The 72,089-nt window shown below is 35.7% G+C and overlaps 1 long non-coding RNA gene and 1 other non-coding gene across 2 annotated transcripts; one reads left to right on the top strand and one right to left on the bottom strand.

Annotated features, from left to right (window-relative positions):
• Nucleotides 1-25,908: 25,908 nt before the first annotated feature.
• LOC141671197 (uncharacterized) lies at nt 25,909-27,747 on the bottom strand. The gene is made up of 4 exons (XR_012554999.1): nt 27,633-27,747; nt 27,021-27,129; nt 26,653-26,737; nt 25,909-26,081 (listed from the first exon to the last, which is right to left on the bottom strand). It is a non-coding gene; the product is annotated as an uncharacterized LOC141671197 (long non-coding RNA).
• A 10,233-nt stretch (nt 27,748-37,980) lies between these two features.
• On the top strand, nt 37,981-38,087 carry LOC141675875 (small nucleolar RNA R71). The gene has a single exon (XR_012556503.1). It is a non-coding gene; the product is annotated as a small nucleolar RNA R71 (small nucleolar RNA).
• The last annotated feature ends 34,002 nt before the right edge of the window (nt 38,088-72,089 follow it).

Genomic DNA, 72,089 nt, shown 5'->3' with positions numbered 1-72,089 from the left:
GAGTGCTACATAATTTCACTAAGTAAAATCTACTTAGATGTTTTGTTTATGAAATCATCAAGTACACAACATATGCACAACATAAACAATTCCAAATGACAACAACATCAGCTTGCATTTTCTTAGGTTTTCTTCCAAGAAACTTGAAGTGAGTTTTGGTTGGAGGCTTGAATGAAGGTAGGTTTGTGATCTTCTTTAGTGTGACATGGCTAGATCTGATTGGTATTTTGAGTAAGGTGTTTATAGTTTGTTTATACAAGAATTTTGGCTTTTGAGGTAGGTTTTGTTGAGATGATGTTTGGCTAGGTTTGGAGTTTTGAGTTTGTGAGATTTGAATCTGTTGGAAAATTTTCTTGATACCTTCTTCTCCTCCTTTTTTCTTCCTCCTGGCTTCCATCTCCCTTATTTCTATCATCCCTCTTCTTCTCATCTTTCTTCTTCTCATCTACCTTACCGCCAATTGCCTTGGTAGATTGACTTGAATTTGAGCCAGAAGGTTTTCGCTCATCAGCATCCAAGTCATCTTTGGTGTTGAATTGAGTATTTGGCAACATGGTTTTAACATTCTGCAAGAATCTTCCCAAAATCCTGATCACTTCCTCATCTTCATCTGTATTCTTCTTCTTTATCTTTAGATCAGTTTCCAATATCATGTTTAGTCTTAGATTACCCCTAACATAGTTTTTGGGGGTTGTGAAGTATTTGTACATTCTGGTTTGTGGACAGATGTAGGACACCCCCTTGATTAGATGAAGATAAGCTTCAGGAAAAGCAACTATTTGAGCCTTTTTGAGTTTATTAAGCAATTGAGTGTCCTCTGGAATAACTAGATTGACCCTATCAATGATGACATCCAGCTCAGATGCTCTCTTATATTGAAGATTTGATAGAGACACCTGTAGACACCTTTCTAAACCACAATCATTGACATTGGCCACTATTCTTTCCTCTAAGAAGTTTCAATTCTTTACAAGCACCACTCTCAGAGAGTTGATGTTGTTTACCGAAGCTCTTTTGTAGCTGATGTAGTTATTGTGAAGAGAGACTCTTAGCACAGTTAATATCTCATTGAACTCCATGTCTTGACAGGGTCCTTGTGCAGCTTTTTCGAGTCTGTCTTTACTAACATCTTGAGGGAATTTGACTTGAGTAGAGCTTTGGCCAAAGTGTGATGTTGATTTTCCAGCTTCTTTTGATTACAGTCCAGCTTCTTTTGATTGTTGAATTATAGCTTCTATCTCCCCCTTAGTCTTGGTAGTAGGCAGGAGTAGAGGACTTGGAATTTTTGTCCTAACAGCTTCAAGAAATGCGGGTAGAAGAATCTTCAATGTAATATCCGGGATATATCGTGTGATTATTTTGCTATTAAATAATTATTATGTGTGTTCAGTATCAATTCTGTGAGTTAATTGTTAAATGTTATCTATACTTGGATATTCAAAAATAATATTAATTGAGTATTTTAATTTTATATGTCCAAAATAAAACATAGATAATTGTCATATCTTCCTAATTATTTTTTTGTTGATTTATGGATTTATAAGAATAATATGAAATTTCTAAAATCTTTTTCCGAGTATCTAAAACCTATTTTATAAAAACGGGAACCAACCGACGTCACCCGTTGTTACGTTTTTGGAACCCGAAACTCTTCCGAGAACTCCTTCCTAACCTAATTGTAATATTCCGAGCATATTCCATGTTTCGACTTTTTCGATCCGACGTACGGTTTGTTTTGCGCGGGTCCCGGCGCAACATTTTTGATACAATATTCGTTCTGATAAATCAATAAAACCTGTATTTTCGATAAACGGGAGCTTTCTATTAAACTATCCCAATTATCACTTCGTAGTACGTGTAACCAGGCGCTGAGACCAAGACCGCAGTACAAATTGTACTGATTTGGATAATTATCCCAAAAACCGATACCGTTTGGATCAGTTTTTATAAATAAACGTATCGTTTTATATCCGGAATGATCCAACGGAATACTAATTTTCCGTAATTATAAATAGCCTTTTTCCGTATTTTATTTCGTATCAAAATCATTTGCAGATAGTTAATTTTATAATTTTCAGAGAAAAACCCTAATTACATAAACTATTCTAAGAATCAAACAGCAAAACGAAGGCGTTACCAATCTCTGTTTTCAAAGCTTGAGTAACCAAAACGAAGGATTTGAAGTGTTTTACCAGATTCTGAGCTTCGTTTTACTGCAGAAATCAAGATTTATTTTCTATAATTTTATTTATTTTCGAATTAAATTTATTAAAAATATGAATTTTTGTTCGGATGATTGTTTGTATGATTTGATGATTGCATGTTGTAGAGCTTGTTTTCCTGATGATTTTGATATATTATACGTCAGATTTGGAGTTCAATAACATGTTCAAAATTGAGTTTGATTTTCGAATTTTAAAATTAGGGTTTATAACCCGTATGAATGTTCTTAATTGAAATTTGGGGGTTTCTTATTCTGGAATAGATTGATGTTGTGATATAGTGGATTGTATTCTCTGTGAAATTTGCAATCTAGTCGTATAAGTTTCATGAATCACCGAGGTCTGTAGAGAAGGGAGTTGTTTTTTGAAATTTTCCGAAGTTCGCCGGAAAACTGGCAAACTTCACGGCCAAATTCCGGCCAACTCAGGGATGATTAGAATGATTTGTTGGTATGGTTGAGTTCCTGGTGAAATATAGCTGTGATCTGGAGATGTTGGCGGGGTGAGGACGCCGGGAACGTGTTCTCCGGCCACCCCTGTATTTTCCGGCGACGGGGCTGGAAAATTACAGTTTAGTACCTATAGTTTTGAAAACGATGCAGTTTGGTCCCTGAAGTTTCCAAAGTTAGCAAATTTAGGATTCCTGTTTTGAAAATGTTTAAAAATCATATTTCCTATTTATTTTTATTATAAAAATTTGTTTTTAATTTCTGAAAATTCTAAAAATTATTATTTTAATTCCGAAAATTATTTTTAATTCAAAAATAAATCTGAATTAATCAATTAATTAATTTCAGTTAATTTTTAATTGATTAATTGGTCAATTAATTCGAAAATTAATTGATTAATTGATTTAATTAATTATTAATTGATTTTAATTAATTATTTAATTAGATTTAATTATTTAAAAATGATTTAAAAATTCTGAAAAATAGTTTCGAGATTTAAAATATTATTCTAAATTATTTTTAAGGCTCGATAATTATTCTAAAATTGTTTCGGAGCCAGAATTGGCCAACCGAACCCTGTTCATTAACCCGAAATTGATCCAAAGACCCGTTTTAATTCCGAAAAATGTTTTAAAAATCATTTTAAATACCAGAAAGCCTATTTATGACCCGAGACTTCTTTATAAATAATATATCATTGATTACATGATGTATTATGTGCTATATATGACTTGTTGATTGACTATCAGTCTATATATTCGGTGTTTACTTGATTATTGCATAACTTTCAATTCGTTAATCGGATTTGGATAAAATGAAGGATAGATAGAAGTATGTGTTGAATAAAACTCTATGAGTCGATTTTTGATAGATGCTTATGATATGTGAGCAGAAGAGGCAAGGCGTAGGAAAGGGAAACAGGAAGTTGAGGAGTAAAACGGTTGTGATTGGAAGCGAGTGCAGTGTAGTAAGCTAATACCAGGCAAGTGTTCTGAATTTTCTCGAGATATGGTAGTACTTGATAGTCTTGTTGATATTGCAAGTGCTTTGAAGCACTGAAACCCAAACCCTGATTCCAGTTATTGTTCATGAGCCATGAACCTTATTCTTTCTATACCCTTGATTGTTGTATACCCAAACACAAACCTCAAGTATACGATATTTCTCCACAAATGCATACAAACTAACTTATACATTCAAAGCTTTGTATTTTATGCCGTGGAAGACCAAATCCTTGAAACCCTGAAACATTGATTCATTTTATCCAATTCTTTCATTACCTAGCATCCAAACTTTAAAAATACTCTGTTGATCCTTATGCAGATTAAAAGCATTTCATTATGGAACATCAAATGTTGTTAATGATTCTGGTTATTGCTTATTATTGTTTATTCTGTTATTATGTTAGAATTGGATTATTTTTATAAAATTGTGGACCAGATTCATGGTCAGACCATATAATGGTCAAGTTAGGCCAATGTGTGCCTTGGATCCAGTAGTTAGAGCAGTGCTGTGTGCTTTGCTCGGGGTTAGTGCGTGACTGATCAGCAGCCTAACCTTGGTTTTTAATATGAAAATATAATATCCAATTCTAAATCATAATCCATTGTTCACTTGATATCATAATCATGTTCACCTGATGATCATTATTCTCAGTTTTGTCATTGTGACTTGCTGAGCTAGTTAGCTCATTTGTGCGATATTGTTTCTGTTCTTATCCAGTTAAGAAGGAACCAGTTGGTACCGCGGATCCCCAGTCCAGCGCGAGAGCTAGGGGTTCAGGTTGATTAAGCTGAGCTAGTAGGCTTCTTTTGGGATAATTTAAGTCTGTAAAAGTTTGTAATAATGTTTAATACTCAATTTTGAGTTTGAAATAGTTGGGATTTGAACGGTATGTAATATAAGTAGATGTGTGGCTTGTGTGCATACTTTAACCTGTTGCGATCCGTGGTAGTTGGTAAGTAGGGTCACTGCATATTATGATTATCTTTATTATTGTTATAAGCAGGTTATAAATAAGGCGTGTGTGTGGACCCCAAACTTCTGACCCGGGTTTGGAGGGCGCCACAGGTTTGGTATCAGAGCTACAGGTTATAAGTCACTGACACAAGCCTAGGTTGACGGGAATGGGTAGAGGGTTAGGATTAGAAGTAAGGAATAGAAAAAAAATAGAACATCGAGAGGTTGAGTGCTTCGGTATATCAGGTATTAGTATAATTCGCGTTATGGTTCGAGATTATGATATTGTGATATGATTTCAGTTAGCAGCGATGGCCGACTCTTTTATTCCCGTATCAACTGATCACTTAGAGCCTTCAGTTGGAGTGCCGTCTTCGGATCCACGCCCTGTTGTTCCACCATTGTTGGCTATACTACATCCACCTGTGTTGCAGCCCGTACCATTGCAGGCTATTCCACCTCCAGGCATGAGGCCACCTGTCAGAGGACCCCCACCTGCTGATTCAGGCTTTACTAGTCATTCAGTCACAGGAGTACCTTTCCAGTTCTCTTCCTATCCTGTCCCATATCATCAGTTTGAGGCTTTCCTTATGGAGCAGCGATTCCTACAGGGTCAGATCCAGTAGTTATTGCATATCATGCGTACCAGAGAGATGGGGAGTGGTGAGAGGCGACTTAGGGAGAGGCTCCAGGTGTTTCGTAGAGCAGCTACTGTGAGGATTGCTGATGCTACACATGAGGACATCACCCCTGATTTCCTAGTGGAGTGGGCTAAGTGGGTTCTAGAGGAGCTTGAGGAGATAGGAGGTCCATATTTTCCATGAGCCAGAGATTCAGAGATGGAGATGCTGAGCAGTGTTGTTATGGTTATGTAGTATGTACAGTAGTGTGTAGTGTGTATCAGTAGACTTTTGAGTTGTATTTATAAACTAGCTATGCTGACTAGTGAGTAGGTTGTTGTACCCTTTTCGCTTTTACTTCCGAAGCGTCTTTATGCTTGTACTACCTAAAACTTTTGATCTATATATATCAGTACCTTTTCCTTTCCATTATTGTCATTTACTTTATTGCACCAGTTATACCCCTGTGATACCATGTACCCTGTTTTCCATAAATGTTTATATTCTGTAAAGAAGCATGCAATTTACTTAGTTACAACTATTTTCAAAAAGAGATATTTCTGTTTTGCAAAACTGTTCTTCTATGCAAAAGATTGATTCAAAAGCTAAATAAGTTGATTGATTCTTTACAGAAAATGCCTCCTAGAAGAAATGCCCGAACCAACACCCAGAATAAAGAAACCAACAACAACAACAATAACAACCAAGAAGATACAAATCCAAATGTGAACCCAGGACCTATGGACCCAGCAATAGCCCAGATTCTTCAAATCTTGGCCCAACAAACAGTTCACCTGGCACAACAACAACAAAGACAGACCAACCCCCAGGTAACTTTTAAAACTTTTCAAGCATTAAACCCACCAGAATTCAAGGGTTCCTTGGAGCCAATTGAAGCAAATGTTTGGTTAAAGGAAATAGAGAAGGCATTTGCCTTAGTGAAAGTAAAGGAAGAACAGAAGGTTGAGTTTGCAAATTACTATTTGAAGAATGAGGCCACATATTGGTGGGAGATGGTGAAGACATTGGAAGGTACATATGTAATTACTTGGGAAAGGTTTAAGGAATTGTTTTTAAAAAAGTATTTTCCTCAGTTTGTTCAGGATCAAATGGAGCTGAAGTTTTTAGAATTAAAGCAAGGGAACATGTCGGTAACAGATTATGAGGGTAAGTTTGAGGAATTGTCAAGGTATGTACCGTCGTATGTGGATACTGATAGGAAGAAGGCTAAGAGATTCCAGCAAGGTTTGAAACCATGGATCAGAGGGATGGTAGCCATTTTTGAATTGGATACCTATGCAGGAGTAGTACAGAAGGCTATGATCGCAGAGATAGAGAGTGAGATATTCCAGAAGGAGAAAGAAAGCAAGAAAAGGAAAGTTGAGGGAAGTGAGGGTCAGTCACAACCAGGGAAGTTTCCAAATTTTAAGAAGGGCAAGTTTCAGCCAGGGAGAAATTTTAATTTCAGGAAACAGAATGCAGGAGACGGAGGCCAGAGCAACCGTCCAGTTAATGCAAATCAGCCGAATCAGTTAAGACTAACTTTTCCGGATTATCAAGTATGTGGAAAGAAGCATGGAGGAGTTTGTAATAAGTTGAATGTGGTATGTTTCAAATGCAACCAGAAAGGGCACTATTCGAGGGAGTGCCGAAATCAGCCAGCAAGAGAGCCAGTAAACAAGGATTAGCCTATCCGGAATCTAGCAGTAAAGGTTCCAACCATTGGATTTACGTGCTTTAAATGTGGAAAGCCAGGACATATGGCCAGGCATTGCAAGACACCAGCCCCAGTCAGTAATACATTGAGGATCATAGGATTTACCCCAACAGTGAATGAGACTCCAAGGGCTAGAGTTTTTGACATGTCTGTGAAAGATGCTATCCAGGATACGGATGTCGTGGCAGGTACGCTTAATATGAATTCTTTATGTGCCAAAGTATTAATAGATTCGGGAGCAACTCGATCGCTTGTTTTATAAGATTTTGTTAGTAAGTTAAATTGTCCAGTTGAATGTTTAAATGAAATAATGACTGTGGAATTAGCAAATCAAGAACGTGTAACTGTTAATCAAGTTTGTGGGAATTGTGAGATTAAGATTTCTGGTAGTAAGTTTTGTGTAGATTTGATACCATTTAAGTTAGGAGAATTTGACGTTATATTAGGGATGGATTGGTTATCTAGGCATGATGCCCAGATAGATTGTCGAAGTAAGAAGGTAATGGTGAAAATGCCAGAAGAAAGGATAGTAACGTTCAAGGGTCAAAAGCAAGTAAAGAAGTTCTTAACGATGATTCAAGCCAAGAAGTTACTACGACAAGGATGTGAACATTTCATGGCATATGTGATTGACAGAAGTCAAGAACCAACAAAACTTGAAGATATTCCAGTTGTGAATGAATTTCCAGACGTATTTCCCGATAAGTTACCATGACTTCCTCCAGATAGAGAAATTGAATTTGCGATCGACTTAGCACCTGGAACAGAACCAGTATCCAAGGCCCCGTACAGAATGGCGCCTGTTGAGATGAAAGAGCTAGCGAAGCAATTGCAGGAATTGTTAGAGAAAGGAGTAATCAGACCTAGTATATCCCCGTGGGGAGCCCCGATATTATTCGTCAAATAGAAAGATGGAAGCATGAGACTGTGCATCGACTATAGGGAGCTCAACAAGCTGACAGTCAAGAACAAGTATCTGTTACCCAGAATTGACGATTTGTTTGATCAGTTAAATGGAGCCAAGTACTTCTCCAAAATTGATTTAAGATCAGGATATCATCAACTGAAGATCAAGCCAGAAGATATACCAAAGACAGCTTTCAGAACAAGGTATGGACATGACGAGTTTTTAGTGATGTCTTTTGGGTTGACCAATGCCCCGACAGCGTTAATGGACCTGATGAACAGAATTTTCAAGGAGTATTTGGATAAGTTTGTTATTGTGTTTATAGACGATATTTTAATCTATTCAAAAACGGAAGAGCATCATGCAGAACATTTGAGGACAACTTTGGAAATTTTAAGGAAAAAGAAGTTATATGCTAAATTCTCGAAGTGTGAGTTTTGGCTACAGGAAGTTCAGTTCTTAGGACACATAGTCAGTAACGAAGGGATCAAAGTGGACCCGGCAAAGATCGAGGCAATTACGAATTGGGAGAGACCAAGAATACCCACTGAGGTAAGAAGTTTCTTGGGATTGGCAGGATATTATCGATGATTCGTTCAGAATTTCTCAAGGATTGCAACACCATTGACAAAGCTTACACGAAAGAATGAAAAGTTTATATGGAACGACAAGTGCGAAGAAAGTTTTCAGGAGTTGAAGCGGAGATTAATCACATCACCTGTTTTATCACTTCCAGACGATCAAGGGAATTTCGTAATTTATAGCGATGCTTCTCACAAAGGACTAGGATGTGTTTTAATGTAGCACGAGAAGGTGATTGCGTATGCGTCAAGGCAATTGAAACCACACGAACAAAAGTATCCTACTCATGATTTAGAGCTAGCAGCCATAGTTTTCGCTTTGAAGATTTGGAGACATTATTTGTATGGAGAAAAGTGCGAGATTTTCACGGATCACAATAGCTTAAAGTACATATTCACACAGAAGGAACTTAATATGAGGCAAAGGAGATGGTTAGAGTTGATCAAAGACTATGATTGCTCGATTAATTATCATCCCGATAAAGCGAACGTGGTAGCAGATGTATTGAGTCGGAAGGAAAGGTTGAATGTGTTATCAGTACCTGAAGATATATATAAGGAATTTCAGAAATTGGAATTGGAGATTAAAGTTTGCAAGCCTGAGGAAGCGAAAGTATACAGTATGACTTTCCAACCGGAATTATTTGAGAAAATAAAGAAATGTCAGGAAGATGTAATGGATCAAGATATAAATCGTTTGGTAGGTGAAGATTTATGCACGCAAAAGGATGATCAAGGTATTTTGAGGTTCTCATCTAGAATTTGGATTCCACCAGTGACGGAGCTGAAAAATGAAATTTTACAAGAGGCACATAGTTCAAGATATTCCATCCATCCAGGGAGTACCAAAATGTACAGAGATTTAAAGAAGAATTATTGGTGGCCAGACATGAAGAGGGAAATTGCGGAATAGATTAGCAAATGTTATACCTGTCAGAGAGTTAAAGCAGAGCATCAGAGAACAAGTGGATTGTTACAGCCATTGGAGATTCCAGAGTGGAAATGGGAACATATTGCCATGAATTTCATAGTTGGATTACCAAGGACAATGGCTAATCATGATGCCATTTGGGTTATAGTGGATAGACTTACCAAGTCAGCTCATTTTCTGCCTATAAATGAAAGATTTTCGCTCGACAAGTTGGTCCATATGTACTTGAAGGAAATTATAGTTCGTCATGGAGTTCCTGTGTCTATTGTATCTGATCGAGACCCAAGGTTTAATTCAAGATTTTGGAAGAGTTTTCAAGAATGTTTGGGAACAAGACTGAATATGAGTACGGCCTATCACCCCCATACGGATGGCCAAAGTGAAAGAACGATCCAGACAATCGAGGATATGTTGCGTGTTTGTGCTATTGATTTCAAAGGAAGTTGGGACGAACATTTACCTCTGGTAGAGTTTGCTTACAACAACAGTTATCATGCCAGCATTGGGATGCCACCCTATGAAGCCCTTTATGGATGCAAATGTAGATCTCCAATATATTGGGATGAAGTAGGAGAACGCAAGATACTTGGACCTGAATTGGTACAGCAGACAAAGGAAATTGTTGAACTTATCCAGAAGAGATTGATAGCTGCACAAGATCGTCAGAGGAAATATGCAGATCAGTCAAGGAAAGACATGGAATTTGAAGAAGAAAGCTTGGTATTACTGAAAGTATCACCATGGAAAGGACTAACGAGGTTTGGAAAGAAAGGGAAGCTAAGCCCAAGATATGTCGGACCTTTTGAGATCCTAAAGCGCGTTGGCAAAGTAGCTTACGAGTTAGCGTTACCACCGCACATGGAGCACATTCACAATGTTTTTCATATATCAATGCTCGAGAAATATAATCCAGACTCCAGGCATGTAATAGAATATGAGCCAATAGAGCTTCAGGCAGATTTATCATATGTAGAGAGTACGATAGAGATTCTAGAGGAGAGAGAGAAAGTATTGAGAAATAAAGTGGTAAAGTTAGTAAGAGTATTGTGGAGAAACCCAAAGGTTGAAGAGTCAACCTGGGAGTTAGAAAATGATATGAGAGAAAAGTACCCTCATTTGTTTTCTTAGGAGATTCTGAGGACAGAATCCTTTTAATAGGGGAAGGATGTAATATCCGGGATATATCGTGTGATTATTTTGCTATTAAATAATTAATATGTGTGTTCAGTATCTATTCTGTGAGTTAATTGTTAAATGTTATCTGTACTTGGATATTCAAAAATAATATTAATTGAGTATTTTAATTTTTATGTCCAAAATAAAACATAGATAATTGTCATATCTTCCTAATTATTTTTATGTTGATTTATGGATTTATAAGAATCATATGAAATTTCTAAAATCTTTTTCCGAGTATTTAAAACCTATTTTATAAAAACGGGAACCAACCGACGTCACCCGTTGTTACGTTTTTGGAACCCGAAACTCTTCCGAGAACTCCTTCCTAACCTAATTGTAATATTCCGAGCATATTCCATGTTTCGACTTTTTCGATCCGGCGTACGGTTTGTTTTGCGTGGGTCCCGGCGCAACATTTTCGATACAATATTCGCTCTGATAAATCAATAAAACCCGTATTTTCGATCAACGGGAGCTTTCTATTAAACTATCCCAATTATCACTTCGTAGTACGTGTAACCAGGCGCTGAGACCAAGACCGCAGTACAAATTGTACTGATTTGGATAATTATCCCGAAAACCGATACCGTTTGGATCAGTTTTTATAAATAAACGTATCGTTTTATATCCGGAATGATCCAACGGGATACTAATTTTCCGTAATTATAAATAACCTTTTTCCGTATTTTATTTCATATCAAAATCATTTGTAGATAGTTAATTTTATAATTTTCAGAGAAAAACCCAAATTACATAAACTGTTCTAAGAATCAAACAGCAAAACGAAGGCGTTACCAATCTCTGTTTTCAAAGCTTGAGTAACCAAAACGAAGGATTTGAAGTGTTCTACCAGATTCTGAGCTTCGTTTTACTGCAGAAATCAAGGTTTATTTTCTATAATTTTATTTATTTTCGAATTAAATTTATTAAAAATATGAATTTTTGTTCCGATGATGATTTGTATGATTTGATGATTGAATTAAATTTGTATGAACGTGTTCTCCGGCCACCCCTGTATTTTCCGGCGACGGGGCTGGAAAATTACAGTTTAGTACCTATAGTTTTGAAAACGATGCAGTTTGGTCCCTGAAGTTTCCAAAGTTAGCAAATTTAGGATTCTTGTTTTAAAAATATTTAAAAATCATATTTCCTATTTATTTTTATTATAAAAATTTGTTTTTAATTTCTGAAAATTCTAAAAATTATTATTTTAATTCCGAAAATTATTTTTAATTCAAAAATAAATCTGAATTAATCAATTAATTAATTTCAGTTAATTTTTAATTGATTAATTGGTCAATTAATTCGAAAATTAATTGATTAATTGATTTAATTAATTATTAATTGATTTTAATTAATTATTTAATTAGATTTAATTATTTAAAAATGATTTAAAATTTCTGAAAAATAGTTTCGAGCTTTAAAATATTATTCTAAATTATTTTTAAGGCTCGATAATTATTCTAAAATTGTTCCGGAGCCAGAATTGGCCAACCGAACCCTGTTTATTAACCCGAAATTGATCCAACGACCCGTTTTAATTCCGAAAAATGTTTTAAAAATCATTTTAAATACCAGAAAGCCTATTTATAACCCGAGACTTCTTTATAAATAATATATCATTGATTACGTGATGTATTATGTGCTATATGTGACTTGTTGATTGACTATCAGTCTATATATTCGGTGTTTACTTGATTATTGCATAACTTTTAATCCGTTAATCAGATTTGGGTAAAACGAAGGGTAGATAGAAGTATGTGTTGAATAGAACTCTATGTGTCGATTTTTGATAGATGCTTATGATATATGAGCAGAAGAGGCAAGGCGTAGGAAAGGGAAATAGGTAGTTGAGGAGTAAAACGGTTGTGATTAGAAGCGAGTGCAGTGTAGTAAGCTAATACCAGGCAAGTGTTCTAAATTTTCTCGAGATATGGTAGTACTTGATAGTCTTGTTGATATTGCAATTGCTTTGAAGCACTGAAACCCAAACCCTGATTCCAGTTATTGTTCTTGAGCCATGAACCTTATTCTTTCTATACCCTTGATTGTTGTATACCCAAACACAAACCTCAAGTATACGATATTTCTCCACAAATACATACAAACTAAATATTAAACACTGAACCAGATTGCTTACACATTCAAATCTTTGTATTTTATACTGTGGAAGACCAAATCCTTGAAACACTGAAACATTGATTCATTTTATCCAATTCTTTCATTACCTAGCATCCAAACTTTAAAAATACTCTGTTGATCCTTATGCAGATTAAAACCATTTCATTATGGAACATCAAATGTTGTTAATGATTCTGGTTATTGCTTATTATTGTTTATTCTGTTATTATGTTAGAATTGGATTATTTTTATAAAATTGTGGACCAGATTCGTGGTCAGACCATATAATGGTCAAGTTAGGCCAATGTGTGCCTTGGATCCAGTAGTTAGAGCAGTGCTATGTGCTTTGCTCGGGGTTAGTGCGTGACTGATCAGCAGCCTAACCTTGGTTTTTAATATGAAAATATAATATCCAATTTTAAATCATAATCCATTGTTCACTTGATATCATAATTATATTCACCTGATGATCATTATTCTCAGTTTTGTCATTGTGACTTGCTGAGCTAGTTAGCTCATTTGTGCAATATTGTTTCTGTTCTTATCCAGTTAAGAAGGAACCAGTTGGTACCGCGGATCCCCAGTCCAGCGCGAGAGCCGGGGGTTCAGGTTGATTGAGATGAGCTAGTAGGATTCTTTTGGGATAATTTAAGTCTATAAAAGTTTGTAATAATGTTTAATACTCAGTTTTAAGTTTGGAATAGTTGGGATTTGAATGGTATGTAATATAGTAGATGTGTGGCTTGTGTGCATACTTTAACCTGTTGCGATCCGTGGTAGTTGGTAAGTAGGGTCACTACATATTATGATTATCTTTATTATTGTTATAAGCAGGTTATAAATAAGGCGTGTGTGTGGATCTCAAATGTATGACCCGGGTTTGGAGGTCGCCACATTCAAGGCACCCATAATAACTCTCAAAGAGATCGAATTCTACATTTGGAGATATTTGTGGGAGTCTACTAGGGACCTTATATCATTTTGTTGACTCTGCACTAAAGTAGTGAGAGTTGTGATCTGTGCTGTAAGAGAATCATTAGAGGCTTGAAGAGTGGAGACTTGTTGCTATAGAGACTGGATTTGTAGATTGGTTGAGGTGGAGGCTGGTTTTTGTGAGCTGGATGAGGAAGGAGCACCAAAAGCGGCTTGAACAGATTCTTTAATTTGCTCTATCAATAAGGCTGAGGGTTCATATCTGGCTTGGTGAAGTTGCTCCAACTTGACCTTTGTGTCATTGTTGCTAATGATTTGATTTTAGACAACTTCATGAAGAGTCAAAAATGATTGCTTTAAGTTTTTGTTGCTTTGCTCCATACTAGCCGCATCAAACCTGGCCATTTGCTAAGCAAATTTGTTGAATATATTTTTTTCTCTACTGAGATGGCACAAGTTGATCAAGCTTATCTTTTACCAACCTCCTGATCTTGTCTTGATGATAATTCAGTGTCTGCTCCAATGCGTTACCAATGAGGTGTAAAGCTTTGATTTGTGTCTTATAGACCTCTGTAATAGCATCATATACTTCCTGTGGACTAAGAGCCTTGGCATTGCTTCCTAGGATGGTAACATATTCTTCTCTGAATCTAGCCAAGACCTCATCCATTTCCAAATTGAAATCTTTAGATATCCAAGAATCCACATTCCCATCCTACTCAGCTTCATTAACAACATTGTGCTGCTATTTTTCAACATCTTCTTTATATGACAACAAGATAGCCTGATAATCCTGATTGGATATGTCAGTTGTGAGTAACTGTTGGGTAATGTTTGCAAAGATAACTAATTGGTCTACAAGGAGATCATTCATCGTAATTGGTTGAGATTGAGCATCCTGCAGCCATTGAGAGATGAGATGAGAAGGTTGTTGAGTATGGTTGGAGGTGGATGGGATGTCTGTTTGGTTTGAGGTGAAAGGTGTGGTGGTAGTAGGTAAACCTTTGACTGGAGTCACAGTTGAACTCACAGTTGGAACTGTGGTTGTGACAGTGTGTTGTTCATCAATTGTGGGAACCTCCATTTAAATTGGAATGGATTTGACCAGGTTACTGTCATGTACCATGGCCTCAAACCCTTGTTCTTCTTGCAAAGAACTGGCACTTGAATATGCTATACTTGCCTCCCCAATAGTTGGATCATTGGTCATTTAACTCTCAGCTTCTATTGACAATGTAATTTCAGCCAGGATTTTGAGGGGAGTTTTCCCTACCTTAGGAAACTCTAATTGAATTGGAGAGGATTTAGATAGCTCCCCTCTAGGAGTACTACCCTCAAACCTTTCCATCTGTGAAGATTAATTTGCACATGATTGGTACCATCACAGGGTCTTCAGTAAAAACTGATGAAACCCCTGTGTTTTTATTGGTGTAATAAAGGTCTACCCCAGCATGTAGCCTCTTACCAACTAAATGTGGTTCCTGGTTGGTGATCACAGTTTCTTGAACTGTGTCACTTGATGTTGGCAACACTTGAGAAGTAGATATAACTATTTCATTGTAAGTAGAAGAAATTTGAGATATGAGATTAGATATTTGAGTATTGAGTATTGGCATCTCCCCCTGAATTGATGAGGGAGCTTCAAATGATGTGCTCTCAATGTTGTGCCATCCTTATTTCTTCTTTTATAAACTTGAGTGTGCTCAAGTTTTGGTGCAGACTCTTTACAAAGTGCACTAGAGAGAGTGCTTTGTTTAATAGAGACACCTTGTTGAGAAGATTCCTCTAGAGTCTGTTTAGATCCCTCTTTTACAACTGCATCTTTTTGGGAGGATACAAAGGTAGCTAATTGAGTGGTCAGCTCAGTTTTCTTTACCTTTTTTGGCTTTTTGACCAAGGTAGACACTAGTTGTATTTGGTCCTCACCACTCTCATTCACAACAGTTAGGGGTGCCTGCTTTCTCTTCTTTTTTACTCACTCCACCCTATTGAGAGGATGAAGTGTTTGGTTTCCTAGATTTTAGTAGTAGAGAAGAAAGGGTCTCAGTTGTGGAAGGCCCCTGTTGGTGTTCCTGTGTTTGTACTTCCAGGGGCACATGGGCCATAACTGTATTAGCTACTACACTTAACCTCATGTCAGGCATAGGGTAGGGGTAGTTCTAAATATTTCTAACATGAAGTCGGTAAGATTTAGTGCTACTTCCACCTTATTCTTTGTAATTAGTGAACCAAATAATATTTTGGACACATGTTTACAATTTTCCTATTTTGGTTCTATCAATAACTTCAAGAATATCCATGGCTGTTACTTTATAAATTAAAGTAGACATAATAAATCTAGGGCAAAAGATTTCCTTACCTCTACTTACCAATGGCATAGTGAGTCTGGTGCTAAGTTCTTCCAGAATCAATGCCCCAATATTGAGTGGCTTGTTGTATGCCATGGAGAACACTAGCTTCTGTACTACACTGGATATATTATCATATCATATCTTCCTGCATGTGAATTCCCTCATAATCGAGTAAAAAATAAATGACCATTCTCTCATTAGATGTTTCTTGTTCAGTCTGGCCAGGTCAACTTTTTCATTATAGTTTATGAAATCCATGAAATCATCTAACTCTTGTGTTGTTGGTGCATCCATTAAGCCTTCTATAGGAATACCCAATGCTTTGTTGACATCACTTGCATCAAGCTCCACCTGCTTCCCTTGAATTGAGCACTTAACCACCAAAGAAGCTTCCTGGTTCTCATGCACAACTGTCTCCATTACAGCTGAGTTCCAAAAGTCATTGAGCACGTCTAGGTAGAGTATAGGATTGACATTCAAAGCTCCTACAAGATAGGATTCAGCTAGAAACTTGACAAGACATTTGAAGCTGCCAGGAGCTTGATTAGCATCTGTAAAGGCCAAGTATGTGATGCCCTCCAAACCCGGGTCAGAAGTTTGGGGCTCACAATACACACACAATATATAAACCTGTATATAAAATATTATATGCATTGACCCTTCTTTGCACAACCACGGATCGCAACAGGTTAAAGTATGAAAACAAGCACAACTTTAACTTTTATTATATCATATTAAATCCCAACTAGTTCAACTTACAACTGATAATGATATCATTCTTACAATCTTACATAACTCATCTACAATATAAAGCTCCTGCTAGCTCGATCCAACTTAACCTGGAATCCTAGCTCGCATACTGGACTGGGACTCCTCGTTACGAACAATTTCCTTTTCAACTGTTGAAAACATAAAAATGTTTGCAAGAGTGAGCTAACTAGCTCAGCAAGTCGTAATAGCGATAACTGAGGTTAAACAATGATCAATTGAAATGATTATGAAGAATTAAGTTTCTTTATAAGCAATGATTAGAATTGGATATTTACTTTTCATTTTTTTTAAAAACCAAGATTAGGCTGCTGATCAATCACGCACTAACCCCGAGCAGGGCACACAGCTCTGCTCTCTATAATGGATCAAAGGCACGCATTGGCCTAATATGACCACGAATCTGGTCCGACAACGAATCTGGTCCATATTTATAAAACCATCCAATTCTAAAACGATTCAATATGATAACCATAGTATTTCGATAAACTAGAATCATAATTAACATTGATAAAACATTTATCTCGGAGCACAAGACATTTCATAAGTATCACCAGGGTATATCAAGGTATATATATGAAGAACGACTTCAAGCGTGCTGAAGAATCAGGTATCTGATGAATAATGGTTCAATGATAAAACAGGGTATAGACCTTTGATGTCATAGGGTATTCCAGGGTATATAAGTTTCTATATGCTCAAGAAATTCTGTTGCAAAACTTGGTTTAAGGTATGTATGTATTTGTGGAGTAGTATTGTATTTTATGGTTTAATATCTGGGAAATCAACCATTGGTGGTTTACAAGAAATAAAGCTTATAGCTCAAGTTCAATGATATGATCAGGGTTCAAGGTTGAACAGTTCAAAGCGCTTGCAATATAAAACATGAATTATTTTGAATACTAACAACATGTTACGAGAAAGTTCAGAAATATTTTTAATCTATCTCAAGAAAGGTTCAGAAGTACTTGCCTTATCACAGATGATTTCCATCTTTACTTGTATTCATCTTATAGTTCTATTCATCAATCACTTTCCTTCTTTTTCTATGCCTTGCTTCTATTCATCAATCACTTGCCTTCTCTTTCTATGCTTCAGTTCTATTTACGGATCACTGGCTTTCTTTTTCTATGCCTCGCTTACTCTGCTAGGCATCACAAGTATCTTTCAATAATAAATCTCATATTATTCTAATCCTCACATAGACATCATAAGCTTCTTTCTACCCTTCGTTTTACCCAAATCCGATTTACGGATTGAAAGTTATGACCAAAATAGTCAAACAATAACCACATAGGCATATTACATATCAATCAGATAGCACGTAGCACATAACATGCAAGATATTCGATCAAAATAATTTTTCAAAGAAGATTCGAGGTTAAAATAATTTTCCAGGTATTTAATACGGATTTTTGAACATTTAGTGGAATTAAAACGGGACTCCGAATCATTTTATAATTAAATAACAGGGTTTGAACACCCGAATCTGACTTTAAAATAATTTAATAATAATTATCGAGCTTTGAAAATAATTTTAAATAATATTTTAAAGCTCAAAACTATTTTTCGGAATTTTAAATCCAAATAAATAATTAAATCTAATTAAATAATCAATTAAAATTAATTAATAACTAATTAAATTAATTAAACAATTAATATTTAAATTAATTGAGTAATTAAATAATTAATTATCAACTAAAATTAATTAATTAAGTAGTTAAGATTTTATTTTGAATTAAAAATAAATTTTCAGAAATAAATATAGTTTTCGGAATTAAAAATAATTAAAAACAATTTTCTAAAAATTAAATAATAACAGAATACCACTTTAGTAAGTTTTATAAACAGAAATCTAATATTTATAAAGTTTTGAAACTACAGGGACTGAAACGTAAGTTTTGTAAAAGTAGGAGGACTAAATGGAAATTTGCCATCTCCCCCGTCGAGCCTCGCCGGCGACTGCCATTGCCGGCGATTCCAAGCTCGCCGGGAAACTGTCATCGAGTCCAGAATGGTCTTAAAACATGCAGATTTATAGAACATCATGCCAGGAACTTACAAAATAATTCAGAATCAACAAACAATGCATATTTTGATCAGAAAATTCGACTAAAACTTTGCCGTCGACGAACTCGAACTTTTTACGGCAAAGTCGATTGAGTCGTTCCAGGAACCGTTTGTTATTCTACTATATACCATTCGATTTGTCTTTTCACGATCTACAACTTGGTACAATCAATTTCAAGTAATAACCCCAAACACAGAAATACCCAAATTTTAATTGAGAACATTCAAAGCTATAAACCCTAATATTTAATCCCGAGAATCAAACATCAATTTCAACATGTTATTGAACTCCAATTTAGTCATATAATATACCAAAATGATCAGGAAGAAAAGATCTACATGATTCAAACATCAAATCTCACAAACAACATCAAGAACAAAAATTCATATTTTCATTATTAAATAATTCGAATTAAAATAAATAAATAAGAATATCACCTCGATTTATGCACTAAAATGGTTGATGGATTAAGAAAGAGCTTTTCGAGGGCTTCGATTTGATATATGGCACGCTCGAATCAGAGTTCGATAATGCCTTCGAATTCTCGTTTGATTATGAAGAACGCAACAATTTATTAGGGTTTTCTCTGTATTTTATATGATTTTACTGATCGATTATGATTATACGAATAAAATGAAATAAGTAAAAGGCCATTTATATTTATAGAATATTAATACCCGTTGGATCATATTGGATCGAAAAATAAGTTACTTAACCGCTAAGTAAATGCAAAAATGATCTGATTTGATACCTGTATTGGATAATTATCCAAACCGGGCTTCTTATAAAATACTTTATACGAAAATAATGTAATAATATCCCGTCTTTCGAGAATACGGGTTTTATTGATCTATCGAAATGATTATCGTATCGAAAATTTTGCGCCAGGTCGCGTGCGGGTCAAACCGTAATCCGGATTGAAAAAGTCAAAACACGAAAAATGTTTGGAATAATCAGATTAGGCTATGAAGGAGTTTTTCGAAGAGTTTCGAGTTGTAAAAACGCAAAAACGGTTGAAGTTGGACGATTCCCGGCTTTATAAAATAGTTTTGTAATTATTCAGAAAATAATTAATAAATTCATAAATTATTATAAAATCATATATCACTCCAAAAATTACCAGAAAAATACCATAATTATCTATATTTTATTCTGGACATAATAAAATTAACATACCTATACTTTACCACATATAAACATCCACATATCAACATCAATCATCAGATAGTTCACCAAAAATCACATAATAATCACATAATAATTATTTATTGATAAAAATAATTACACGCTATATCCTGGATATTACAAAGTAGCCGGTGCCATCCTTGGGGATAATAGCTCTAATATTGTTGGCTGCCATTGATATTGTTTGAATTAGAGCGGGTAACAGATTTCAAAGAGAAAGAGTTCGAAATGAGAGAGAACGGTTAAGATTTGAAAAAGCTAGGTCACTTGAGATCTCGAAAGCGTAAAGAGGGTTTATGTCGAGATGCCTTGGTATTTATAGAAAAAGGTAAATGACTTGTCGAGAAGTAATAAACGTTTGAGATTTTCTTATCGAGAACTCACGTGAGAGAGTAGATACATATCGATATGTCACTTTCATGACTCTTATCGAGAACTAGATAGTGACTTATCGAGATGTCAAATAAATACTCAGTTTGTCCTGAATAGACTGACTTTCCAATTTTTATTTGAATAAATCAAAATAAAACTAGAATGATTTTATATCAAAAGTATTTTACTAGAACAATTTATTAAATTAAATTATTCCAGTTCTATGTTATCGAGAAGTCTAAAATTGATACTGTTAAAGAACTCAATGAAGTAACATATGTCGAGATCTCTACAAGACTTATCGAGAAGTCATAATGAGGTTTATCGAGAAGTCTAGGAAAAAGACTTATTGAGAACTCTATCGAGAAGTCTCAACATGACTTGTCGAGAAATCAGTTAGACTTATCGAGAACTCAGTTCTCTATATAATTTTGTTCTTTTTGATTCTGTCTTATATTAAGTTCACATATTAACATTTAGACAGTTTATCTTAGAATTTGAAAAACTCCAAGCTGATTTTGAATTTTGAAAAATAAATTTACAGAGAATTTTGAAATATTTATAATTTATATTCCAATTAATTTCCAATTAAATCAAAATAATTTTGATTTATTAGAAATTAATCTGCTGTAACATATTAGCTGAGTTCTTGCCTTTAGGATGACGAATTTAACATTCCAATTTCACCAACAAGTCTAGTGAAAGTTGCTTCATCCAAAGGTTTAGTGAAAATGTCAGCTAATTATTTTCTGTTGGAACAAAAATAAGCTCAATAGTACCATTTGCAGCATGTTCTATAATAAAATGGCACCTTAAATCAATGTGCTTTGTTCTAGAATTATTAATTGGATTAGCAAAAATAGAAATAGCACTAGTATCGTCAGACATAATTGAAATTTTGTGTGACACTAGGCCATAATCCATTAGTTGATTTTTAATCCAAAGCACTTGAGAACAACAACTTCCAGCAACTATGTATTCAGCCTCAGCTGTGGATGTTGACATAGATTATTGTTTCTTACCATACCAGGATACAAGTCTTTGTCCAAGAAATTGACAGCTTCCACTAGTGCTCATTCTGTCAACCCTACATCCAGCAAAATCTGCATCTGTGTATCCAACAGCTTCAAATCCAGTTCCCTTAGGATACCACAATCCCAAGTTTGGTGTTCCCTTCAAGTATCTGAAAATTCTTTACAACCATCAAATGTGATTCTTTTGGATTGACTTGAAATCTTGCATACAGACATATTGCAAACATAATGTCTGGTCTAATAGAAGTCAAATACAACAAAGATCCAATCATTCCTCTATAACCTGAGATGTCTACACATTTTCCTTTCTTATCTTCATCCAACTTTGTAGTTATAGACATAGGTGTTGATGCAGGTGACTAATCAACCATTCCAAATTTCATCAATAAATCTTTAACATACTTGGTTTGGCTGATGAAGATTCTATCACTTCTTTGACTGACTTGAAGTCCAAGAAAGTAACGTAATTCTCCCATCATGCTCATTTCATATTCATTCTGCATGAGTCTTGAGAATATTTGACATAATTTTTCATTAGTATAACGAAAAACTAGGATCATATCACCACCATGTTTCTTGTAGAATAGAGTCTTGTCAATTGTTCCTCTAGTGAATCCATGTTTAAGAAAAAATTCTGACAATGTGTCATACCAAACTCTAGGTGCTTGCTTTAGTCCATAGAGAGCCTTTAGTAGTTGGTAAACAAAATCTGGAAATTTTGAATCTTCAAAGCCAGGTGGCTGTTGCACATAAACTTCTTCTTCCAACTCACCATCAAGGAATGCACTCTTTACATCCATTTGATACACTTTGAAATTTGAGTGTGCAGCAAATGCAAGAAAGATCCTTATTGCTTCAAGTCTTGCAACTGGAGAAAGTTTTTTATTATAATCAATTCCTGCTTCCTATGAGTAGCCTTTTGTAACCAACCTTGCTTTGTTTCTTGTTACAATTCCGTTTTCATCCATTTTGTTCCAGTACACCCACTTTGTTCCAATTATACTTCTGTTCTTTGGTGCAGGAATAACTTCCAAAATTTATTTCTTTCAAATTGATTTAGCTCTTCTTGTATGGCAGATATGCAGTCAGGATCAAGTAGAGCTTCCTTAGTTTTCTTAGGCTAAATTTGTGAAAAAAGCATGCATTTAGATATTCATTAGAAGTTGCACTTCTATTCCTCATACCATCATTTGGATCACCAATAATTGCATCTCTTGTGTGACTCATATCCCATTTCCTGGTGTGATTTTGTTGACTTGAATTTTCTGCATTTTCTTCACTATTGGCATGACTTGCAGAACTTACTCCTCTTTCTCCTCTTGAATTTGTGCTATCAAATTTAAGTGTATGAGATGAGCTTTCATTCTCATGATTCACTTCCTCAGTTGTCTCTTCATTCATTCTGTTGCATGTGTTGATTTCAGCTTTATCTTCAGAATCACTATCAATGTTCAAATTTTCAAACTTAAGGGCTTCAGCTTCATTTTCACTAAGGCATTCCAAGATGGGACACTTGTCATCATCAAAAGTCACATCTGTGCTTTCCATAATTTTCTTTTGTTCAAGCACATAAACTATATAGGAAGTTTTTTCCAATGAATATCCCAGAAAAATTGCTTCAAAAACTTTAGAGTCAATTTTTCCCACATATTCAGAGTTGTCTTTTAGAACACAACACATGTAGATGATTCACAATAGGCTTCCTTTTTGATAAGATTGAGTAGGGTGACTTTCCAATATTTTTGTTGATGAGATATCTATTTTGAGTGTAGCATGAAAAGTTGATAGCTTCTTCCTAAAAACTTGTTGGCAAATTGGCATCTTGGAGCATTGTTCTAGCAGCCTTAACTAAAGTTCTATTCTTCCTTTCAACTACTACATTTTGTTGAGGTGTTCTTGCAGCTGAGAACTCATGAACAATTCCCCTGTCTTTGCAGAATTTACTTAGAATTCCATTCCTGAATTTTGTGCCATTATCACTCCTCAATCTCTTTACACAGTTTTGATCTTCAGCATGCTTCTCAATTTTCTTGATGTGTTCAATAATAATGTGTGGAGTTTCATCCTTTGAATGCATAAAATCTACCCATGTGTATCTTGAGTAGTCATCCACCATCACAAGTGCATATTTCTTCCTTGAAATTGATAAGACATTAACTGGTCCAAATAGGTCCATGTGAATAAGTTGCAGAGGTGCACTTATGAAATTCACAGCTTTACTTTTGTGATTCGACCTTTTCATTTTGCCTTTTTGACAAGCCTCACAAACTTCATCTTGAGAAAATTCCAAGTTTGGCATGTCTCGCATTAATTCCTTTTTCACCAAGGTATTAATTTCTTTGTAGTTCAGGTGAGAGAGTTTCTTGTGCCACAACTTGCTTTTCTTAATAGATGCCTTGGTGTAGAAGCAACAGATTCCATCCTTATTTGCTGAGTATAAATCTGCAACAAACAGGCTTCCCTTCCTTGCTCCTTTCAAAGCAACTTCACCAGTCTTTTTGCTGATTATTGAGTAGTCTCCTTTGTCAAATGAAACCTTGAATCCTGTATCTGTAAATTGACTGACACTCGGGAGATTCACTTCAAGACCAGCTACCAATGTTACATCTTCAATGACAACATTTCCAGAAACTAACTTGCCATATCCCATTGTGAATTCTTTGTTGTTGTCTCTAAAAGTCACCAATGGGCCAACCATCTCCTCAAATTATGATAGCAGGGCCTTATCACCTGTCATATGTCTAGAGCATCCACTATCAATGATCCATAGGACTCTCTTTATTTTTCCCTGCTCACAATGAGGATTTAGTATGTTTAGCTACCTAAACAGTGGTGGGTACATTCTTTATTTTAACAGAAGTTAAAGAAGTAGAATTTGATGCTTCAAAAAGAACAGTGTTCAATGACTTATTTGCATTTTCCTTTTTAGTTGTAGATCCAATTTTAACTTCTTTGAGATCTACTCTCAGTTTATGACATCTTGTCGTCACTTTCATATTACAAGGAATGCAATCAAATTTGTCATAAAAGGAATAGGGATCTTCAACCTTTGCTTCATTGTATTTGAATGCTCCCACTTTTGGCTCACTAACAACCTTTTTTACAAAGGTGAGTTAGATGATTTATAGATCCACACTTTTGACATTATTTCCTAGGAGCATCTGCAACAAATGCAAAGTTATTGCTATTGTTTACTCCAATCTTCCCATTCATGCTCTTCTTTTTCTTTCGTGCATTCTCAGTCTTGATTTTTTTGATTGGTGTCTTAGAAACTTGGTTGACCATGGGCTTCTTTTTATTTTAGCAGCAGGAGTAGTTTCTTCATTTTTTTTCTCATTGTCTTCATCTGCAAGTTCTTTCTTGATGACCAACTCAACTTTACTGAAATTGACTTCACATGTCTTGAACAAAGGTGCATCAACTTTTCTCAGCATAACTGGGACATCTTGATTTGCAATTGCTTTACCTTTGTCACCTTCATTCTTCTTGTTGTTGTTCAAGGCATCATAGTCCCAACCAATAGCTATATTAGCACATGGTTCTTCTCATGGTACTGTCTAACCAATAGCTAGGGAGATTTTGACATATTGCAACATTAATCATTTACTATTACAATAGTCGAAAGTTAGTGTTATAATAGACATGCTGGTGTTGCAATGGTGTAACACTACATCCACCTGTTACAATAGCTTATTTACTTTTTTTTATTACTTTAATTTTGATGAGCCATGTAGGTGGGATCCACACTTCGAGCCCATAAAAGGTGTTACAATTGTTGATATACTGTTACATTTGCAATTATCTATTCATTTAATTATTTAATAATTAATTATGAAGTATTTAATAATTAATTATTAATTATTTAAACATCATTAATAATTACTTAATTAATTAATAATAATAAATTTATTATTAATTAATTATTAATTATGAAAATATCATTATTAATTAATTAATTAATAATTAATTATTAACTATTTAATAACTAATAATTAATTATTAATTATTTAATAACTAATAATTAATTATTAATTAATTAATTATTAATTACGAAAACATCATTAAACGACGTGATATGTGGGTCCCACAATGGTGACGTGGAATGTGGTCCCACAGCGGTGACGTGGCATGTGGTCCCATAACGGTGACGTGGCATGTGGGTCCCACAGTGGTGACGTGGCTCTCATAAAACAAGTATAATAGCTTACTATTATAGACAATGTAAATATTTCAATAGCTTACTAAAGTGTTACAATAGCTACTAAAAATACCAGTAAATTGGGACCCGCATGCCACGTCACAATAAAAAATTGAAAATGTGCTGTTGGTATCTAAGCAACCCCAAATTCAGTAAAACATCCATAAAAACCAAGCCATCCAATAACCACAATATTCTAAAAATTCTGCATAAACAAGTATAATAGCTTTGTTTAGTTCAATGAAAGCTGAGGAAATTGCACGAAAAACTTTAAGTGGCATAAAATCTGGAAATTTTATTGTACCTTGCAACTTTGAAGGAGTCATGTTGTCTATAGCAACTGTCGGTCTATCTCCTCAGCCATAATTGTTGATGGCATTTGTTGAGCTGGTTGTTGCTGGTATTTTGCGCTTTACAGCCCTTTGTTTCTGGTGAAATTGGTATAGCAGCATGGGGAGATGGCATACAAAGAAGCGATGGACCCTGTAAGGTAGATTAATCTTTTTTGTTAGTAGTACTCAAGTATATTTGGGTTTACCATCTAGAATAAGCGAACTGTGAATCTGTCCTCATTCTAGACACTTAAAAATCAAAATTTTACTAAAATCTGTGATGTTTTTAACTACATAAAAAAATAAAATGACCAGAAATATCGTGTACCTCACTATTAATTTATCCACATTATTATTACGCCCTTGTTCAACAAAAAATCTTGAAAATTGAAAAAGGAACACTCTTAGAGATTACAAGTGAAGAAGCTTAGAGCAAACAACGTACAGGTTTTTCAATGCAAATTAATAACTTTGACGTTTGAGCTCCTTATAAGGATAATGTAAATGACGCCTCTAAAGATAGGTTTCAGTATTATTTCCAGCAGTAAAGATCGGTTACTTTTATAGGTAGACGGTAAGTAGGCATCGACAACCACGTGTCAACAATCCGATCATAACAATCTTTTCTCGATATCTCTATAAATCATGAATTTATGAAGCAATTATCAAGTCTCATTCAAATCTAAGAAGCATAATCAATACAAAGACTATAAAAAACTCACAGATCTGACACCTGAGAGAGATTAAAGGTTCTATAGCAACTGCACTGGATCTGAGTCTCATTCAAATCTAAGAAGCATAATCAATCTACAAAAGAAATTCAAAAAATCGAAACTGTTACATATCTATCTTTAAACCACCACTGAGCATACTTGTAAATCATCAGACACTCAAGATGTCAATATTAAATACACATGTACATTATGCTTCTCCTTATTTTTTTTAATATCTCCAAGAAAACACCTTTAAACCGAAATTGACAGACTAATTACCTTGCAACGACACACACACACATTAATATAAGCCTCAACTTGAGTTAGTAAGATGAAATTTCATATATATATATATATATCAATAACAGTTAACTTACACTAAAAAAATTCACACAAGAGTAAACAAGCACCATCAAGTAATTGAACATCACTCTCCATTTCTTCGTCGACTTCCCCCGGACCTTGTACTTCAGCCTCGCCTTCTACCTAGACATTATGCAAAACTTAATCCGTCAACTAATGTGCTAATACCAGCAGATGATCTACCATTAACTTCATAATGCATAAAAACATACAAATTTTAGATTTTACATTAGTAATTGTATGGAAATAAGCATAAAGGAACCCGAGAGCATAAAAGCAAATACCTCGAGCATCGCACAAAGTACATAAAAAGCTCAATTTATATAAAAATATAATTGTGAAATACGATAAATTAATAAAAATGATATGTAGAGAAACAAGGGTGACATAATAGATAATTTAATTAACAAAAATAGAGATACAACAGAACGATTGAAAGAACGAATCAAACATCAAGACACCAAAATTTCAAAAAACCATAAAAATATAATTTCAGGGTGAATTTCAAAATTCACCTAAGAAAACAAATATAATTAACAGAAAAACTAGGGGAAATAAAGAATAACATAATCAATATATAAAAAGCCCAAAACTGGAATTATAAGGAAGGGGGTTAAGTGAATTACAGAAGCATAATCAGGGGGTGGCGATTAGGTTAAGTCCTGATTGTGGAGTCGATGTTCTAATTGGAACTGCAAATCCCTAATTGGAGAGAGATAAAGAAAGTAGTGGAGAGAAAGAGAGGGCAGGGAGAGACGGGGAGGAGATAAGAGTTGAATGAGTGGTGGAGAGACGTGGAGGAGATAATGAGGTGAGGAGAATTAGTTTAATAAATAAATTCTGAATAAATGTTTTAAAATTAATCAATTACTTATAATTACTTATTTGTATTTTATTACTTTTATAATTCATGTATTTATATTTTTTAATATTTTGTAAATTTAAAAGTTATGTAATAGTGCTCATATCATCATGTATATCATTGCTTTCTAATTTTATATGTATTTTATTATTTTTATAATTCATACATTTATATTTTTTAAATGACATTTCGCTATTCGATTTTTATAAATGATGTGTTCAACGATCCAACCATACGGATGATATTAAATACCCTTCGTAGTGCTGAAAAAAAATCAAAAAATTTAATATCCCGGTTGTGTCGTATCTTAACAGAAAACGATGTGGGGGGACTATTACCTGTATTGTGTTCCGTCACAGTTTCGCTATTCGATTTTTTCAAATGACGTTTTCGATGATCCAACCGTACGGATGATATTAAATACCCTTCGTAGTGCTGGAAAAAAATAATCAAAAAATTTAATGTCCCGGTTGTGTCGTATCTTAATAGAAAAGGGTGTGGGGGGACTATTACCTATATTATGTTCCGTCACAGTTTTGTTGTTTGATTTTTTCAAATGACGTTTTCGACGATCCAACCGAACGGATGATATTAATATCCTTCGTAGTGCAGGGAAAAACTAATCAAAGAATTTAATGTTCCGGTTGTGTTGTATCTTAATAGAAAATGATGTGGGGGGACTATTACTTGTATTGTGTTCCGTCACAGTTTCACTCTTTGATTTTTTCAAATGATATTTTCATTGATCCAACCATATGGATGATATTAAATACCTTTCGTAGTGCTGGGAAAAAATAATTAAAAAATTTAATGTCCCGGTTGTGACGTATCTTTACAGAAAATGATGGGGTGGGATTATTACCTGTATTGTGTTCCGTCACATTTTCGCTGTTCGTTTTTTTTAAATGACATTTTTGATGATCCAACCTTACTGATGATATTAAATACCCTTCATAGTGCTGGGACAAAATAATCAAAAAAATTAATATCCCGGTTGTGTCGTATCTTAATAGAAAACGATGTGGGGGGACTATTACCTGTATTGTGTTCCGTCACAGTTTCGCTGTTCAATTTTTTCAAATGACGTTTTCGATGATCCAACCGTACGGATGATATTAAATACCGTTCGTAGTGCTGGGAAAAAATAATCAAAAAATTTAATGTCCCGGTTGTTTCGTATCTTAATAGAAAACGATGGGGTGGGACTATTAACTGTATTGTGTTCCGTCACATTTTCGCTGTTCAATTTTTTCAAATGACGTTTTCGACGATCCAACCATACTGATGATATTAAATACTCTTCGTAGTGCTAGGAAAAAAATAAAAAAATTTAATGTCCCCATTTTGTCGTATCTTAACAGAAAATGATGTAAGGGGACTATTACCTGTATTGTGTTCCATCACAGTTTCGCTGTTCAATTTTTTCAAATGATGTTTTTGACAATCCAACCGTACGAATGATATTAAATACCCTTCGTAGTGCTGGGAAAGAATAATCAAAGATTTTATGTCCCGGTTGTGTCGTATCTTAACAGAAAACGATGTGGTGGGACTATTACTTGTATTGTGTTCCGTCACATTTTCGCTGTTCGATTTTTTCAGAATGACGTTTTCGAAGATTCAACCGTACGGATGATACTAAATACCCTTCGTAGTGCTCGGACAAAATAATCAAAAAATTTAATGTCCCGGTTGTGTCGTATCTTAACAGAAAACGATGTGGGGGGACTATTACCTGTATTGTCCTCCGTCACAGTTTCACTGTTCGATTTTTTAAATGACATTTTCGACGATCCAACCGTATGGATGATATTAAATACCCTTCCATATACTGTGGCGCTAGAAAATGTTAAGAACTGCCTCCAGTATAAAGAAATTGGAGGTGTATATGTCTTGAATGGAAAGCCCCAATAATTGAAGCTTCTGAAATGTCATAAAGATTTGATGGAACTCGTAGATGCTTGCGAAAGTGGTGGAGAAATAAATTTATATGTGGACACTGTTGTTGACAAAGAATGCAAGCCACTGGAGCCAGGGGTGCCATTTGTAGTCGTACGACCGAGAAAAAACATAATTGAAAGTAAATTATGATTTTAATATGTGAAGTAATCAGGCTTGAATTGAATTTTGGACACAATTTGTAACAGCCCCAAATCTGGGGTCAGAATTGGGTGTCACTAAACAATCTTTACATAATATAAACCTGTATATTGAAATAATATACAGACGACCCCTCAATTCCGGATCGTTTACAGGTTATGGGATGAAACAAGAATCTAACCTTTTAAAATTTATATCAACTAATTACAATTTCATTATCTCTTTACTAATTTCCTTGTCTTATTCAATATGACATCTCCAACTTCTCACAACTGGGATTTCTCCAACTGTGATGTCTACTAAGAGCTACTTACTTTACTCCTCATTTGAAACTGAAAGAAATAAGAATTCACAAAGCAGGAGTGAGCCAAAAATTCTCAGCAAGTATCATAACTGATTCCCAAGTATCAATATCGAAAGAAATTTTCCAGAAATAATCTTTAAATAATTTATAGACATTTTTATTTATTGGAGGGGTTGAGCGAATAAACATTGGCCTTTATTAGGCTTTTATCATAAATTAAAAGCAACGAGTAATTTATTGGTTCATCTTTTCAGCCAGGGCTTTTTCCGGTTTTGTAATCATAACGGCTCTATACCCATCTGACCCACCAACATATAGGGTACCCAGGCATTATGGCCTCCGTAATTAAGGGTCCAGCCATTTCTGGCCCTTAGGGTCCAGCTCATTCCTGGCCCTTTTCGTAACCATCCACTCCATAGAGTATTTTGATGAAAACCATTTTCGGTTAAAACATCACGTTTCAGGGTTCGTAAATAACCCAGAATAATAGGTATTTGCTCAAGATATCACAATTCATAATAAGGAACAAGAAAAAAAAGGTACTTGCATAATTAAGAGTAATTACAGCGAAGTGTAAAATATTTAACTATTCTGAATTTAGAATAGAGAAGAAATACTGGAAATATATCATAAGAAAGTTCATGAATACTTGCCTCAATTGATAATCCCCTGATATTTAACTATCTGCAATACAACTCAGTTCTGGTATATCTGTATTTCCAGTGATAGGCTATCTGACCCTTCTTGTTAATCGCCATTCTCTGTTTATCTCTATTCTGTATTCACTCGTCTCAATACCCAACACAATCAAGATTTACTTTTACTATCGCTGTCTGGATTTGAACGTCTCGAACTATGTGTATCTATCAAAAAAGATACCATTTCAATTAACTGACAATGTATACTTGTCCATCATACGTTCATTCTTATCATCTACCCACCCGATAATAACAGATAAGGATCATATTCTGATCAGATAACATTTAAAAGACATGTTGAATCATAATTCACATAACACGTAGTCACATATAATTCATATAACACATAAGTCCAATCGTTAAAAGGTAGGACTCAAAACATCTAGAACTGAAACCAGGTCAAAAATAGTATTTATCTATCAATATCCGACCTAAAATGATTCATAAAACAAATTACCTTTCAATACAAAAGTATTTAGGCCTCGAAAGTAATTTTAATAGAAGTAGAATATTTTTCTGAGCCTAGAGGCGTTCGTTTCGTATTAAACGGACGAACGAACTATTTATTACGAATTTTTGAACAATTTCCGGAATTAAAACGGGTCTACGAATCATTTTATAATTAAATAATAGGGTTCGAACACCCGAATATGACTTTAAAATGATTTAATAATAAGTATCGAGCCTTGAAAATAATTTAAAATAATATTTTAAAGCTCGAAACTATTTTTCGGAATTTTTAAATCAAAATAAACAATTAAACCTAATTAAATAATTAATTACAATAAATAATCACAAACTTGATTAACAGATATACGTTCTTAATTTTCTAATTCCACAGTCATTATTTCATTTAAATACTCAACTGGACAATTTAACTTACTAACAAAATTTTGAGAAATAAACGATCGAGTTGCTCCCAAATCTATTAACACTTTGGCACATAAAGAATTCACATTAAGCGTACCTGCCACGACATCAGTATCCTGGATAGCGTCCTTTACAGACATATCAAAAACTCTAGCCCTTGGAGTCTCATTCACTGCTGGGGTAGATCCCATAATTCTCAATGCGTTACTGACTGGGGCCGGTGTCTTGTAATCCCTGGCTATATGTCCAGGCTTCCCACATTTAAAGCATGTAAATCCAATAGCTGAAACCTTAACCGCTGGATTCCAGGTAGGCTGATCCTTGTTCGTTGGCTCTCTCGTTGGCTGATTGCGGCATTCCCTTGAATAGTGCCCTTTCTGATTACACTTGAAACAAACCATGTTCAACTTATCACAAACTCCTACATGCTTCTTCCCACATACCTGACAATCTGGAAAAGTTAGCCTTAACTGATTTGGCTGATTCATGTTGACTGGACGGTTGCCTTGACCTCTATTGCCTACATTTTGTTTGTTGACATTAAAATTTCTCCCCGGCTGAAATCTGCCCTTCTTAAATTTGGAAACTTTCCTGGTTGTGACTGACCTTCATTCCCTTCAAACTTCCTCTTTTTACTTTCCTTTTCCTTCTGTGACATCTCGCTCTCTGTCTCTGCAATCATGGCATTTTATACAATTCCTGCATAGGTATCCAATTCAAAGATGGCTACCTTCCCTCTGATCCATGGTTCAGACCTTGCTGGAATCTCTTAGCCTTCTTCCTGTCAATATCTACATATGACGGCACCTACCCTGACAACTCTTCAAACTTACTCTCATAATCAGCTACCGACATATTTCCTTGCTTTAGCTCTAAAAACTTCAGCTCCATCTGATCCTGAACAAACTGGGGAAAATATTTTTCTAAAAATAATTCCTTAAACATCTCCCAAGTAATAACATATGTACCTTCCAATGTCTTCACAGTCTCCCACCAATAGGTGGCTTCATTCTTCAAATAATAACTTGCAAAGTCCACCTTCTGTTCTTCCTTCACTTTAACTAAAGCAAACGACTTCTCTATTTCCTTTAACCAAACATTTGCTTCAATCGGATCTAGGGAACCCTTGAATTCTGGTGGGTTTACTGCCTGAAAAGTTTTGAAAGTTACCCGGGGATTGGTTTGTCTTTGTTGTTGTTGTGTCAGGTGAACTGTTTGTTGGGCCAAGATTTGAAGAATCTGGGCTATTGCTGGGTCTATGGGTCCTGGGTTTGCATTCTGGTTAGTATCATCTTGGTTGTTATTGTTGTTGTTGGTTTCTTCATTCTGGGTGTTGGTGCGGGTATTTCTTCTGGGAGGCATTTTCTGTAAAGAATCAAACAATTTATTTATCTTTTAAACAAATCCTTTGCATAAAAGAGAAGTTTTGTAAAATAGAAATATCTCTTTTTGAAAACATTTGTAACAGTTGAACTAAGTAAATTGCATGCTTCTTTACAGAATATAAACAGTTAAGGGAATAGGGTACGTGATATCATAAGGGTATAACTGGTACAATAAATAAAATAAAGTAAAACAGGTGCAGTAATGTAAATGACAATGCTGGAAAGCAAAAGGTACTGATATATATAGATCAAAAGTTTTAGGTAGTACAAGCGTAAAGACGCTTCGGAAGTAAAAGCAAAAGGTACAACAAACCTACTCACTAGTCAGCAAATCTAGTCTATGTATACAACCCAAAAGTCTACTGATACATACTATACACTACTGTACATACTAAACAACCACAACAGCACTAATCAACATCTCCATCTCTGTGCCTCTGGCTCATGGCAAGTCTGGACCTCCAATCTCCTCAAGCTCCTCCAGAACCCACTTAGCCCACTCCACAAGAAAATCAGGGGTGATATCCTCATGAGTAGCCTCAGCAATCCTCACAGCAGCTGCTCTCCGAAACACCTGGAGCCTCTCTCTGAGTCGCCTCTCACCACTCCCAACCTCTCTGGTACGCATTATATATAATAACTCCTGAATCTGACCCTGTAGGAATCGCTGCTCCATAAGGCATGCCTCGAACTGATGATATGGGACATGATAGGAAGAGAACTGGAAAGGTACACCTGTAACTGAGTGACCAGTAAGACCTGAATCAGCAGGTGGGGGTCCTCTGATAGGTGGTCTCATGCCTGGGGGTGGAATAGCCTGCAGTGGTATGGGCTGCAACACAGGTGGGGGTAAAATAGCCAACACTGGTGGAACAACAGGACATGGATCCGAAGATGGTCCTCCAACTGAGGGCTCTGAGTGATCAGCTGGTACGGAGATGAAAAAGTCGGCCATCGCTGCTATCTGAAATCATATCGCAATATAAGAATCTCGAACCACAACGCGAATTATACTAATATCTATTATACCGTCACACTCATCCTCTCGATGTTCTATCTTTCTATTTCCTTACTTCTAATCCTAACCCTCTACCCATTCCCGTCAACCTAGGCTTGTGTCAGTGACTTATAACCTGTAGCTCTGATACCAAACCTATGGCGCCCTCCAAACCCGGGTCAGAAGTTTGGGGTCCACACACACACTTATTTATAATCTGCTTTTAATAATAATAAAGATAATAATAATTTGCAGTGACCCTACTTACAAACTACCACGGACCGCAACAGGTTTAAGTATGTCCACAAGCCACAGACATACACTTATTTTATAAACGTCCAAATCCCGACAATTAAAACTCAGTTCTGAACATTTAACATTATTACAAACTTTTACAAACTTAAACTATCTCAAAAGCTGCCATCTAGCTTAACTTGATCAACCTGGACCCCTAGCTCTCGCACTGGATTGGGGATCCTCACTACCATTTGGTTCCTTCTTAACTGGAAAAGAACATAAACAACATCGCACAAATAAGCTAACTAGCTCAGCAAGTCACAATGACAAGACTGAGAATAATGATCATCAAGTGAAAGGGGTTAAGGTGTTAAGTGAACAATGATTAATGATTTAGAATTGGATATTATATTTTCATTTTAAAAACCAAGGTTAGGCTGCTGATCAGTCACGCACTAACCCCGAGCAAGGCACGCGGCTATGCTCTAATTACTGGATCCAAGGCACGCATTGGTCTAACTTGACCACCAATCTGGTCTGACCACGAATCTGGTCCAAAATTTTATAAAACAATCCAATTCTAACATAATAACAGAATAAACAATGTAAAGCAATAAACAAAATCATAAGCAACATTGGATATTCAATAATGAAATGGTTGCAATCTTCACAAATGATCAATATGTCAATTTCAAAGAATGGCTGTTAGGTAATGAAAGAATTGGATAACAAAGGAATCAAAGTTTCAAGGTTGCAAGGATTTGGTCTTTCAAAGCATAAGGTACAATGGTTTGAGTATAAGCAATTTGAGTCAGTGTTTGGCATTTAGTTTGTATATATTTCTAGAGTAGTATCGTATATTTGTGATTCGTATTCGGGTATACAACAAGCAATGGTTTAGAAAGAATAAGGTTTACGGCTCAAAGATCAACAACTGGAATCAAGGTTTAGGGTTCAGTGCTTCAAAGCACATGCAATATGAAACAAGACTATTAATCAACTATAATATATCTCGAGAAAGTTCAGAATACTTTTCTGGCACTAGCTTGCTAAACTGCACTAATTTCCAATCACAACCGTCTTACTCCTCGACTATTTGCTTCCCTTTCTTAAGCCTTGCCTCTTCTGCTCACATATCATAAACATCTATCAATACTCAACTCATACGATTCTATTCGATATACACTTCTATCTACCCTTCGTTTTACCCAAATCCGATTAACGGACTGAAAGTTACGCTATAAACAAGTAAACACCGAACATATAGACCGACAGTTAAACAACAAGTCACATATAACACGTAACACGTCAAACAATGACATATCATTTATAAAGGAGACTCGGGTCATAAACAGGCTTTCGGGTATTTAATATGATTTTTAAAACATTTTTCGGAATTAACACAGGACGTTGGATAAATTTTAAAGCAATAAACAAGGTACGGTTGGCTACATCTGTCTTCAAAATAATTTTCTAATAATTATCGAACCTTGAAAACAATTTAAAATAATATTTTAAAGCTCGAAACTATTTTTCAGAGTATTTAAATCATTTTTAAATAATTAAATCTAATTATATAATTAATTAAAATCAATTAATAATTAATTAAATCAATTAATCAATTAATTTTCGAATTAATTGACCAATTAATCAATTAATTATTAACTAAAATTAATTAACCAATTAATTCAGATTTATTTTTGAATTAAAAATAATTTTTGGAATTAAAATAATAATTTCTGGGATTTTCAGAAATTAAAAATGAATTTTTATAATTAAAATAAATATGAAATATGATTTTTAAACATTTCATAAATAGGAATCCTATTTTTGAAAACTTTGCAAACTATAGGGACATAACTTCACTATCTTCAAAAATACAGGGACCTAACTGCAATTTTACAGTTCAGTCGCCGGAAAATTACTGGGATGGCCGGAGAACACGTTTCCCGCATCCTCACCCCACCATCTTCTCCGGATATGATCTACACAATACCAGGAACATAACCATGCCATCAAATCGTCCTAACAATCCCTGAGTTGGCCGGAATTTGGCCGAGAAGTTCGCCGGTTTCCGGCGAGCTCGACGTAACTTTAAAAACACAACTCCCTTCAAACCATGAATCGTCTGTTAACGAGCTATACACCATTCGATTGCAAATTTCATAAGGAACACAACCCACTATATTTCAACAGCTAATAACCCCTCAAACAAAAGCCCTAATTTTCAATTAAGAACATTCATACGGGTTATAAACCCTAATTTTAAAATTCGAAGATTAAACTCAATTTTGAACATATTATTGAACTCCAAATCAGTCATATGACATATGAAAATCATCAGGAAAACAAGCTCTACAACATGCAATCATCAAATCATTCAAACAATTATCTGAACAAAAAATCATATTTTTAATCAAAATGATTCAAAAATAAATAAAAATATAGAAAATAAACCTTTGATTCTGCAGTTCTGGAACTTGTATAATCTGATAGTACTCTTCAAACCCTTCGTTTTGGTTACTCAAGCTTTCCAAACGGATATCAATAACACCTCTGAATTGCTGTTTGATTCTTGAAAGTTTATATAAATATATAGATTTTCTCTGTAAAATTATATAATTACTGTTTGCAAATGATTTTTTTAATTACGGTAAAGGCTATATATAATTACGGAAAATTAGTATCCCGTTGGATCATTCCGGATAAAAAATGGTACGTTTATTTATAAAAACAGATCCAAACGGTACCGGTTTTCGGGATAATTATCCAAATCAGTACAATTTGTACTGCGGTCTTGGTCTCAGTGCCTGGTTACACGTATTACGAGCTGATAATTGTAATACTTTAATAAAAAGATCATGTTTATCAAAAAATACGAGTTTTATTGATTTACCGAAACGAATAATGTATCGAAAATATTGTGCCGGGACCCGCACAGGACAAACCGTACGCCGGATTGAAAAAGTCAAAACATGGAAAATGCTCGGAATATTGCAATTAGATTAGAAAGGAGTTCTCGGAAGAGTTTCGGGTTATAAAAACAAAAAAACGGGTGACGTCGGTTGGTTCCCGATTATATAAAATAGTTTATAAATACTCGGGAAAAGATTTTATAAAATTCATAAATTTCCTATAAAATTATAAATCAACATAAAAATAAATAGGAAGATATGGCAATTATCTATATTTTATTTTGGACATATAAAAATTAAAATACTCAATTAATATTATTTTTAAACATCCAAACACCTATATCACTTAACAAATAATTCACAGAATAAATAGTGGACATGCATAATATTTATTTATTAGCAAAAATAATTACACGATATATCCAAGATATTACAATCATCCTATGAGTTGGGTTTTGATGCTCGTTTGCAGCCATAGTTTCAATAAGATTATAGGCTTCAGTATAGCTTTTGGCCCACAAGGCGCCTCCAGCTGCTGCATCGAGCATGGGCCGAGATTGAGCCCCCAAACCATTGTAGAAACCAGTGATCACCATCCAGTCAGGCATACCATGATGTGGACACTTTCTCAACATCTCCTTATAGCGCTCCCAAGCTTCGCACATAGATTCTGTTGGTTGTTGCGCAAAATGAGTAAGAGCACTCCTCATAGCTGCAGTCTTGGCCATTGGATAAAACTTCACCAGAAACTTTTGCGCAAGATCTTCCCAAGTAGTGATGGACCCAGCTGGTTCAGAATGTAACCAGTCCTTAGCTTTATCCCTCAGAGAGAATGAGAAAAGCCTCAGCTTGATAGCCTCATCAGTAACACCATTATATTTGAAAGTACTACAGATCTCGACAAAATTCCTGATATGCATGTTGGGATCTTCAGTCGCAGCACCTCCGAAAGAAATAGAATTTTGTACCATCTGAATAGTGCCCGACTTGATTTCAAAAGTATTAGCCTGAATAGCCGGATGAAGGATGCTTGACTTAATGTCATCAATTTTAGGCCGAGAAAAGTCCATAAGAGCTGGATCTGCTGGAACTATACGATCATGTTATGCATATGTTGTGTACTTGATGATTTCATAAACAAAACATCTAAGTAGATTTTACTTAGTGAAAATATGTAGCACTCGACGGATAAGAATTATAGTCCCGGCGGATAACTCATTATAGTCCCGACGGATGATTAACTTATTATCCATCGAGTGAGTAGCTTATATAATAATAAGTTTGTAGCACAGTTATGCATGCACCTTTGTATAGAATCTGTAGTAGCATATAAGTCATGTTGACTTTAACTAGATATGCAGAATAGGTTGATTAATTGTACATAAATGATGTCTTGTAATTCTGCATAAGTGATATAGAGTCAAGTGCCAAAATAGCTACCGATGGATGATTAACAAATCCATCGACATATGATCAAATGACTATCAACGAATGTTTAATATAGCAGTCGATGGATGATAAATTAAATCATCAATGGATGTTCTGAAAGTCGATGGATGATCATATGAAGAATTCAAACAGCAGTTGAACAGTGAAAGCTGACACACAGCCGTCGAGATGTATACAAACACACTGTGGAAGCCCATTAACTGGGTAATAGAGGACGAAAAGCAGCAAAGCTTAAGACTGTTAGATTTTATATTTGTTCAGTCTTTTTGACTTTGTAATCTTGGTATTATATAAACCAAGAGAGTAGCAAATAGAAAAATAACTGAGATAGCTGAGAAACACAAAAACAGAGAAATCTTTGTAAGCAGAATCCTTAGCATTTCCTGTATTCTCAGTAGTTCCATTTGTAAGCAGCTGTGAGCATTTCTGCACACAGAGTCCTCTCGATATATTATATATATCTCTGGTGGAATTTTTTAAATCCACCAGAAAGTTTTTAAAGATTCTTGTTTTTTATTACTTATGTTTTGATTCAATTAAGTTTACATTCCGCATTGTGCTAATCAAAATAAATATATCTATAATCGAGTTGAACATTTTTATTTCAAGAAAAAGGTTCAAGAATTCCATTCAACCCCCCTTCTGTAATTTTTGCTATATTGTTAAGGGACTAACAATTGGTATCAGAGCAAACTCTTAATCTACAAAGAGTTTAAAGATCAAAACAATTCAGCAAGATGAACAAGAAAGATGTTAGAGTCAAGATTCCTTTTCTTGATAAAGATAATTACCATCATTGGAAGGTAAAGATGCATCTTCATATGCTTTCTCAAGATGAGGCCTATGTGGACTGCATAGAAAGAGGCCCTCATGTTCCAATGAGAGCTGCAACAGGAAACGAGCCATCTGTTCCAAAGCCAAGGCATGAATGGTCTGATCCTGATATTGAATAAGTCAGGAAAGATAAAAAGGCCATGAACATTCTGTTCAATGGTGTTGATGCAGACATGTTTGATAACATCATCAACTGCAAAACTGCCAAGAAGTTTGGGACACAATATAGATAATTTGTGATGGCACTCAGCAAGTAAGAGAAAATAAAATGCAGCTCCTGATTCAGCAATATGAGCATTTTCACAATGAAGAAAGTGAGTCACTCACTGACATTTTTAGTAGATTCCAAAAACTACTAAATGCTCTTAAGTTGCATGGAAGAGTCTATCAGACTAAAGACTCCAATCTGAAATTTCTCAGATCTCTTCCAAAGGAATGGAAACCAATGACAGTCTCATTGAGAAACTCACAAGATTATAAGGAGTTTACTTTGGAGAGACTGTATGGCATTCTGAAAACCTATGAGCTTGAGATAGAGCAGGATGAAAGAATGGAGAGAGGAAAGAAGAAAGGAGGATCCATTGCACTAGTTGCTGATCTGGAAAAGGAGAAGGAAGTGAAGATGGAAGCTGTAGAATCAACTTCAAAGGTCTGTGAGAATAAGGGTAAGGGGCTAGCTGCAGAAAGTGAAGATTCATTGAGCCAAGATGACATGGAGGACATTGATGAGAACCTAGCATTTCTTTCAATAAGATTTGCCAAGCTCAAGTTCAAGAAGAATATTGGAACAGCCAAGCCAAATAGAAACATGGTGGATAAGTGAAAATTTAAATGTTTCAAATATGGCTTGGCAGGGCATTTTGCAAATGAGTGTAGAAAGTCAGATTCCAGTAAGAAAAGGTTTGAGTCTGTGGATTATAAGCAAAAATACTTTAATCTACTCAAACAAAAGGAAAGGGCTTTTATTACACAAGAGAATGACTGGGCAGCTGATGGTTTGGATGAAGATGAAGATGTCAGCTATGTCAATCTAGCCCTTATGGCCAAGTCTGATGAAACAGAGACAAGTTCCTCAAGCAATCAGGTAATCACTACAAACCTTGCACATTTATCTAAAGCTGAGTGTAATGATGCAATAAATGACATGTCTACAGAATTGTATCATTTGCGTGTTACACTTAAGTCTCTCATTAAAGAAAATGCTAAAATAAAAGAAAACAACTTGTTTTTAAGTGAGAGGAATAATGTGCTTGAGTCTCAGTTTGTTGAGTTTGAGAAACTAAAAATTGAGTGTAAGATTGCCAAGGAGGAATTAACTGAATCCTTGAAAAAGGAAGAAATTTTGAAGAAGCAGCTCGAGCGTGAACAAGAGGTGATTAAAGCATGGAAAACATCCAGGGATGTTCATGCTCAAATCACCAAAGTTCAAGGAATTGAGTCTTTTTGTGATGAAGCCTGGAAAAAGAATAAAGAGAAACTAGAACCTATTTTGGTAGATGGGTTGCTGACAGATGTAGACTCGATGGATGATGAGGACTATCCATCGGATAACAAAAAGTGTTATCCGTCGAATGATAAAAATCCTCATCCGTCGGTTGTAAGCAAACCCATTAGCAAAGCCAAATTAATCAAGCTAAATGATAAGTATGGGTCTGTTTCCAACTTTGTTTCAGGAGAGTCAAGTCAAGCTAAGAAAGGGAAAACGACAAATGTTGGTCACATGACTGTCAAACAGTTAAGTGACAGACTTGAGAAAATAGAGGTAAAAATAGATACTAAAAAGAAAAACAATAGGAATGGTAAAGTAGGGATTAACAAACACAATAACTACACACCTGATAAATATGCCCCTAGAAAAATCTGTGTCAAGTGTGGTAGTGTAAATCATCTGTCTGTTAATTGCAAATCTGCCATGCCTACTCCCATATCTGTTCAGCCTCAATTTCCTAACATGAATGCCATGCCTCCCATGCCTGTTAATGTTATGCCTACACAGAACATGAATGCACAGTTTTCTAATATGCCATTTGCACCTAATCCATATTATGCTGCATACAATATGCCTCAAATGCCATTTAGCATGCCTTACTGGAATAACATGTTTGCACCAAGCATGTCATTTCCTGTTAGCTATAATATGCATGATAACTCTGTTGTATTAAATGGTTTCAAAGGCCCAACCCAAATGACTAAGAAAGAATCTGAAATTCCTAAGTCAAATGACTTAAGACCTAAGAAACAGAAGAAGAAAGCTAACAAGGCAGGACCCAAGGAAACTTGGGTACCAAAATCAACTTGATTTGATTTTGATGTGTGCAGGGAAATAGAAAGAATCTTTGGTACTTGGATAGTGGCTGCTCAAGACACATGACTGGTGATTCTACCCTGCTCACAGAGTTTAAGGAGAGAGCTGGCCCGAGTATTATTTTTGGAGATGACAGCAAAGGTTATACTGTGGGATATGGCTTGATTTCAAAGGACAATGTCATCATTGAAGAGGTTGCCTTAGTGGATGGTCTCAAACACAATATGTTGAGTATCAGCCAGCTTTGTGACAAAGGCAACTCAGTAACCTTCAACAAAGAAGCCTGTGTTGTGACTAACAATCAAAACAACAAAGTGGTTCTCACTGGTGTGAGAAGAGGAAATGTGTACCTAGCTGACTTCAACTCAACTAAACCAGAATCTGTAACTTGTCTTCTCAGTAAAGCAAGTCAAGATAAAAGTTGGCTATGGCACAAGAAGCTATCCCATTTAAACTTCAAGACCATGAATGAGCTGGTAAAGAAAGAACTAGTAAGAGGCATTCCTCTAGTGGAGTTTACAAAGGATGGACTGTGTGATGCCTGCCAAAAAGGGAAGCAGATCAAAGCATCATTTACGAAGAAACTCGATTCAGCAATTGAAGAGCCTCTGCAACTGCTTCACATGGATTTGTTTGGACCAGTCAATGTATTGTCAATTCAAAGAAAATATTTTGCCTAGTAATTGTAGATGATTTCTCAAAGTTCTCTTGGACATATTTCCTAAAGTCTAAAGATGAGGCTAGTGAAATCATCATCAATCACATAAGGCAAGTTAACAATCATCCTGATTTCAAAGTTAGAAGAATCAGGAGTGACAATGGAACTGAGTTCAAGAACTATGTCATGAGAGCATTTTGTGAGGAAAATGGGATCTTGCATGAGTTTTCAGCAACAAGGACTCCACAACAGAATGGAGTAGTGGAAGAAAGAACATATCTCTTATTGAAGCTGCAAGGACAATGCTTGAAGAATCAAAATTACCAATATATTTCTGGGCTGAAGCTGTAAACACTGCATGCTACACTCAGAACATCTCACTGATTAATCAAGCAAGATGCATGTCTCCTTATCAATTGTTCAAGAACAAGAAGTCAACTCTAAACTTTCTTCATGTCTTTGGCTGTAAATGCTATATTCTGAGAAATCAAACTGATCAAAATGGGAAGTTTGATGTTAAAGCAGATGAAGGAATTTTCGTTGGATATGCTGTAGGTAAAGTATATAGAGTCTACAATCTAAGAACCAACATTGTTATGGAATTTATACATGTTGTGTTTGATGATAAAAAGATTGAAGGACTGAAAGATGGAGATTACCATGAGAGCCTCAAATTCGACAATGTTGAGATGGTCAGTGATGGAAGTGATGATGAGAGCGATCAAGAAACAGTGTCTAAGGATAATGCAGACAAATCTACCACCAATGAAGTACAAAACTCAACATCCGTCGAGTTGTAAAATGCTTCATCCGTCGGAAGGCAATCTGTGTTATCCGTCGGTAGACAACCTGCCTCATCCGTCGGTACTCAAAATTCACCATCCGTCGGGTTATCAAAAGGAGCAGGAAGTCAAGGCAGATCACCCATAGAAAGTACCCCTTTCTCAAATCAAAGATCCACAAACTCAGGGGGAGTTTCTAGCAATCAAAACTCAATCACACATCAAGATAACATTGAGGTCTCTTCATCTAGAGCTAATCTACCTCAACCAAGGAAATGGACAAAAGATCACCCCTTTGAACTGATTATTAGTGATGTTTCTTCTAGAGTTCAAACAAGAAGAGCAACTCAGGAAAAATGTCTATACAGCAGCTTTCTGTCAAAGGAAGAATCAAAGAAGGTAGAAGAAGCTTTGTTAGATCCTGATTGGATTTTAGCTATGCAGGAGAAGCTAAACCAATTTAAAAGGAATAAAGTATGGAAGCTGGTACCCAAGCCTAAAGGAAAGAATCCAATAGACACCAAATGGGTATTCAGAAACAAGATGGATGAAAATGGCATAGTAGTAAGGAACAAAGCCAGATTGGTTGCTAAAGGCTATTGCCAGCAAGAAGGAATAGATTTTGATGAAACATTTGCTCCTGTTGCAAGACTTGAAGCCATCAGAATCTTCTTAGCCTATGCAGCCCATGCCAATTTCAAGGTCTATCAAATGGATGTCAAAAGTGCCTTTCTGAATGGAGATTTGGAGGAAGAAGTGTATGTTAGTCAACCTCCTGGCTTTGAAGATCCAAATTTTCCAGAGTATGTCTATTATCTACTGAAAGCACTTTATGGACTGAAGCAAGCACCTAGAGCCTGGTATGACACTTTATCAAAGTTCCTTTTGGAAAATCACTTCACAAGAGGTACTGTAGATAAAACTTTATTTTTCAGAAATGTTAATGGCTCTAGCATACTTGTTCAAATTTATGTAGATGATATTATTTTTGGCTCTACAGATGAGAAACTTTGTAAAAAGTTTGCCAAACTGATACAAAGTAAGTATGAAATGAGTATGATGGGAGAACTAACTTACTTTCTTGGTCTACAAGTTAAGCAAGTTAGTGATGGAATATTCATTAGTCAAACTAAATATATTTTTGATCTTTTAAAGAAGTTTGATCTAATGGATTGCACATCTGCAAAAACTCCCATGGCCACTGCAACTAAGCTTGAACTAAACACTACTGAAAAGTCTGTGGATATTTCAAGCTATAGAGGCATGGTTGGCTCACTTCTGTACTTAACAGCTAGTAGGCCAGATATAATGTTTGCTACATGTTTATGTGCTAGATTTCAGGCTGATCCTAGATAGTCTCACTTGATATCTATTAAGAGAATTTTCAGATATCTCAAGGGAACACCAAAACTTGGCATTTGGTATCCTAGAGATTCTGGTTTTGATCTAACTGGTTATTCAGATGCAGATTATGCAGGTTGCAGAATTGACAGAAAAAGCACAACAGGAACTTGTCAATTTCTAGGAAATAAGCTTGTGTCCTGGTTCAGTAAAAAGCAAAATTCAGTTTCCAATTCTACAGCTGAAGCTGAATATATTGTTGCTGGCAGTTGCTGTGCACAGATTTTATGGATGAAAATTCAATTGCTAGACTATGGTTTGCAAGTCGAGAGGATTCCTATTTTCTGTGATAACACAAGTGCAATTGCCATCACTGAAAATCCAGTGCAACATTCAAGGACAAAGCACATACACATAAAGTACCATTTCATAAGGGAACATGTAATGAATGGTACTGTAGAGTTACATTTTGTTCCAAGTGAGAAGCAACTTGCAGATATCTTTACCAAGCCACTGGATGAATCCACCTTTTCAAGGTTGGTAAGTGAGATAGGTATGCTTAATTACTCTTGAATTTATCTGAGTTATTTTGCAAGTTGAAATGTAGCCATAAATTTAACTGATTTTTAGTCATGGATGAAATTTTGGTTGAATCGAAATTTGCATCTGGACGGATGACCATTATCCATCAAGTTGAGTCATCCGTCGATATACTATTTGCAAATAAAAATCAATTACTTTTCTGGAATCTTTTGAAACTCGACGGATAACAGTTTATCCTCATCCGTCGAATTGTCTAAATCTTAACCGTTAATTCCCTGAACATTATCCATCGAGTATACTTACAGTTTGTAAGTATTACACGACAGATAATGGGTGGAATTTTTACAATTTATTTTTAAACGGCTATTTTAGGCAATTTCTATTGGGTAATTTACTTTTCTTTATTATTTTCATCCGTTATTTTTGAGATAGTATAAAAGCTTATTTCATTCCAGTTATTTTCTTTTATCATTCTCAAATTCAACTGCTTTTATTTTATTCTCTCTCAAGCAAATATCCTCTTTCTCTTCAAGCTTTCATTCTCTAACAATGGCACCTGTAGTAAAGATTATGTCTCAGACTGGGTTCATTTATGAGAAGAACAACTTCACTGCTTTGGTTAATAAGGTTATTCAGCAATCAGAAGACTACCACAAGATGATGGACTTTGTGAAGAACTGCAAGTTAAGCCATGCCATGCTTGAATTACCCACAAGTTTCTGTGAAGTTGTTGAAGAGATGTGGACCACTGCAATCTACAACTCTACTGACAAAACCATCACTCTAACTATCAAAGGTAATGAGTTCTGTATCAATAGTGATGTGATAAAAGCATGTTTCAAAATTCCTGATGATAATGTAACTTCACCACACACTGACACTGATATTATCAATATGCTTAATTTCATGCATTATGCACTTCCTACTACCAAGCTAAGTGATATTAGAAGATTAGGTCTTAGGAAGGAATGGAGTTTCATGTGTGATGTTGTGACTAAAGTTTTCTCTGGAAAAATCAGTAATTTTAATTCTGTGAACATTTCCATGCTTAACATGCTATACATGCTAGTTACAGAGGTTTTAAATTAGGTGAGTTAGCGAAAAGGGGAAAGAATGTATATTATGCTAGATTTTTTATGTTATTGGCTAACCATCTTTGTCAAGAGATTGTACTTGAGAACCCAAACAACAAATTAGCTTGTTGGGTTCAAGAGAGAAGAATCATTGCAGATTTGAACAGAGCCAACCATCATAGGGATGTGCCAATGTTCTACTTCCCTGTAATGCAGACACCTCAGGTAAGTGAGGTAAGTTCATCTATACCCTGAACTATTCCAATCTCCTCAATTTCTTTGAGTTCAGGAGTAGCTATGACAACTGTGACAATGACCAAATAGTTGCCTACCAAAGCTGCCAAAACAACTGTAATTTCCAAATCCAAGTCAAAGAAAACCCCCTCTGGTATCTCTCAAAAGGTACCAGTTGAAAAATCTACCAAAGCCAGGGTGAGACCCTGATGCAACAAAAGAGAGATTATGAGAGAAAGACAGGTACAGGAGAAATAAGGGTGGATCCAGCCATTGCTAGTGAGTCAATGATTGTGGATGATGCTGAAAAGGGAAGACAATTTCAGCAACATTACAAAGCTGAAATTGATAACATTTCCTTGGATGCTGACACTTTTACTCATCCTGTGTCAGCCTATCAATTGTTGGCTGCTCAGGGCAATGTGGAGGCAGAACAAACTTTGAATTTAGTACACGCCTCAGAATCTCTTCAAAGAGATAAAGCTGCTGTCAATAGGATGCCTTCTCAAGCTGGTGAGCCATCTGAAGAATTCGGAGTAAATTCTAATGATGATGACTCTGTTTCTTTGGATGGAAGCATGAACTTAGGGGGAGATGAAGGCCCAAGTTCTGTTTTAAATTTACCTGGATGGGCATGGACAAAGGAATTTACACCAGGACAATTTGATGTGTCTTTGGTCAAGCAAGTGATGGCTATTCAAAATATGGCGCCCTCCAAACCCGGGTCAGAAGTTTGGGGTCCACAACACAAACACAATATATCAACTTGTATAAGAAATATTATTTATACTGACCCTGCTTCACAAAACCATGGATCGCAACAGGTTAAAGTATGAAAACAAGCCACAACCTTAATTTATTACATCGTACCAAACCCCAAATAATTTAACTTACAATTGATAATAAAATCATTCTTACAATCTAACTATCTCTTTACCGCATGAAACTTCTGCTAGCTCGATCCAACTCGACTGGAACCTTAGCCCGCACTTTGGACTGAGGAACTTCACTATCATCCATATTCTTTTCAACTGTAAAATATATAAAAGAATCACAAGGGTGAGCTAACTAGCTCAGCAAGTCACGATAACGATAACTGAAGTTAACAATGATCAAATCAGAAGATTCAAAGGAATCAAGTTTCTTTTTAACTAATCATTAGAATTGGATATTCATTTTAAGTTTTAAAAACCAAGGTTAGACTGCTGATCAGTCACGCACTAACCCCGAGCAAGCACACAACACTGCTCTAATTACTGGATCCAAGGCACACATTGGCCTAACTTGACCATTGGTATGGTCTGACCACGAATCTGGTCCACATATATAAAAACTATCTAATCCTAAAGTAGTTTAATATGATAAACGATATAATTCAATAAAACAAGTTCATAATCAACGATAATTAAACACTTGAATAAAAGCATAAGGAGGCTTATGGATATCTCAAGGGGATTTCAGGGTATGTATAAGAAATGGTTTTCAATTTGTACCAGCATCCGGTATTAGGTCAAAAATGATTTTTCAAAGTATAGTTCTTTGATGTTATAAAGAATGATTGCAATATAAAAGTTTTTATGTTTTCAAACAATTTTGTTTCAGTGTTTGGTGTTTGGTAGTTATACCTTTGGGGAGTAGTATCATGTTGGTGTGATTTGATATCTGAGGTTCCACAAAGGATGGTTTCCAAAGAATAAGGCTTACGGCTCAAGATCAAGAAAGAATCAAGGTTCAAGGTTTAATAGTTTAAAGCACTTGCAGTATAAAACATGAATTATTTTAATAATTAGCGACATGTTACGAAATAGCTCAAAAACATTGGTAATATATCTTTGAAGAAAAGTTCAGTAATACTTGCCTTACAAGGCTTTACAACTATCACTGATCAACTCTGAGCCGACTTTGCTGCTCAGGCTCTAATATCCAACCACTAGATCCCATTGGATTCGACTTCGACACTCAGGTCTTTCTGTTGAAACTCTACCGAGCTCGTCGACTGATCACTAGGTTATTTTTAGTCGATCGTCCACTTTCAGGTGCCCGGCTATAACCTACAGGGTCGAAATACCCTTTGTTAGACATCAAGGTATGCTTGACATATCCTCGATATTAATTCTTACCCAACGATTTTCAAATCCGACTCATAATTATGAATATTGTAATAACATACGCAACAAATAGGGTTCACATCTTAAAGATTGGTTTGGTGTTCGATGTTGTGTTGATTGCACGTATTGTCCATCTCTGTATTCCATTTACAGTTTACAAAAGATTTTCACGTTCCTGATGGTTAAATCTAGTAACTTCTGTATTTCCGGGACATTTAGTGTAATGATTAACTGTGCTTTGTTGGTCGGAAGTCAAGATTTTCCGGCGTGAACTCTTTGAATGGTTAAACTCTTTCATGATTCATAGATTTATAGTTATTTAACATGTTAAATTGAATTAAAAATGATGTTTTTGTTGAGTTTGGTGCTGCCGAAAGTTGCCAAAACCAGCGCACTTTGGACTACCCGTCGAGCACAATATCGACGTCCAATCAATTCACAACAACTACAATGACAATCCAAATCACAATCCAATTGCACGAATCCCAATCACCGATATTATTTAGCTAATACTCTTATTCGCATTTTATATTTTTATTCGTATTAGGACTCAGAATAAATTCATCACCGTCCACCGTCCACTCGTAAAATGTCATCGCGGACGGCGGCAAAATTTCGCGGGTACCCGATTAATTCCCCGGGTTTCCAACGCGAAACTTCGCCGATTAATTCAATTAAATTCCCGCATGACATCGATAACATCACGAATATTGACTCAGATAATTCCTGCAAATAAAAAGGAAATTAAATCAAAATGTATAACATCAACCCTACTGCACAAGATGCCCAGTACTGTTAGGCCCAAAATAACAGGCCCGAAAGTTCAGTCGTGCAAAACCACAGGAGAAGACAGGAGTAGAACCACAGCGCAACGCGGCCAAACACGGCCACCGCCGCACAATCACAACACACACTAACACATACACACCACGCACACACACGTACACATATATACACACAACCGTATATATATATGCATGCTTATAATCTGAAAGCAGGGAAGAATCGAAAGAATCACCCAAAAAATCCGATCGGAACTTACTGGAAAACCAGAACCCGAGGAAGGAAATTGGGGAATTAGAGAGAAACGAAAGAGGAACAGGAAAGAGAAGAAACAGAGAGGAGAGATGGAGAGATTTTAAGAATGAAAACGGGAGAGACGAAGTAGCCGAGAGATTAAACTCGGAAGAAAAGGAAATGGATGCTTTAATCTCTTAATTTATGTTGTTATGCCACGTATTTACAATTCCTGACACGTGTTAGAAAATAAACACGTAACCCTTGGGATAATTACGCCGATTCTGAAGCCCGAAGTTTGAAATTAACGAACCGAGCTACTCTTAAAACAATTTTAGAAAATTACGAAAATATTTTTAAAATGTTAGAAATATCCCGAAGTTCATAAAAATATGAATTTTGAAATTTTAAAACGATTTTTAAAATGCACTTTATGCCACGTATTTGCAATTCCTGACACGTGTTAGAAAATAAACACGTAACCCTTGGGATAATTACGCCGATTCTGAAGCCCGAAGTTTGAAATTAACGAACCGAGCTACTCTTAAAACAATTTTAGAAAATTATGAAAATATTTTTAAAATGTTAGAAATATCCCGAAGTTCATAAAAATATGAATTTTGAAATTTTAAAACGATTTTTAAAATGCACTTTATATCGGCTATTATCAATGAAGCGAAACAACGAGCGCGTGAAATTAATCCCGAAAATTTCTAAAATAATTTTAAAATTCTCGGGATATTCGAAACTTAAATAAGTATAAGTTTCATAATTTTTGAAGAATTTTAGAGTTAGATATGGATTTTACAATTAAAAGCATTCAGAAAATCATTTAAAGATAAATAATTAATAAAATATTGATTTCTCAATTTTATAAAATCCTAAAAATAATTATTGTAATTATAAAATCATAAAAACAATTTTAGAAACATTCCCAATATTTATGCAAATAAATTTGCACTAAATCCACTTTTAGAAGTGAAAACAATTCAATACGATCCCATAATTAATCGCGCGGACATTCTGATACACTATAAATCACATATGGATAATAATCAAACAACACATAGCGGTCAAAACCAGCGCACATATTTTATTTATTTAATAATTTCCATAATTGCACAATTAAATAATTCAAAAAGATTACACGAGTCGTTATATCCTTCCCCCCTTAAAAAGATTTTGTCCTCGGAATCTGCTCTCGTTACACAAGTGAGGATATTTGTCAAGCATATCTGATTCTAATTTCTAAGTAGACCCTTCTACTCGAGGGTTCGAACGTACTGATAATGGGTAGGCACTCATTTCCAAGGACTTGCCTTTGACAATCAAGAATTTGGATTGATCACTATATACAGAACAACTTGGACAAGAGCCTCATTGATTCCTGATCAATCACTTAATTTAAATTAGATACTTGTCATTTTTATCTTTAACAGATTAAACACACTATAGGTACACACTGTTGTGATAGTAACATCAACTCATGAACAACCTTATCTATATATTTATCAATACCTCGAATGGTTCACCAATTTTTAGGACTTAACTTGTCTCTTCTACTTAGACTTATCTAGTCTTTTTCAAGATGAAAATTGTACTAACACTACTGGTCCTATTTCTGTACTCATATTTTCTCTCGATATAATTTTGCCTTCTTTCTTTGTCCACTCCGAGCTGCTTCAATCAATATTACCTCGTTCTTGGTGTGTTGAATTAATTTAGAATTTGACAACTTTCTTTCTCTCACTTTATCTCAATAAAAATGAGGATCTACACTTAAATTCACATGAAGCTTGGTAAGGTAGCATTCCAAAGCTGACATTGATGATAAATAATTATTCCAGTGTTTTCTTAAAACTCACTTCTCCACATATCTTACATTTCCTGCATCACTTCCGTACTTTAACTCTCCGTTGAAGGATGATAGGCGGTGCTCGTTTTCAACTTGGTTTCCAAACATTTAAACATATTTTACCCTTTTTCATCAGTTAAGACTGAAAAGTAATCTCATATTTTCATGTACTGTTATTTTTAAATATTTAAACTTCAGATTTCACTCTTTCCAATTCGTTTATTAACTCATTGGTGGTCTTAATTACATCCAATCCTTTCTGTCGACTTAAAACATCCGTTACCATATAGTTTTGCTTAGGTGGTTGTTAATGGATTAATTCAGAATCTGTTGTTAACCTTAGTCAAAATTCCATCCTTGAAGACTCAACGTATAGTTGCTTTCCTTCTGATTTTTGGAGAAAAATCCTTGTGCATCCCACACAGACTTTCTTTTTCCTTAAGTAGCTGAGGATGTTATCAATAAATACAGTTTGCTTATCCAAGTACTCCTTATACACCACGTTCCTTAATTCTTTATAGCCACCTGACACACTTGTCATTTTACATAATATCACCAGAGCTTGCAATGCTCTTAACTCACTTTAATCGTAATCTCTGATATTTTCTCAGGTTGGATTTTATGTTAATCTTCGAGATATAATATATTGCTTGAATTAGGTCTCGTAAGAAATTAATTCTTTATAGGGGTCACTTATTCTTATTCGTTGTTTTTCTAAATTCCCTCTTCACGATTCGCCTCTTGTAAAGTTACTTCCTGGGTCTGCCTTATCCACTAGGCTTTCCAATACTTCATCTTAACTCTTTGACATGTCCAACACCTCCTGATTTATCTTGAAATTTCCTTCTTATATTTGGTTATCACTAATTTTTTTTTTTTAAATTTCCATATATCTTGACATCTCTTCAATGACTCAAATACTTAATATTGTGAATTCCCGGTGGGATCTCAGTTCTTAATTCTTCTACTTGTAGCATCCAAGTGATGGAAGAAAATCTGGAGATATCGTGATCATTCTTCTGGGCCCATAAATTTTCTTTTTCTAACTATTAACATCGCGATCCATTATCTTTTCGTAACATCTTATCTTTCCCTTCACCACTTCAACTGAAAGGTTACACTATTCATCTTTCTTCCTTTTTGGATTATGAACTTTAGCTTCCAATTCCAACTTTCAGAATTCTATAGCTAATTCCTCTGGTGCAGTCTCTCTGTTCTTTTCTCCTTTTTGCTTATCGTTTGCCACTACATTTGCTTTCCCTCGTGAATACATACTTCAAACTCTTATGGTCCGTTTAGATCTTACATCTTTTTCCATATTCATCATATTTTTCCCCAATCTTTTAAAACAAATTTTATTACTGTCAGTCCCAATTACGAATAGGATACTTCTGCTCATAAGGTTTCGGTTGTCAGGGTGCATATACAATAACGTTATTGTGCTACATCAGCACACTTCCTACTCCCTTATGAGAAGCATTACTATAATTACTATACCTCCTTGATACTCTTGAAATGATAAAACAGGTGCTATAACCATTCTTTCACTTATCTCCGTAAAACTTTCTTTATCCTTCTCTACTTCATATAAACTTCTTGCTTCTCCTGGTTAACTTCGTCCAAGATATGGCAACTTCGAAGAAATCTTGCACAAATTTTCAATGGTAACCGGCTTATGATAACACTTCTTACTTTTGTTGGTGTTTCTGGTCTCTTTTCATTTATAGTAATTTTAACTTCTGCTGAATCTCTTTTAATCTTTTCTATATTGACTATTTATGCTAAGAACTGTATTTCATACAGCTTCGTTCTTCTCCAACTTCCCGGTCATCATTAAATGTTTTTCATGGTCCTCCGTTGACTTTAAGTATCACAACTATAGCTTACCCGGATATTCCTTAAAGATTCTGTCCATCACGTTCAAATATTACTGATATATTGGTTAATCCAAATGATAATACGAGAACAGTACTTGGTTCTGAAAATTTATCTTTGATATATCCATAGGTTTAATCTTCAGTTGGTGAAATACCAAGTCTTAAATCAATCTTATAAAAGTACTTTGCTTCTTTCGTCTGATCAAACAAATCATTGGGTCGAGGTAATATGTACTTGCTTTTGATAGTAAATTTGTTGAGCTGGCTTTAGTTGACGCATAATCTCATACTTCCATTTTCTTATTAATCAAATGGTACTGGTACACTTCATGGGATACACTGGGTTTAATTGCTTCTTCTCCTAGCATTTCTTGCATCCGCTTTGCTAACTTCCTCGTTCTAACTGGTGCCATTTTAGATAAGGCCGTAGTCACTAGTTTCATCTCAAGCGCTAAGTAAATCGCGAGTTTCTTTTCTTTATCGGGAAGAAAATTTTGGTAATTCGTCTGGAAATATATCTTGAAACTATAAAATCTTCAAATTTTGTTTATTCCTGACTTTTATTTATCTCATATTCACCGTAATGCTCACATCTTGATTACTGTAATCATCATTAACAAATTCTTTACCTTCTTTCATCTTCTGAACCTCATCACCTTCTCATTTGGCATCCTCAGAATTTATCTTTTCATCGCGACGGTCTGCCTGGACATCACGCTTTAATAGTTAATCCATTTCTTAGAATAATATCAAAACCTCTTATCTTCCATGATATCAATTCTTCACAACTTATTGCCAAGAATCTCAATTTCACCATTAGTACTCCCTTATTCAACACTTTCACATTCTTAACTTGTTAATCCTTTGATCCTAATCTTATCAACAAAACCTTGAGAGATAAACAATTAAGTTTCTCTTACATCTTTTAATATTTTAACGCATAAGGTATTCACCCTAATCATCCATGTCATCACGTACGTATTCTGAGTAATATATTTCACAAGAAAATCGCAATTTCTCGTTCTCGGAGACGTATTCCTCATTGGAGTAGATTTCCTTGACTCTTAGTGGATTTTTCACTGGGGCTAGTGATTTGTAATCCTCGTCATGTGCCCGTGTTTCCTTTCCATGCATAAGAGGTAGATGGAACTTCGTCCGCTTGATTAAGGATACGTTGATTTCTGCTTGAAAATCTCTTGCAAAGAACGACAGTACAACGAAGCAACTAGAAGGATTCACAATTCAACCAAAATTAAAAGTTGAAAAGAAAGAAGAAAAAAGGATTTAAATATGAATGAGACAACCATATTGGTACTTAAGATGGCCAGTCTTTCATACCATATGGCATACAGCACATGATTAGGTGGCGTCCCACCCGATTCTTCGTCATTCTGACAAAGTATCTCACCATAACACTGTTTGTCCCAATCAGAAAGCAAAACTTGAGGGAAGCAAATAAATTTGAAAGGAATGGAATATCCTCCTTTTCGATATCATAGAAAAGAGTTTATTTGAGAAAAGAAGTTCATACATTTTTAGGAATTGAGAAGGAATATACGCTGTAATATTAAGGACAAGAACGATACCGTTGGTTACCATCCATATTTCATTTGTATTCACTTTTTGAGCTTGTTCGATCATATCCCGATTGCGTCATATAACAACTTTAGAAAGTCCGCTGAAATTTCTTCGCAAATTAAGCATTGTTGTAGATTCCTACTTGTCACGTCTTGCGTCTTTAATATCGCACCCACACGGATAATACTTTAACAATTCGATCATAATAGCATTCCTACCTAGTAACTTCGAGATTCCTCTTTTAATTTAGAATAACCACATACCATTCAACATAACGATCCTTTTGTTAATAATATTCTTCTTTTAGAGAGGTCTGGAAATCTTCCGAATCTTCTTCGGTCATACCCAGTCTTCTGTTAATCAATGAATTCCTTGAACTCTGATAGTCCTAGTAATTAAATGTAGTTACTCCATACGCTGATTCTGTTGTAAATTTTATCAAACAATATTTGCACTTTACTGTTAGAAATAATCAACTTTTTCATAATCAGAGGTTACTTCGTTCTCAAAATTAGCAATACTAAGTCTGAAACAGCATTCTTTCCGGTAATCCGGGCTTTCTAACAAACAAGAAACTCAAGTAGTAATTTGACAACCAATATTTAAAAATCATTTTATTCGAAAAGGCTTTTAGAAATTTGTAAAGAAAAATCTTTTTCGAAAACTTGTTTTAAAAAGTTTGGAAAATCACAAACTTGGTTGTCTTTACTATATGAGTTAGTTGTTATCCTTCTGACCTATAACAAGGTACCAAACTCATGGAATGATCATATAAAGGTCCATTCACTTCAATCTACCTTTTCTCCCTCATCGTGTCCACTTACCTTCCTTAATCGACGAAACTTCAATTGTTATCGCACATTATCTTATTTGTAGCTTCATATCAAGGCTCCCATACTGGTAATACTCCCGACATTATCGTTGCAATAGTTAAGTAGAACATGCTATCCAATAGTCAACAAGTCTATTTTATAGAACAAAGTTTGCTCATATCACCTCACATCACTATTTTACATATCGCATTTATCATAGCACCATCATTTAATTCCACCAAAAATTCCAAATTTATACCTTTCTCTCTAATCCATCCCATGATTATTCATGGGTAGCTTAGTCACTAATGACTTCTTTTATCCCGATAACAACTGTCCTCTGAAACACTTAAATTTTTTCTCTAAACTTCTTCTAATTTTTATTTATAACTCAAGCGCCCACCATTTACTGTAGCTCTCGAATCCATCCTCGTAAGTACAATCGCTTCATAGGACAAGTTCTAAACTGGGGGTATAGAACAGGATGTAGGGTAAACTAAAGAGATACGCTCACGGCCGAATGTCCAGTAAAACAAAAATAAACAAATGGAAGTTTTTAAATAGGTAGTCTCATATCAAGAGGCGGAAAAATTAGCGTAGAATAGCTTAAAGAAGTACAAACATTATAATAGGAGGTAGTACCATTAATGCTGGTAGAGGAACAAGGTGCAAGTCCAATCTGAAAGAAGATGACGATCCTTGAACGAGAAACTCCAAACGATCAGATGATATAAGGAAATCAGGATCTGTCATTGCCGTTGTCTGAAAATCACATCGCAAGCTAAGAATCCCGAATCGCAACACGAACCGTGCCGGAGACCTACTATGTAGTCGCACTCATCCTTACGACGTCTTAGCTTCCTATTTCCTAATCCTAATCCTAACCCTCTACCCAGTCCCGACAATCTAGGCTTGTTTCTATGACTTATAACCTGTAGCTCTGATACCAACCTGTGGCGCCTCCAAACCCGGGTCAGAAGTTTGGGGTCCACAACACAAATACAATATATCAACCTGTATAAGAAATATTATTTATACTGACCCTGCTTCACAAAACCACGGATCGCAACAGGTTAAAGTATGAAAATAAGCCACAACCTTAATTTATTACATCGTACCAAACCCCAACTAATTTAACTTACAATTGATAATAAAATCATTCTTATAATCTAACTATCTTCTAACCGCATGAAACTTCTGCTATCTCGATCCAACTCGACTGGAACCTTAGCCCGCACTTTAGACTGAGGAACTTCACTATCATCCATTTTTTTTTCAACTATAAAATATATAAAAGAATCGCAAAGGTGAGCTAACTAGCTCAGCAAGTCATGATAACGATAACTGAAGTTAACAATGATCAAATGAGATGATTCAAAGGAATCAAGTTTCTTTTTAACTAATCATTAGAATTGGATATTCATTTTAAGTTTTAAAAACCAAGGTTAGGCTGCTGATCAGTCACGCACTAACCCCGAGCAAGCACACAGCACTGCTCTAATTACTGGATCCAAGGCACACATTGGCCTAACTTGACCATTGGTATGGTCTGACCACGAATCTGGTCCACATATATAAAAACTATCCAATCCTAAAGCAGTTTAATATGATAAACGATATAATTCAATAAAACAAGTTCATAATCAACGATAATTAAACACTTGAATAAAAGCATAAGGAGGCTTATGGATATCTCAAGGGGATTTCAGGGTATGTATAAGAAATGGTTTTCAACTTGTACCAGCATCCGGTATTAGGTCAAAAATGATTTTTTTAAAGTATAGTTCTTTAATGTTATAAAGAATGATTGCAGTATAAAAGTTTGTGTGTTTTCAAACAATTTTGTTTCAGTGTTTGGTATTTGGTAGTTATACCTTTGGGGAGTAGTATCATGTTGGTGTGATTTGATATCTGAGGTTCAACAAAGGATGGTTTCCAAAGAATAAGGCTTACGGCTCAAGATCAAGAAAGAATCAGGGTTCAAGGTTTAATAGTTTAAAGCACTTGCAGTATAAAACAAGAATTATTTTGATAATTAGCGACATGTTACGAAACAGCTCGAAAACATTGGTAATATATCTTTGAAGAAAAGTTCAGGAATACTTGCCTTACAAGGCTTTACAACTATCACCGATCAACTCTGAGCCGACTTTGCTGCTCAGGCTCTAATATCCAACCACTAGATCCCATTGGATTCGACTTCGACACTCGGGTCTTTCCGTTGAAACTCTACTGAGCTCATCGACTGATCACTAGGTTATTTTTAGTCCATCGTCCACTTTCAGGTGCCCGACTATAACCTACAGGGTCGAAATACCCTATGTTAGACGTCCAGGTATGCTTGACATATCCTCGATACTAATTCTTACCCAACGATATTCAAATCTGACTCATAATTATGAATATTGTAATAACATACGCAACAAATAGGGTTCACATCTTAAAGATTGGTTTGGTGTTCATTTTCGGAAAATATGTACTCTTTATTTTACGAAATAAAGGTTATCGATTTAGAAAAATATTCCATCACATCGTACAATCAAGTTTCGTATAAAACACACACACACACATATATATATATAGTCATTCAATATCCCAATAATCATCGAATACGTTCCCGTATTTGTGTTTTTCAATTTCCCGGAAATCGGGCAGCGCCTCGTTTATTTATTGGACTACCCGTCGAGCACAATATCGACGTCCAATCAATTCACAACAACTACAATGACAATCCAAATCACAATCCAATTGCACGAATCCCAATCACCGATATTATTTAACTATTACTCTTATTCGCATTTTATATTTTTATTCGTATTAGGACTCAGAATAAATTCATCACCGTCCACCGTCCACTCGTAAAAAGTCATCGCGGACGGCGGCAAAATTTCGCGGGTACCCGATTAATTCCCCGGGTTTCCAACGCGAAACTTCACCGATTAATTCAATTAAATTCCCGCATGACATCGATAACATCACGAATATTGACTCAAATAATTCCTGCAAATAAAAAGGAAATTAAATCAAAATGTATAACATCAACCCAACTGCACAAGAGGCCCAGTACTGTTAGGCCCAAAATAACAGGCCCGAAAGTTCAGTTGTGCAAAACAACAGGAGAAGACAGGAGTAGAACCACAGCGCAATGCGGCCAAACAAGGCCACCGCCGCACAATCGCAACACACACTAACACATACACACCACGCACACACACGTACACATACATACACACAACCGTATATATATGCATGCTTATAATCTGAAAGCAGGGAAAAATCGAAAGAATCACCGGAAAAATCCGATCGGAACTTACTGGAAAACCAGAACCCGAGGAAGGAAATTGGGGAATTAGAGAGAAATGAAAGAGGAACAGGGAAGAGAAGAAACTGAGAGGAGAGATGGAGAGATTTTAAGAATAAAAACGGGAGAGACGAAGTAGCCGGGAGATTAAACTCGGAAGAAAAGGAAATGGATGTTTTAATCTCTTAATTTCTGCTGTTATGCCACGTATTTGCAATTCCTGACACGTGTTAGAAAATAAACATGTAACCCTTGGGATAATTACGCCGATTCTGAAGCCCGAAGTTTGAAATTAACGAACCGAGCTACTTTTAAAACAATTTTAGAAAATTACGAAAATATTTTTAAAATGTTAGAAATATCCCGAAGTTCATAAAAATATGAATTTTGAAATTTTAAAACGATTTTTAAAATGCAATTTATATCCGCTTTTATCAATGAAGCGAAACAACGAGCGCGTGAAATTAATCCCTAAAATTTCCAAAATAATTTTAAAATTCTCGGGATATTCGAAACTTAAATAAGTATAAGTTTTATAATTTTTGAAGAATTTTAGAGTTATATATGGATTTTACAATTAAAAGCATTCAGAAAATCATTTAAAGATAAATAATTAATAAAATATTGATTTCTCAATTTTATAAAATCCTAAAAATAATTATTGTAATTATAAATTCATAAAAACAATTTTAGAAACATTCCCAATATTTATGCAAATAAATTTGCACTAAATCCACTTTTAGAAGTGAAAACAATTCAATACGATCCCATAATTAATCGCGCGGACAATCTGATACACTATAAATCACATATGGATAATAATCAAACAACACATAGCGGTCAAAACCAGCACACATATTTTATTTATTTAATAATTTCCATAATTGCACAATTAAATAATTCAAAAAGATTACACGATTCGTTATACAAAAGGCCCTTCAGGAAACTTCAGATGCTGGTACCAAGGCTATTCTTCAAGCTCACCTAGACTCTCTACATCTCATGAAGATCCAGCACTTAAGACAGAATATGAGTGTGGATGAACTAAAAAGAGATATAGCTGACTTGAAGACATACAATTCTGAGAAGCTGGATTCAGTAATGCCATATAGTACCATGCAAGATCTATTACTAAGATTGAGAAGAGAATCAGATTCTGAAAAGAAGCTAGCCAAGATGGAAAACAGAGTTCAAGTTATTGAGAATTCAGTGGCTATCCTTCTTCAAAATCAACAGACTCAGACAAATCTTCTCATGCAACTGGCTAAAGCACAAGGCCTAACTCCTCAACTTGATGATAACAAAAAGGGGGAGAGAGAATCAAGTAAGGGGGAGAAAGGACCAACTGAGGGGGAGAAACTTCAAGTACAAATCAGCAAAGTAATTGTACCTTCAATTACAGTCTCCAAGCCAACAGTTGCAGATGGTATAGATCTAATTAAAGCAGCAGCAAATTTGAAAGTTGCTGAAAAAGGAAAGTTGAGTTTGATCAACTGGAATAAGATTGATGAGGAGATACAGAAAAAGTTTGAACTAGTCAAGGAGCCAGTTCAGTCAGCCATCCATCACTCTCATGTCAAGCCAATCAGTGTGAATGAGATGAGCATGAACTATCTGGAAAAAGGACAATCTTCCTGCATCAAGTCTACAAAGGCTGAAACAATTCTTAAACCAAGGGCAAATTATCCAAAATCATCTTGAAAGAACCCTATGGACATTGTGTATGAGACACCCAAGCCTGATGAAAAGAAGCTTCTGTCAAGATCTATTGTCTTCTATAAAGATCCAGCTGATTCAGCTTCAAAAAGGAGAATTGCTAAGATATTCAGAAATGGAAAGGAAATTTGTGTGGTAGTTGGACATCCACAATTTGCTCAAGCAAAGAAAGAAGAAAAAGCCAGATTAAAGCAGGAAAAGAGGCAAGCTGCTCTAGATGTAAAGAAGTCTAAACAAAAGAAAGAACAGATTGCTATCTTGGCCAAGCTACAGGCTGTAAACTCTTCTCAACAAATTCCTTCTCAACCATCAGAAGCTACTGAATCAAAGAAGAAAATTGAAGAACAGAAGAAATCCCCAAGGAAGAAAGAATTGGCTAGAAGAACAAAAAGGAAACTGGATGTTGTTGACAAGGAATTGGAAGATCAATTTCCTAAGGAATCCACTCCAGCTATAACTCAAGCATCAAAGCCCTCTGTGGTATTTGAAGACATAAGGGTGGTGGATCCCTACAGGAACATACATGGTGAACCTATTGTGCCAAAGGATGAGCCAATAGAGTGGGATAAAATACCAATTCCTGACTTCAACTTACCAATCCATAGCAAGCCAAAAAGGACAAAGTCAAGGGCAGTCAAGAAAGTGAAGCTGTCACCTCTCAAATCCAAGTCAGTAGTTAAAGCTCAACCCAAGGTCAACAAGGGAGACTACTTGTACTTGTGTGACATCAAAGAATTTTCAGATCTAAATCTTTATCTGGATGAATTGGATGAAGTAAGGGCAATTGATGCATACAGAAACCTACCTGAAAGGTTGGTGTTCAAGTACAAAGGAGGAAGGGAGATTCAGTGGCCACTTCACAGGATTCTTCAAGAAAGCCAAGTTGTGCTGATTAAAGTCTATTCATCCTTTAAGAAAAACTTTGGGTTCAATGTAACTGCAAGAAGACTAGTATTGAAGAAGATTGAAGAACTGAGGAGTGTTAGAGCTAAAGATGCACTCCCAAAGACTCTAATCATCCCATACACAGGAAGAAGAGTGCATCTAAGGCCCTACTGGCTGATGGAATTCATGGATGACAAGGGTGTAAGAAGATTCTTCAGATTAGAAGACCAATTGAGTATCTCTAGCAATGAGACTCTCTTGGAAATGCAAGAAAAGCTAGATCTCTCAGAATCTGATGAACTAGAATTCCACAGGCAGCTCCAGAATCAAATTGAAGAAAATAACAGAAAGCTTGGAAGAAGATCCAGACTTTCAAGGAACTAGAAAATCTGCTCAGGCTAGAGGAGCATCTTGAATTGACTATGAGCCAAACCTTGTTCATTTTAATTAATTGAAGCACTTTCAGTTTTATCTACTTATCTTTAAAGATATATGTTCAGGATATTTTGTTATCATCAAGTATCTCTTAATTTATGGCTACAATTCCAGTAGACATAAATTGGGGAAGATTGTTGTGCATATGTTGTGTACTTGATGATTTCATAAACAAAATAACTAAGTAGATTTTACTTAGTGAAATTATGTAGCACTCGACGGATAAGAATTATATTCCCGACGGATAACTCATTATAGTCCCGACGGATGATTAACTTATTATCCATCGAGTGAGTAGCTTATGTAATAATAAGTTTCTAGCACAGTTATGTATGCACCTTTGTATAGAATCTGTAGTAGCATATAAGTCATGTTGACTTTAACTAGATATGCAGAATAGGTTGATTAATTGTAAATAAATGATGTCTTGTAATTCTGCATAAGTGACATAGGGTCAAGTGCCAAAATAGCTACCGACGGATGATTAACAAAGCCATCGCGGATGATCAAATGACTATCAACGGATGATTAATATAGCAGTCGACGGATGATAAATTAAATCATCAACGGATGTTCTGAAAGTCGATGGATGATCATATGAAGAATTCAAACAGCAGTTGAACAGTGAAAGCTGACACACAGCCGTCGAGATGTATACAAACACACTGTGGAAGCCCATTAACTGGGTAATAGAGGACGAAAAATAGCAAAGCTTAAGACTATTAGATTTTATATTTGTTCAGCCTTTTTGACTTTGTAATCTTGGTATTATATAAACCAAGAGAGTAGTAAATAGAAAAATAACTGAGATAGCTGAGAAACACAAAAACAGAGAAATCTTTGTAAGTAGAATCCTTAGCATTTCCTATATTCTCAGTAGTTCGATTTGTAAGCAGCTGTGAGCATTTCTGCACACAGAGTCCTCTCGATATATTATATATATCTCTGGTGGAATTGTTTAAATCCACCAGAAAGTTTTTAAAGACTCTTGTTTTTAATTACTTATGTTTTGATTCAATTAAGTTTACATTCCGCATTGTGCTAATCAAAACAAATATATCTATAATCGAGTTGAACATTTTTATTTCAAGAAAAAGGTTCAAGAATTCCATTCAACCCCCCTTCTGTAATTCTTTCTATATTGTTAAGGGACTAACAGATCACCCATGATTACCGGTTCTTTCTTCTCACTCTCTTTATCTGAATCTTCAAAATCTATCTTCTCTGGAATATCAAGAACTGAGTCTGTCTCCTCAGCGGTATCTAAAGTCCTCTTGCGAGTGCGAGAACGTGTTTGCATAAACGGTCGCTAGAGTACCTGAAACACAACCGGAAATAATAAGTAACAAATTTTAATCAATGAGTCCTAATGACCACTGATGGAAACTACATAAACTAAATAAATTAACACCGAGTCCCCGGCTGCGGTGCCAAAAACTTGTTAGGCACAAAGCATGCGCTAATAATTCACGCAAGTATACGCATTCGCAAGTAATATAGAATAATTTCTAGTTCATTCCCACAGAGACTCGGACTAATTATATTTGATTAACACTCACTCACCAATGTATGATTACTTCTCAATGTCAAGACAATAACACTTAAGGTTAATTAACTAATTATTAACTACAATTAACTGTGAGAATAAAACACTTAAATAACACTTGAATTAACAATATTAAACACACATGAGATCATAACTTCATTACTACTTCCTTCAATAGTTATTGTTATTACCCTTAGCATGTAACAGTGATGATATTAATCGAACAACATGAAACTGATAAAAGCCAACTTTCGTTGTACAAATACCATTCTACCAAACATCCACAATTAAGATAGAAGTTGAATAGGCATCAATTATGTTGAGACCCTATATGTCTACAGAATTTGACAATATAATGATTAAAGCGCAAGTTATTCATTATGATTACACAGGGCAAGTAAAACGGTTAGAGTTACCCACTAATCATGTATCATGCATACAAATACATGAACTTATGCTAGCATGGCAAGTTCTAAATCTCAAGATTCACTGTCGCTTCACAAGAGATTAACAGGCTATCTTATATGTTCGCAATGCACATAAGATGAATAAGCACAACCTATGCTAGATATCATACAATCATCATATACCAAGGTATTAAACAATTAACTAAAGAAATCCATAGTAAATCCGCTATGACCCCATGATCACGATTAGCCCATGATAGAACTCATCATCACCATGGGTTCATATGAAAACATGATAATAACATGACAATATAAACTAATAAAATACTTATTAAAACCAGAGTACGTCACAAGAGTATTAAGGTTCAAAGTAAAGAAAACTAGCATCCACTGTTACAACGAATAAAAGAATCACAAGAAATCGTATGCTTCCTCTCTTCATTGCAGTGTGCTAAAACGGTCTTCTTAATCTTCTCTCCTTGCTCCTTGCTTGTTGCTTGTTACTTCGTATTGTGAAACGTCTCTGAAGATTACTTATATAGAAGTCCACAAGAATCAGCCATCTCAGAAGTCCAGTAGAACATGAATTAAAAAATCAGAATTAAATTTATCGACCCCAGGCGGCCGCCCCAGCTTCCCAAGCGGGCGCCTCAGCTTCCAAGCGGCCGCCCCAGATCCCAGGCGTGCGCCTCAGCACTTTCTGGAAAATTCTTCTTTCTGGTCCTGATTTTACTGATTTCTTCGCACAACTCCACACAACTGATTCCATATACTTCCCTAGGCTTATTGTGATGAATTCTTCCTACATACGCAAGTTATACCCTGAAATGCAAAAACACTAGAAAAATGCATCAAATACACAAAATACTTGATTTCAAGACATCAATTCAAGCCATTATAAGATGTTCTAAGTGGTATAAAATGCCACTTATCATGAACGTCGGTTAATGGTCTAAATTGAGCTTCCCAGGCATATCGTTCCAAGGCTCTGTCACTGCATTCCATCCCATGATCTCCTCCGTATATTGCTCGGATGCAGCCATCCCTGACAAACTTGTTTTCTTCCAGAGTTTCGTTGTTCGGGCCCCGAGGGGTGCGACCTCCTTCTTCCTTTTCTTTGTCGGCGCCACTTATATGCCTCCTTACTTCTTTTACTACCCACTCACCAAGATATCCTTCCTTGATTAGAGCTTTAATTTCATCCTTTAGCTGCCGACACTCATGTGTGTTGTGTCCGGATGATTCATGATATTCATAGTATTTCTTCTTATCTTTGCTTTTCCAAGATGACAGAGCCTCGGGTTTTCTAAAAAGTCCTATGTTCTTGTTTACCTCAAAGATGTGCTCAATCGATGCAGTCAAAGGGGTGTACCCATTAGTTTTGTTGTCATAGCTCGAGGGAGGGCTCCACTCCCTTCTTACAGTCATAGCATTTATCCGATTCGGGCTTCGACTACTTCCTCGATATCTTGGGCTCGGAGATCTATCCCTCTTCCTTGCTCTGCCTCTCTGGCTTGTTTACAAAGTCAGTTGCACCTCTGCCAAAGATTGTTCTATGGCTTTGTATGATTCTGCCAAAGAAAAGACATCTGCCAGAATAGCCGGGTCTTTTCCCTGTAAATGTTTCCCGAAATCTGAGCCAACCCTTAGCCCTGCTATCAAAAAACTTTTTAAAGTTTCATCTGAAGCACCTCTCACGCTGGTAGACTCAGCGTTGAACCTTTTAAAGTAGGAATTCAAGCTTTCGTTCTCCCTTTGTTTGACATTAGCTAGAGTAGTGACAGACAGAGCATATCTCACAGCTGCTTGGAACTTGGTCAGGAATAAGGTTTTCATTTGGTCCCAAGAAGTGATTACTCCCGGTCCAAGCTTTTGAAACCATTACTGAGCGCTCTCCCTAAAAGTGGACGCCAAGAGTCGGCATCGGGCTAGATCGGGAACCTGATACACATCCATCTCTATATTGAATCATCCCAAGAATTCGACAGGATCTGAACTTCATGGAACCGGAGATCGCTAGTTGTGTTACGGTATCCGGACGGTAACTGAGCCTCTCTCACGGCTGCAGAGAATGGCGAAGGAATTTCAGCCATTGCCATTACTCTTCCTTCTAAATGATTTAGCAGTCTCTTTAGATCGTCCACATTAAAAGTTTCCACAGCGGGAATATTCTTCATGTGAGGTTGTGGACCTTGGGGCTGAGGCGGAGGTAGCACTACTTGATTTCCACCTGGAGGAGCCTGTTGTTGATTAGTATTTTGGGCATCAGTTTGCCCTCCTCCTGGTACCACTACTACCTCATAGTTTCGCCCTTGATCTCCTTCCGCATTTTCTCCTTGATCTCGGCCGCGGCCCTGAGGCCTCTCGCGATCATAATTCTGGATATCCTTACGATCGTCATTCTCCACATAGTTATCTCTTTCAGCGCAATCATAAGCGGGAGTATCACTATGGCCATGAAAGTTATTGCAGAGATATCGATCCAAGTATCTACCTCAGCCTCCGCCTCTTCCCCTCCACTGGGGTCTTCTCCAACGATCACTTCCATATCCTCGACCATACCGGTCCACCGATCCGTGAGGAGGAGCTCTCTCATGGTCGCGGTATCGCTCCTGATTCTCAAGGGGATTCAGGGGCACACACATTGGACCATGGGGCTTCACATCCCCGCGATCGGAATCCCTCTGTCATTCCAACAGTAACATCCTGAGATCATTGTCTCCCAAGTGGATCCCCAAGCGATGCTTCAAAGCAGTGAAACCTCATTGTTCATTTGATGGGATAGACTCCGCTTGATGACGTTCCTCAAAAGTAAGCCCGAATCAGTGCGGGTGAGTGACTACTGCCCGCGACACCTCCCGTCCATCAGTATCTTCATCAACAAGCTCAATGATCGGGGTTGTATTGTTGGAGTATATCAGACGTCGCGGTGTTATTGCCACACGTTCGCCTCCCGATTGGCCACGGCCAACTAGAGCATCAGTCATGGGAGCTTTCCTAGGTGCATAAGTAGAGTGGTTACAGCGAAGGCCTCTTCTTGTCTTACATCACTCCACCGTACTCAACCTCAAGTCGAAGCCGTTTAAGGCATCGCTCATATGATAGAGCTGCTATAAAAAATTTACGTTGCTAATCAGGACTGGTGGCTGGCCACCGACATTCGGGCTGGGATGATTCACCGGAGTAGGAACGTAAGGTTCATCATAGCCTTTCTCAGAGCCTTTATCGGAGCTTTCTCCCTCATAAGAACTTTCATCACGATATTGAGACATCTTTCCTCCTAGATGCAGATCTTCATTAGCCCCTCCTTCTAGCACCAATTTATTGACGGATGAATTTGGTAGCAACAAACTCTGAGGTTCGTAGCCGAAAACAAGATCTGTGATGGTTGTTCTTTGTCGGAAAATGTGAACAGTAATCGTCGGATTTTATGAATAGTGTTTGGTGTTTGTGATTATTGGTGGCTAAGATTGCTTAGGGTTAGTGGTGGCTCCTTTGCACTCTTGCTTCTGAACCCTTACTATTTGCCTATGTGTCCCTATTTATAGGGAATCAAGCAAACATAGTTCTTGGGGAACAAGAAACCTAATGGGCTTAGATCTCTTATCCCAAGTGTGACGCCCTCAATCTCGGGGTTAGGAAATGAGGAATCACACACTTCTAATCTAATAATTAAATATGCATAAACCCTGATTAACTACTAACAGGATCAACATGATAAAGTATGAGACAAGATTACAACTACCGATCACAAAATATAACTTATAAACCCAAAATATTATTAAATAAACAATAAAGATTCCAGCTGGGAACCGATAGATAACCCATTGTATCTTTAAACACTTCTTTCTAGGCGCGAGCGCACTCATAATTACCACTACCTGCTCTGGCAACCGGAAGCCCTCAACACGGTAGGGACCACCAGGTACCTCTTACGAGTAGTGCGCCTAAGCCTGGCCATCTTCTTGCTTAACTGCCATGGTTAGATTTAAAACAAAACAAATGAGTATAAAACTCAGCAAGTAACTATATAGCAGTTCTATAATATCAAATCACAATATGGTTTACCAAACTCAGGGCATTCTACTTTATTTGATCTAGGTGGCAGATTTCCAGCTTTTGGGTTAAGGAAAGGTTTTTGAAGGATAATGTGGGGCTTTCAAGGAACAATGTTCAAGCAGGACGAAAGCCGACATTCATCACAAATCAATAAAGGATCAGAATAGATCTTTTCAATAGAGGAAAGCAATAGTATCTCATTACATGGAACCAATCATATGATCAACAAATTCAAGAATCAGGGTTCTCGAGCTTTAAGCTTCACATTAACATAATCAACTCCTTTTTCAAAGCAATATAAACCATTTTCATTTTCAAGAATCAATTTACTGAACATAAAGTTTCAGTTCCTTTTTTTTAAATAATCACTTAGAACCCTTGATTGGATCACTTTATCTTTCCATTTCATTATATATGGGTGATCAGCCCGTATCGACCTCCATTCCGGTCTTTAAGGTACCAATCGGCATAATTTCAGCCTTAAGTTGGACTAGCCCCGCTAGCCTCTTACCATGACTGGGCTAGTCCCACTAGCCTCTTACGTCCCAATCCAATCCATCAGGAATTCATTTGGAAAACCTTGAGTTGGAAAAACAAATAGGTTTTCTAAAATTCATTTTATCATAACCAAGAATGTGAAATCATTCAGACTCTTTCAAGTCGAAACTCATTCTTAAATCAGATTTTAAGGAAACAAAGTTCAGGGAGTGATTCAAAGATACACAAGGAACAATTCATAAGAATTCTGTATCAGGGATAACAAAGCACTTAAGTTAGAAGGAACAACATTTGTTTAGGGATCAATAGGGTGATCAGGGAGAACAAGGTATCATTAAATAGGGTTAACAAGGATAATCAGAGGGTCCAATATATTTCATGGCTCAATACATAATTTGAACAGGAAGGACGGATTATCAAAGGGTGGAATCAATAAGCTTATCAATAACAGATTATCAAGAACAAGGATACTTCAAATCAATATCAGGGTTACATAATTAAACAGTTCAATACTCTACATGGTCTGAACAACATTCTCTTTATAACCATTCACACAAGTAATCAGAGTTACTTGCCTGGATTTGCTTTCCTGAATGTTGAACTACTGCCACCTAGTATACCCTTTCCATTCCTAGCCTGAATGCCCTCACGCTTCGAATCTACAATAAAACCAAACCTTAATTAGATTCTCAACTCTCGTTCCCGGAATGATCACTCTATACGATAACTCGATTATATCCTTGACTCGAGTATACGAATGTAGCTTATACACATAAGCACATAACACATTCCTTCTCGTAACCTTTATATCTTTATATACTTAATAATCGAAGCGCACTTGCTTAATCTTAGCTATTTCTCAAATCACACTAATATAACTCTTACGAGTACATGATTTATTCACAACCAAACATTTACGACCATAGGTATCACTTATAGCTCTTTTTTAATATCAAACAATTTAATTCCCCTTAATTCGAACCAAACATAGAAAACACATCCATATATATTCAATTTCAATCTCACATATTCATGCACAACTAATGCAATTTACAAGATTCATTTACTCACTTTAACCTTATCCTTTTTAATCAAAAATCCGAATCATAAACACATTAAGGGTCAAAATCAACAACTTCTTTTAATCATCAAGATTCGAACACAAACACTACTCAATCTTTATCATGCAATCAAGCTCTCACTAGCCATTAAACCAACTTAATTCCACCTTTTTAATCCTAAGAACCCATTCGGGTTTTCCATAAATCAAACATGCAATAATGGATTTTAACATGCAAGGTTATATATCACATTTCCCACTTGTTTTAGTCCTTAACTAGATCATTCCATTCACTTAAACACCAAATCCAAGCATTACCTAGTGACTTTAGCTTTAATTAACTCATTCAACCAACATGTATTCACTTAATCAACAAATTATCCCCTTTTTAGTTTATTTTTCATTCGGCAAGAATATGATTTATAACTGAAGGACTAATCAATGACATGCACATCTTGATCTTGTAATAACCCCAAATTTTGGAATTTTTTTGAAACCCTTATGAATAGTGATTTTGCAGATTATGCTGAATGAGAAAACTTTTCATGCCACACTATGTAGGGGTTCTTCTATTGTTATTCTGAGATCTTATTAGTACTTTATATGGGATATAAGTGTATGTAAAGATCGTCAGAATCCATGTTACGACCGGCATTTTCGTGTAATATTAATTGTGGATTTGGTATAATATTAAAGCCGAATAAAAATATGTTCAATTATTGTACGATTGTGTAAGCGAGAATTTCTGCATTATAAAATTTTTATGTGTAATACATGATTTTTTTTCAAAGCAAAATTTTAATTATTTCCTTTACTTTTGATTTATAAGGAATATTCTAAGCCTTGGAGAAATTTTCTTTTAAAAGATATTTTGTTCACAAATTTTGAAAGTGACTTTATAAAATCTCTAAAAATCCAAGTTATTTTATGGTATAAATTTTATAATTTTTGAACTTGTGTTTTATTTTATAAAAATAAATCTTTATAAATATAATTAGCAAATTCCATAGTTATCCTTGCATGCAAATTCCTTCCATACATTCCAAAAGGGCTAAAGAGTCAATAACCACCCCACTAACTCTTATTTCCTAGCCAAATACCTTCTTTACCCTTGCATGCAAATTCAACCAAGTTCAAGTGGAAGGCTAATCATGTCAATTCCTAATTCCACTCACTTTTGCCAATACAAAAACCATAAGACAAGCAAAGTCATGATCATTTTTACTCATCACCCACACCACACTCACTCTTCTCTCCCTCCTCCTCCCTCACTCTCGGCTCTCTCTCTCTCACTCTCGGCCTTTAGCCGAGAACCACCCCTCCCCATTTTTTTTCATTTCTCCACCAAGCTTCTACTCTTTATACAAGTAAATGTTATCTCCCATACCATGATCATTCATATTTCAAAGAGTTTTGAGTAGAAAGTTTAAGTTTAAGGGTTGCATGTAAAGGTTTTAGTGAAACTCAAAATACAATCTTGATTCTTATGGATTTAAGGTTGTTTTTGAGAGGACTACAATGAATGGATAAGTGCCAAGTCTTGAGAAGGAAACTCTTGATGATTTAATGGCCATTTCCATCCATTTCATTCGGCCATGACCATATGGGAGCCGAATGAATGGTCCTTGAAATCATTCTTGTTGTTTTGTTCAATTTTTGCATGTTTATGTGATAATGACTTGAATTTTGTGGTGAAAATTTGATAAAACTCCTTGCATGCTAAGTGATCATCTAGGTATACCTTATGCTAGGCTTGCATGTCAATTTTAAGATGGAATATATGTAGAAAATATGTTGTTTGGTTTGAAAAACCCGAAGGCATGCATGCATGTGGAATTCTCTTAGTTTGTTGTAAGATTTTGATCATTTGGAAAAGATTTTGTTAGTGAGCCTTAATTTCAGTAGGAATAATGTGATAATATTGATTTATGCTTCTTGTTGCATGGTAATAAATTGTGGTTATCTTTTATAAAAATATATATCTTGTTGTTTCAAAAGCATGAAGATTTGCGATTTGTTAAGAGTAGTCTCTTTCGTTTTGCCATAGTTGCACCTTAGGTAAGGATGATCTCACCAAGGTTATTTTGAGAAAAAGGGAGTTAGTTCAGTAGAATACCAAGTATAGGTCTTGGTTTAAGTATTTAGTTGTTGTTAATTGGGTTTGTCAAGTCAAAACCTTGGAAAATGAGAGTTATAGTTTCTGCAGAAAAATCAGTTTAGTACCCTGAGGTTTAGAGTGAGTTTTGACCATGTCATTGATGTGCACTTTGAGGCCCAAGCCACCAGAAGTTAGTATGTGGAATATATAATAGGTTTTAGGAGTTGATTGGAGGTTTGCATGT

The sequence above is a fragment of the Apium graveolens genome, chromosome 7, assembly GCF_009905375.1.
Source record: "Apium graveolens cultivar Ventura chromosome 7, ASM990537v1, whole genome shotgun sequence".
Lineage (NCBI taxonomy): Eukaryota > Viridiplantae > Streptophyta > Magnoliopsida > Apiales > Apiaceae > Apium > Apium graveolens.
Note: the sequence above shows the minus strand (reverse complement) of the source record. Positions and strands in the feature narration are given on the sequence as shown.